We start from the raw sequence: 60,948 nt of genomic DNA, 5'->3' as shown, positions 1-60,948 counted from the left end.
TATTCACCTCAGTGGTCCTGGGGCTGGCCAAGACCCAGCTGCCTTCTTCACTGGTGGCCAGAGATTAATAATAATAATAATAATAATAATAATAATAATAATAATAATAATAATAATAATGTTGCCCTTCTGCCCGTTTAAGAGAGGAATCAGGTAAAGCATAACCACAGACTTGTACCTGTACCTTCTGGATCAGGGCTCTTTAACCTTGGCATTTTTAAGCCTGGCGGACTTCAACTCCCAGAATTCCCCAGTGAGCTTTCCGGGAGGACTTCAACTCCCAGAATTCCCCAGCCAGCTTTGCTGGCTGTACTGGGAGTTGAAGTCCACTAGGCTTAAAGTTGCCAAGGTTGGATACTCCTCTGCTTGTACTGTTTCAATCCCACTCCCATCACACTTTCCAAGCAGTTCCTACGGAGTCTACGGAGAGGGGCGGCATACAAATCTAATTATTATTATTGTTATTATTAATAATAATAATAGTTCCTTGAAATCTAGATTAGCTCCTGCCGATTCCTCTCGCCCTTTCGGTGTGTGTGTGTGTTCAGGATAGTCACAAGGACCCGAGGGGTTCCGGCTGCCATCCAAGTAACCCTTCAACGGGCGAGACAGAGATAAATCGACGAGGCTTCTCTTGCACCCGCCAGCCAGCGCCGGCGATCCGGGCTCAGCCAAGGAGGAGGGGCTCCTTCCTAAGCTTGCCTTCCCACCTCTCGAGGCCAGCCAGTGGCTCTGGAGGAGCGGGGCGGGGCAGCCGGCTGTTTCCCGGCAGTCTGGGACGTAGGAAGAACAGAGGGGCCGAGAAAGCGGCTGTCTGGGTGCAGGAAAGTTAAGTGGGCGGCGGCCGACGACGATCCGGAGCCTTCCTCGCCGCGCCCCACAGTCGTCTGGGAACGAGGGGGCGAGTTTGAAAGACGGCGTGCTGCGACCGCTGGCTGCCGTGGCCGGCGCCGGTTCCACCATGGAAATCGAGATGCCGCAGGTGAGACCTAGCTCCCCCCGCGGGGCAGGGGACTCCATAGCGGCAAAGGAGAGGCGGGCATTTCCTCCAGCGGAGCATTGCAAAAGAGCGGGAGTTGGGGGGTGGGGGGAAGAGAAGACGGTTTAGAAGAGAATATACAGTACAGTACTTCTCTGAATTGGACTCCGACTGGGTCGCACTAAGCGGAGGAGGCGCCCCCACTCTTCCCCCCTCCCCTCAGCCAAACTAAGGCTGGACTCTCTGGCTTCAGCCTTAGCCCCGCCCTCCTGTCGTGATGTAACAGTCACGTTGCGCCGCGCTGACTCATCGGCACCTCTGCTGGTCTCGTCGGCGAGCGAGTGGGCCGGTGGGGGGAGGGGGGTGCAGTCGAAAGAGCGCGGTACTGCGTCTCCAACCTTGGCAGCTTTAAGAACCTGTGGACTTCAATTCCCAGAGTTCCCTCAGCAGAGTTCCTCAGCCAAGCTGGCTGAGCTGGCTGAGGAATTCTGGGAGTTGAAGTCCACAAGTCTTAAAAGTGGCCAAGGTTGCAGACATCCTGGCATAGAGGGGATGAGGTGTCTGTCTGTCTGTCTGTCCGTCCATCCATCCATCTATCCATCCATCCATCTCTCTCCTCCCTCCCTCCCTTTCTTATATGGATTTAGAATAGAATAGAGCTGGGAGGGACCTTGGAGATAGTCTAGTCCAACCCCCCTGCTCAAAGCAGGAGACCCTGTATAGTGTTTCAGACAAAAGTGGCCGTCCGGTTCTCTTCTAAAAAACCCAACAACCTCCGTTAGGAAGCCACCCACGCAGCTTCCGCGAATGAAGCAGCGGGTCCTCGACGGAAAGTTTTATTTTAATACGCTTGTCCTTCCTCCGGTCCTTCATGCCTGCAATTGGGATTACAGTATTTAAAAGACGTTAGCGTGCCGCTTGCCACCTACCCACCCGGCCGGCCTCCGAATAACTGCGGAAGGCCAAGGCTGAGAACAAGGTTGGCTGCGGTTCCAGGAAGCTTGAACGCAAAGCGAGAGTTTGGTTGGAGAGTTTACACAACTTGTAGAAAGGCGGCGTCTTCCGTGTTGTGATGGACAGCCAATTCGTCTTGTTGTATGGTGACTTTAGGCGCTCTTGCCATTTTACAAAGAATCCCAACTCTTGGGTTAATACGGCGGGGAAAATCTTGTGAATTCCTCTTCCGTGTTACATAATGAACGTGTTGAAGCTTCTGATAGCTAACTCGTGACAAAGTGCTCGACTAGGAGGAACTTTGGCTAAATCTAGCAGAGCTCTTCCTTGTTTCAGCTCTGGAGTTTTGGGGTATTTTTTTTTCAGATCTGGAACTTTCTGGTAAAAAATGATAAAAAAATTAGGCAATTTGTTAAAGTCCTTCAAAGAGCAGGGAGAGAGAGAAAGAGAGAGAGAGAAAAAGGAAAGTGTTGTTTTCCCCTTTCATTTGGGTGTTTTCTCTATGAATGATTGTGGTGCATTAAATGATGATGAACTTAATTTGGAGGATCCTATGGATTCTATGAACGGAATTACCACAGAACAGGAAAAAAAGCAGGCATTTTGTAAATACTACATAGAAGTTTATCTTGCCATTGTGAAATGGATCAAGAACCAGATACTATATACTGTCTGGACACTAAAAGGCAAGGAAATGATTTGATATTGCATTTTCTCACGTCAGAATTTACTGGAAATATAATGTGCTGCTTTGCCGTATGTGTACAAACATTCAAAACATTTATTTCAAATACTAATGTGGTTAGTTTTAACATAATAAAAAGTATATTCTGATTTCCTCCCCAATAAAATAAGTTTTAAATTATTATAACCCGTTACATGTTTATCCAGACAAAAGACCTGTTATGTAACTTGTCTCCCCAAAGAGGAATGTTAATGCTTAATGTCAAAAATGAGAAGTAAAGGTTTTGGGCATTTAACATATAGAGTTTATCCAAACAATTTCTGATAAACTAATCTAGAATAAAATCAGTATATACGAGCCTTATAAAAAAGCAAAAACATACTTCAAAATTCAACCAAAATATTCTAAAATTTTAGTTTAAAAATGCATAGATTTGTGAGTCTGTGAGCCGCCCCGAGTCTTCAGAGAGGGGCGGCATACAAATCTAATAAATAATAATAATAATAATAATAATAATAATAATAATAATAATAGTAATAATTATAGATTTCATATGTACTTTTTGCAAAGGGGTGTTTTCTGTCCATTGAGTTCCAAGAGAGTTTCTTCATCAGAGGAAGTTTTGTTTATTGTTGCTGTTGCCACCAAATTCCTTATATTACCACTTCCCACTGCTGATTTTGCTATTTTCAGTATTTTGGAAACTTCAAACAAGGAGGATGAAGAATTGGCAAAAGTCAGCTGCCTCCTTTTTTTTTAGCCACAGAATCTGAAGTCAGCTGTAGAAATGCTGCAACATTAAATACTAAATCTTGGAGAAGTAAATGGTATTACAGGTAGTCCTTGATTTACGACTACAATTTAGCCCCAATTTTTTGTTGTTAAATGAAACATTTAAGTGAGTTTTGCTCCATTGTACGACCTTTCTTGCCACAGTTGTTAAATGAATCACTGCAGATGATAAATTAGTCACCCACTTGCTATAAGTGAATCTGGTTTTTCCATTGATTTTATTATCAGAAGGTCGCAAAAAGTGAACATGTGACTTTGGGATGCAACAATGGTGATAAGTATGAACCAGTTGCCGAGCATCTGAATTTTGATCACATGACCGTGAGGATGCTACATAGGTTGTAACTGTGAAAAATGGTCATAAGCCACTTTTTTCAGTGCCGTAACTTTTAACAATCACTAAATGAATTGTTATAAGTTGAGGATTACCTGCACTTACTCATCAAAGTGATGAAAGTGTTACTAACTTGCTTGTCTGGGGAAGATACTTTATAAACCCAGGTGACCCAATAAAAATGAACTTTCCTTAAATTACCACAGATCTAACCTATGAACCCTTTAAAGGGTTTTAATGTGTTTCATGCCAGCTATCAAGTACCAAACATACAAATAAGTAGAACCATCATTAAAAAAAATATCTCCATAAGCCTTGAGAAATTTTGCCTTAAATACTGAGATTCTGTTCAAAGTTTCTTAAAAGTTTACATGCAAATATGGAACATGTTTGTTAAACCAGTACTTAAAGAATATCTCTATAGTATTAAGTCTAATAGAATTCTTTATTGGCCAAGTGTGATTGGACACACAATCACACTTTATCTTGGTGCATATGCTCTCAGTGTACATAAAAGATTTTATATTCTGAATATTATATATACATCCACCCACCGAATATATCCCATTTTCCACCTTCAGACAAAGTGCAAATAGGTATATGATGCTCAGGGAAGAACAGAAGGGTTTTTAAAAACATTTTTATTTCTTTAGAGTGAGGTCTTTTTAAAAGGATAGAGTAGTGTTTTCTATCTCCAATATTCTCAAATATGGGATCAAGCAATGCTATAGTAAGATTTAGCCAACAGCTTCGGCTAAATATTTTTAGACAATTTGCAATTTCAAACTCTTCAAAGAGCAGTAAGGAAGACACAGAATCCTGGTAACTTTTTTCTTTTGTCATGGGTTACATACGTGCATGGTTAAAGGAGGCTTCCCTGTGAATGCTGGTGGTGTATTAAATTATAATGAATTTAATTTGGAGGATCCAGAGCATCATGTGTGCAAAATTACCATAAAACAGGAAAAAGCTTGAATACAAGGCTGATGTACATGTACAGTGATCCCCCGTTTATTGCGTCCCCAACCATTGCGAACAGGGTACTTCGCGATTTTTCAACCCGGAAGTCAAAATACCATCTACGCATGCGTGCGTTTTTTCTATGGGCACGCATGCGTAGATGGCAACCGGGAGAACAGCTGTTGGGTGGCTTTCCTGGGTCTTCCCCCTCTTGCTGGCGTCAGCGAGGAGTTTCCCCACCGCCCACACAAACTCCTCGCTGCCGCCCGCCCTTCGCCCGCCCACGCCGTTCATTCTCGCCGCTTTCGAGCTGAGTCCTGAAGCGAATTCGCTCCCGGACTCAGCTCGAAAGCGCCGAGAGACAGCGCCAAGGAACGGCCTGTCCACGCTGTCTCTCGGCGCTTTCGAGCTGAGTCCGGGAGCGAATTCGCTCCGGGACTCAGCTCGAAAGCGCCGAGAGACAGCGCCAAGGAACGGGCCTGTCCACGCTGTCTCTCGGCGCTTTCGAGCTGAGTCCGGGAGCGAATTCGCTCCGGGACTCAGCTCGAAAGCGCCGAGAGACAGCGCCAAGGAACGGGCCTGTCCACGCTGTCTCTCGGCGCTTTCGAGCTGAGTCCGGGAGCGAATTCGCTCCCGGACTCAGCTCGAAAGCGCTGAGAGACAGCGCCCCCCGGACCCCCAACCCGGGTTTGGGGGGCTGCTAGGAAGCCCCCCATGCCGGCGGCAAACAGCCGCGCCGCCCCCAATCTTCGGCTCCTCGCTAGCGCTGTGGGAGTAAAAACACCATCTGCACATGCGCAGATGGTGTTTTTACTTCCGCATCGCTACTTCGCGAAAACCCGCTCGTTGCGGGGGCTCCTGGAACGGAACCCTCGCAACGAGCGGGGGATCACTGTAAATGGTAGAGGTTTTCCTGCCTGAGCAAGGGGTTGGGCTAGTAGACCTCCAAAGTCCCTTTCAACTCTATTATTCTGTACTTCTGTACTTTTACAGTCTATAAAAGAGAATTTGGTCTAACACTGACTTACACTTTAAAGAGTAGTATGGGAAACACATATTGTTACAAAATTCCCTTGGTGTTCCTCCCTTACCACCCCATTGTGCATCTGAACCTTCACTTCTATGGTATTGTTAATCATCAACTTGCCTCTAAGTACAAAGATTGCCACTCTCGATTGCTCCATTGGAAGCCAAGTATGGTGATAAATAAGGAGAGATAGCTTACAATTTCATAAGGCATTTGTAACATAGCTTTGCTATTTCACAAGAACACTAAATGTACAGTATTAATTTTATGCACAGAGAAATGTAACAATGTTTACTGGGTAAGAGAACATGATGTATTTAGGTGAATATGGTCCTGGCCACGGAGTATAACTCTTGTCAGATTTTATATTCGATGTTTTTTAGTATTTTAAATGTTAGATTTCTCACATATTTTGTATTTGTCTTGTTGTAAGCCGCCCTGAGTCTCAGGAGGAGGGTGGCATTTATTTATTTATTTATTAGATTTGTATGCCTAGAAATCAAATCAATCACAATCAATCAATCAATCAATCAATCAATCAAATCAATCAATAACTAGCCTGATTAATTTGTGATGAGGCCCTTACAGTTTTGAGAATCTTTATTTTATTCATCCTGTGAATATTTGTTATGACATTCAGAAAAGTAACAAATACAAAAGGAGAGTGTTTTCTTTGTGTGGCAATTTTATACAACCTGCATTCTAGAAGCAGGTTGGTGCTGGTCACTTGGGGAGATGCACAACCTGCTCTCCGCCCCGAGACACTGGCATGACCTGGCTGCGAGTGACGCTGGCCTCGCTGTCATGAGGGCTGGCAGGATGGGAATGGGATCCATGGAGGAGGGGACAACAGAAAAGGACAGGCCCGCAGCACCTAGCTAAAGCTTTAAAATGTGCACTGGGAAATTTTGCCACCTGAAGGATGCTTTTAAATTAAAGCCATCTCTCTTTCTCTCTCTGTGAGTGTGTGCGTGTGTATCTCTGTATCTTTTTCTGTCTTTGTGTCTCTTCTCTCTTGGAAACCTGGCAAGAGTGACCCTCCTCCTCTTCTTGTGATTCCCTGACCAGCTATGGTGGGGGCTGGAATGGTGTGCACAAATGGTGTGCTCAATGGTGTGCCCACCCACCATGCGTGTCCATTTTCTGCACTTTCGCCAAGCCCAGCCGCTCACTTGAGGAGGGTCTTTCCGCTCCTACGCATCCTCCCAGCTTCACCACAGCTGGCAAGGGGGTCGCGAGAGGGAGAGGAGGAGGCGGGTCGCTTGAGCCTTAGTGCAAGAGCAAAGTGGCCCTGTAATTGCCTTCGTGCAACATTTGTCCTCAAGGCAGTCTGTGCATCCTGCCACTTAGGGCTGAAGCTCTGCCAAAGAGTTGAGGGGGAGGCGACATGGCAAGGCGATGGCTGGAGGCTTAGTGCAGGAGCGAAGCGATCCTATATTTACATTTGGCTCAAGGCAGCCCTCGCCTCAGAGCTGTAAGCCGCATCCTGTTGCTAGGGGCGGGTAGGACAGGGTCGCATTGTAGCTCCATGTTGTAATGGGCTCCAAGAGGAGGAGGGGATACCATCTCCCCCAATGTGAAGGGTGCTAAAGTTCACTGTGCTGCACAAGGCATTGCGAGAGTGCCTCATGACCTACTTGAAGCCTCATAGCAGAATCTGAGGGTGGGTGAGAGACATCAGAGAAAGACAGAGAGACAGAGAGTGGGGGGAGAGACAGAGAGGGGGGAGATCGGAAGAGAGACAGATGCACAGAGATAGGGAGGGGAGAGAGGGAGGGAAAGAAGGGGAGAGAGAGATGGGGAAAAGAAAGAGAGGAAAAGAGGTCATCAAAGGGTTTTGTGGCTCTTGGTGTTTTTTAACAACCAGTTGTTGCCCTAATGACTGGGTAGGCGTGGCTACAGGGTCATGTGACTGGGTGGGAGTGAGTGACATTGAGTTGGCAACGCCCACCCAGGTTTTGTGGCTTCCAATGTTTTCTTTTCTGTGAGAAATGGGTCCAAAGAGCTCTTTGAGTGTTTAAAGCTGCAGACCTTTAAGGTTGCTTTCGGCCAAGACAAGCTGAAAAATGTGGCCTTGTATGCTCATTTTTGGACTCTTACAAAAGTTAGGCAGTTGCTAGGAATCAACTTTGGCTTGAAGGCATAAAAAAAAAAAGTTATGCCCAGTTTGTATAGGGTGGTATAAACGTAAGACTGAAAAACTATTTGATTGCATCTCATTGTTACATTGGTCTGGTAGAGTAAATAAAATTGTGCAAAATTTGCTGTATGCAGAAAAGAAATAGCATGAATTTTGGCCCTGAAAACAAGATTATATACTGGGTGAGCAGAATATTAGTACTGTGACTTTAAAATATAGTAGTTACATTCACACTTATGCTGAATTGAAAAAGGTTTGTTTGGTTTTGGCTGAACATGTCCACTGAGAACTAGAATTTAGCATACACATTATACTAAATTGTATCAACCATAGTTTATTGAAAGAGGGAATTGCCCATTAACGTTTAACAATAGACTAATTACATTTGCAAACAGAGAAATTAATTGTGGGCTTAGGCTCAACATAATATCCAAACCTGAAATAGAATTGTGGCTAAGGTTAGAGCGCTACAATTTGAAAAAAAAAAAGGGATACAAAATGTTCTCCCAACTTGCATTGCCTCTTGTTCCGCTTTTCCTATCATCTGTGAACAGATGTGGAGAACTAGTGAGGTGTCAGAAGATTGGAGAACAGTAAACACAAACCCAATGCCCCCCCAAAAAGGAAAAGTGTTAGGGGTTGTTCTAAAACTACAAATTATATAAAATCTACTGAGCAAGGTGCTAGAACAGATAACTATCCCAAAAGAGACTTTGTACACAGATACACTGTACATCATCTAGGAGCTAAACTATTGAATTGTGAGTTACATATAGAGAAATGATCCAAATGATAGAATAGAAATGAAGCTTATCAAATGGACTGATGACACTCAACTAGACATTAGCTAGGATTTTTAGAGGATAAACTAGGTATTTGCTAATAGAGGACAAAAATCACTATTTGAAATTACCTAAGAAATTTGAACATTGGGCTAGAAGTCAATAGAAGATGTGAGCTGTAAGAAAAGTAAGGCTTTGAAATTGTGGCTTGGTGGTTTATTTTCTGTGGTTTCCAATGAGTGAGCCCGTGCAGTTCTCCGCATTTTGAATTTATCTGCTTTTTTTAAGGCCATTGTAGGCTAAATGTGGGGAATACAACATGGATGAGAAAAATGCTGAATTATAAACCCACACAAAGAAGTGCCCCGGAATAAACTTTTGCAAGTAAACCCTCAACTATTGTGAGCACTGGATGATTTGGAACGAGGCAGCAGCAGCAGCAGAAATGCTATAAGGGACTTCTTAATTCCTTTCCACCCTACAGATTGCTAGCCTAGTTTGCTCTCTACCCATTACCTTTCAGATATAGGCTTGCAAGAGTGGGAGAAGCCGCTGGAGAGGAGAGAGCAGAGAAATTTTCCCTTGGTAATTTTTTATTATGTAACACACACCACCTTCCATTTGCACATTGGACTATGGCTTGCTTGTTTAACTCTGCTGCCTTGCTTGGTTCACAGAGCACATTAGTTTATAAACTCCAAAGATGGGTTAAGATATTTTATTTATTTATTTATTTATTTATTTATTTGTTTGTTTGTTTGTTTGTTTATTTATTTAGTTAGTTAGTTAGTTAGGCCAATACACAATAATACACAATGAAGGTAATAGAGGACACCTTCGAGGAAATAGAGAAAGAATAGAAGAGAGAGTATAGGATAAAATAATCAATGAGAGAATAGAAGAAAGATATATGGGATATAGGAGAGGCAATAGGACAGGGGTCGGAAGGCACTCTAGTGCAGTGATTTTCAACCTCTTTTGAGCTGTGGCACATTTTTTACATATACAAAATCATGGGGCACATTGAGCGGGGGGGCAGTGGGGGGGCTAAAAAAGTTTGGACAAAAAAATTATCTCTCTCTCTCTTTTCCTCCCTTTTGATCTATTTCTCTCCCTCTTTCTATCTCTTCCTTCCTTTCCCTCTCTCCATCCCTCTTTCTTTCTCTCTTCCTTCCTTCCTCTCTTTTTTGTTCTCTTTCTATCTCTCCCTCCTTCCCTGCCTTTCTTTCTCCCTCTCTCTCTTGCTTTCTCTCTTTCTCTCTTTCTTTCTTTCTCTCTCTTTCTCCCTCTCTTGCTTTCTCTCTCTCTCTCTCTCTCTTTCTTTCTCTCTCTCTTTCTCTCTCTTGCTGAGCTTCGTGGCATACCTGACCATGTGTCGCGGCACACTGGTTGAAAAACACTGCTCTAGTGCACTTATGCACGCCCCTTACTGACCTCTTAGGAATCTGGAGAGGAGCTATGGTTCGGTAGCATGTGTGAACCCAGAAGGTTTAATATTTACCCAGAAGGAAGAAGGTTTCCAGTCAAGTAATTACCGGTCAAGGCAAGGAAGTTGGTGTTGAAAGTTAGGGAGTGGTCAGGAGGCCCAATCATGTAAACAAGTGTCTGGAATGAAAGCAGAGATGCTGCTGTTGTAGTTACAGAGGGGAAAGAGGTTGAATGTGTTGGTCCTTCCGGTTTTTGGGTTATTTTGCCGGTCTCGGAGAGGGTGAGTTCCTGAAATAGAGAGCTGCTTTACTTGTGGAGACTTGGAGGTGCTCCATTAAAAATCGCTTGCCCTCTAGACCAGGGGTACCCAACCTGTGGGCCGCAGACCATTACTGGGCTGTGACCTATTGGCCACTGGGCCATTTGAGTAACTGGTTGCTGTGTGTGTGTGTGTGTGTGTGTGTGCGACACTTTGTTGCGTAGGCACTTGCAGCCCCACTCACGCGAGCACTTGCAGCCCATTCGTGTGGGCACTTATTTATTTATTTATGTTTGTTTATTTATTTGTTTGTTTATTTATGTACAAATCCAATACATTAAAACAATTTAAAACTCTTAATATAAAAAACAATCATACATCTCATACAGACCATACATAAAGCGGAAACGGCCCAGGGGAATCAATTTCCCCATGCCTGACGACAGAGGTGGGTTTTGAGGAGTTTGCGAAAGGCTAGGAGGGTGGGGGCAGTCCTAATTTCCGGGGGGAGTTGATTCAAGAGGGTCGGGGCCGCCACAGAGAAGGCTCTTCCCCTGGGTCCCGCCAGACGACATTGTTTCGTCGACGGGACCTGGAGAAGGCCAACTCTGTGGGACCTAGCCGGTCGCTGGGATTCGTGCGGCAGAAGGCGGTGCTGGAGGTATTCTGGTCCGATGCCATGAAGGTAGCTCTGCTCGGTGAGCCATGGGTATTTGTGCTTGTGCATGCGCTTGCCCCTCCCACAAAACCATCCCCTATTGCCCTTCTTCCCCCACTCTGGGCTGCCAATCCCGAAAGTTTGGGAACTCTGCTCTAGATCTGGATGGGAATGAGAGGAGAGTTAGCATACTTGAAGAATAGGATTAGTAGTTCTAACACAGGGGTTCTTGAACTTTTTAAACGGGGGGCCAATTCACGGTCCCTCGGACGGTTGGGGCCCTGGACTGGTTGAGTGGGTGTGCCTAGCTTAATAACTGCAGTGATTCGCTTAACCACTGTGCAAGAAAAGTCATAAAATAGGAATTCACTTAACAAATGTTTCACTTAGCAACAAAAATTTTGGGCTCAATTGTCAAGGTATAGCTGTATAGCCTGTTTTCCTGACATTTTGTGAGAGATTGTCTTATTCGGGGTTTGCTTTCATGTTGGGTTAGTATTTTGTCCAGAAAGTAGATGAGGGTAGTGTGTAGTATTGCACAGTTCTAAGCAGAAATTGGTTGCTACAATTATTAACTTTATAGCTTGGATTAGAACAGCAGTTCAAGTGAAAAGTAGATACAGATTAATATTCTAGTTAAAGTTTATTTTGGCCCCATCTGCCACATTCCAATCCAAAGGAATCTAATTTGTGTGTGTGTGTGTGTGTGTGTGAGAGAGAGAGAGAGAGAGAGAGAGATTTTAAAAAACAACAACATTAGAACAGTTTAAAGCTTGAAATGACTTTACACATGCACAAACACTTGCGCCGATAGTGATCAGAATGTATTTGATTGGGAAAATTTTGGGAATCCACTGAAAAGTTTTCATATAAATGTTGGTTAGGAGTATTAAAATCAGACTTCATTATTTCTGGAAATCTTGCCTATATTGTGCATGCAGTTGACCAGGTTAACAAGAAAGAATAGTCAGACAACGTCATTTGTGCTTCTGACAATGTTGGAAACACAGTTCATAGAAAAGAAAGTTTATTACAAATTAATGGATTTTTTTTAAAAAAAATTCCAGTTGAAGTATGATATTTTTGCTCTGTCTCTTCTCTGCCTTTGGGGGGTGAGAAGTTGACTTGCCTGATTTGGGATCTTTTCAACCTGTTAATTTAAATAAGAGGAAGTCCACTTTCTCAAGTTCCTCTGGTTTTTCTTTGTTAGTTGTAACAGGGGTTTCCCCAGATTAAGACTGTCTGACATTGGCAGGTTACCCAATCCCTGTGGGCGATTGTTGTTAACTCCTGTGAGGAACTGGAGTTGAGCAGAGTTGATTGTGGGTAGTAGCCTTTTCCAAGAATGACAGTGGATTGTGCAATCCAGTGCTTCTTCCCTGAGTTCCTACTTGTTAGTAGACAACTATAAGAATTGATTGGAAGTGCCTTGTAGAACTTGTTACGACATGTAGTCATAGAGAAAGATAAGAGTTGTCAGGAGATGTAGATCATTATTATTTTTTTGTCCAACTGTTGCCTCTGGTCATTCCAGTTCTGCAGGTTTTTGAAGAACTAAACAAGGACATGGAAAGCTAGATATAAATATGTGGAAAGGGCTAGATTGGATCCCCCACTAATAATATTCTTGGTGGCCCTTTTGCTTCTGATATTGGTAAGACATTATGGATTTGTTTCAATATCTAATATTTTGTTATCATTTATAGTTTATAAATAATTAAGGATATAAACAGTTTAACCAACCAAAACTAACTTGTAGTTTTGAGCTGTGATGCATACTCAGTACACCTGCATAGGGAGGGTTATAGATAGATGATTTCTTTGTCTATTTGGAGCATGAAATAATGATGATCTTAATGAAGCTGACAATACTGAATAAATGCAGTAATGGTGTTACTTACGGTAGTTTGGTAATGAAACATAGAAACATAGAAGTCTGACGGCAGAAAAAGACCTCATGGTCCATCTAGTCTGCCCTTATACTATTTTCTGTATTTTATCTTAGGGTGGATATATGTTTATCCCAGGCATGTTTAAATTCAGTTACTGTGGATTTACCCACCACGTCTGCTGGAAGTCTGTTCCAAGGATCTACTACTCTTTCAGTAAAATAATATTTTCTCATGTTGCTTTTGATCTTCCCCCCAACTAACTTCAGATTGTGTCCCCTTGTTCTTGTGTTCACTTCCCTACTAAAAACGCTTCCCTCCTGGACCTTATTTAACCCTTTAACATATTTAAATGTTTCGATCATGTCCCCCCTTTTCCTTCTGTCCTCCAGACTATACAGATTGAGTTCATTAAGTCTTTCCTGATACGTTTTATGCTTAAGACCTTCCACCATTCTTGTAGCCCGTATTTGGACCCGTTCAATTTTGTCAATATCTTTTTGTAGTTGAGGTCTCTAAAACTGAACACAGTATTCCAAATGTGGTCTCACCAGCACTCTATATAGCGGGATCACAATATCCCTCTTCCTGCTTGTTATACCTCTAGCTATGCAGCCAAGCATCCTACTTGCTTTCCCTACCGCCTGACTGCACTGTTCACCCATTTTGAGACTGTCTGAAATCACTACCCCATAATCCTTTTCTTAAAATAAACATCTGCAAAAGACTACCAATACTCAGAGAACACCAAGGATATGAGCCACAGTGATGAAGTGGTTAGAATACAGTACTGTGGGCTACTTTTGCTGCCGGCAATTTGGCAGATCAAATCTCACGAGGCTCAAGGTTGGAGGCTCAAGGTTGAGTCAACCTTCTTTCCTTCCGAGGTGGGTAAAATAAGGCTGTAAAGTACTGTGAATTGGTTTAAAAGTCTAAATGCTATTGCTATCCCACAGTATTTAATGTAATTGGGTCTCTCAGTATCTACACTGCACCTATTATTCCTCCTGAAGGTCATATCAAAACTCTAGCATTTATTCTCTTAGCATGTACTTAAATAAACGCCAAAGCAGTATTTAATCCCCCCCCTTCAGCGGAGATATGTGAGACATATAGTAGTTGTATATGGCATCCCCTCTTACCTCAATTAAAACTTGGTTGACAATTTAAAAAGAAAAGAATGAAAACAGTGGAAAAGAATTTTGTTGTAAATATATTTGCATAAACAAGATAGCTTTGATTACTTATTTATGCAGCAGCTGCTGCTTTGAAGAGAGCTGTTTTTTTAAAAAAATCCATGGGCGGTGTGCTATGAAAGATAAACACTATAGATATTTCAGTTTGAATGGATGAAAAACAAAACAAAAAAAGAGAAGGTATTGCGGGTTTAGGGATTTTGTGTGTGTGTATACAAGGAAGGGACTTTCCATATGATGAAGTCATATGAATATGGGTGTATTGTTTTGACAAGCAAATGAAATGTGAACCATACAGTAACCAAAAATGTCTACTTTCAAGGATGCATTGATACATGAATTGTTCCCGGAGGTTCATCACAGCTTCTAAAATTCAGCTGTAAGGTGTATTTTAATAACACACTGTGGGATTATGATGTTCTGCCTGTTCCAACCAAACCATTCATTTTGCATTCTCCTAGCCTAGACATTTATGAATCTGGGACTTAAACCTAATGGGTGTCACAAGACTGACTATCATTGACTATCATTCTCAATTCTTATACATAATAATGGCAATTCTCTTGGCAGAAAAAATAACAGTCAGGCTCACCAGACATTTTTCTCAGTGTAAATTAGATTCCCAAACATACATAAACATGATCAAATAGTAACTTGAGTGATTTTTCTGGGAATAGATGTCTTTTCCACATATAATGGCTACCGTGTTCAAAATGATTGTTTTTCTTCATGACTTGAATCTGCTGAAATAGTAGAAATAATAATGTGATGGTTACCATAAGAGTCCTGAAAGCTATACTTTTTAGACTTGAAGCTGTCTCAATTGTTTCTATAAAATTAAATACTGCTTTTCACCAGATGTAATGATAAAAAGAAAAGCTGGGTTACATTAGGAGCAATGGAATTGATTGAATAACTAGAAAAGCAGATCCCATGAAATTCAAGAGAGGTCGGTTTGGCCAAAAGCTAGTTTTCTTTACCCCATTACCATTGCTGCTTTTTTTGATACAATATGTTCAGAAGGAATTCCTGTTTTGTAAGTGGGGATGGGATTGTAGCATTTGCAATCCAATTTCCTAAAGTCTTTTCCCTGTGTCATTTTAAGATGTCTTAGCCACATGCTTCAGGTTGCATCAGTGTTGGGCAGCAACAGCAAAAGAAAAAAAAAGCTCCCAGTCTGAAGATCAAAACTAATATATGCATAGCTTTCAGATTTGACTTTCTCCATAGTAGTGAGGTAATAACTTACCCTGCTTATCAGCTAATTTAAGATGGTCCATCTAGGAAGACTCATAACTCAAGCTTAGTTCCATAATAGTTTCCTTTAGATTTAACAGAATAACAGTTGGAAGGGACCTTGGAGGTCTTTTACTACAGCCCCCTGCTCAAGCAGGAAACTCTATACCGGTGATGGCGAACTTTTTCGGCATCGAGTGCCAAAAAAAGAGCACACACGTCAGGGGTTGGGGTTCTAATTTTATTTTTACTAATGGTTCTGTGGCTGTGGCTTAATTTGTGGTTGCGGCTTTGTAGTCATGTGACTGGGTGGGTGTAGCCAAGTCAATGTCACTCCTACTGAGTCACATGACCACCAGCCACGCCTACTCAGGTTTTGTGGCTCCCATGTCTCTTTCTCCTACTTTCTCCCTGTCTCACTACCTCTCTCTCTCATCTCCTTGTGTCCCTCTCCCATCTCTTTCTCCCTCCCTCTCTCCCCATCTCTCTCTCCCTCACTTTCATCCTCCATCTCTTTCTTCCTCCCTCTCTCATCTCTTTCTTTCTCTCTCTCTCCCCCTCTCCCCTCTCTTCCATCTCAAAGTCACTCATTGTTCACGTAGTAACTGTCACCCCCAGTCATAGTCATTTAAAAATCATAGGAGCTTCATTTTATCCTTTACAGAAAGAGTCATGGAGTTTGGGAGAAAGTATTCTAATGTAAAATGCCAATGACGAATAAATAGCAAGACATGAATTGGTGTGTTACAGATTTTGTAAATCCCTTCCCAGAATTTTAATGGGAATGCTCTCTCTCTCTCTCTCTCTCATATTTCCCCCCTTTCTCATTCTCTGTCTCTTATCCTATCTTTTTCTCTCTCATTTCCCCCCTCTTTCCCTCCCCCTCTCATTCTCTCTCTCCTCTTTTTTAAGGGGTCCTTTATTAATTGGGGGGGGGGGGCTTTTTCTTTGGGGACATGGTGTCTTTTCTTACATAGCCAAGTAGAATTATTCCATTCTATGTCGGCTCCACCCTCATGAAATTACTCTTCAAACTTTTCATTTCCATCTTTTCTTTTTCTTTTTTCTTTTTCAAACAAAAAGGGGGAAGGGGGGGGGGCAAGGGAAAGCATCAGCTCCCCAAACCCTGCAATTGGCATTTCCACCTCCAGGATTGAAAGTGGCCAGGTTGGAAGGGAGGTGGATTCCCAACGTCCAATGACAGCTTATGCAAATCCTGCAGGAATCAATTGCCAGGATGTGATTGGAATCTAGTTCACCCCTGAATTTGCTTCTGTCGGACTGTGTTGCACATAGATCTCCACTCCGGAGAGTCAGTGTGGCATCTCAGCAGTTCCTTGAAACTCTGGAGGGGGATTAGCTAAAGCAGTGGTCCCCAACGTTTTTTCCACCAGGGACCAGTTTCAGCAAGACAATTTTTCTATGGCCCAGTGGGGGTGGAAAGGGGTGTGGTTGGGGGCGGGATTAAGCATGGGGGTGCTGGTCCTCCCCGCCCCTCTTTCCTGCCATCGTCCTGTGGCCGGCAGAACCTGCCTCCCAAGCCCTCTTGCCCAGTGGGAGCTAAGCGCTGGAGAGAGGGGGTCAGGCTGGCCCTCCTGCCTCCCCCCAGCCAAAAACGCAAAAGCGCCCCACAGCAGAAGCCAAAAGAGGCTTGAGCCTCTCAGTCCTTCCCGCCCCTTTGTCCCATCCATCGTCCTGTGGCCGGCAGAACCTGCCTCCCGAGGCCTCTTGCCCGGCGGGAGGCGAAGCGCTGGAAGGAGGGGGTGGCGGCATGAGGGCCGGCAGCTGCTGACTCCACGGACCGGTGCAACATGCCCCGCGGCCCGGTACTGGTCCGCGGCCCGGTGGTTGGGGACCCCTGAGCTAAAGGAACAGGCTGCTTCTGCCGCTCCACCTCCTCCTCCTCCTCAATTCCTATGTAGACATGGGGTGGGGGTGGGGGAGAAATAGAGGCAGAGAAAAAAAGCAGGACTAGGCAAGGCGAAAGAAAACAGAGGGGATATTTGGAGGTGGGGTGGGGGGCTGGGATAAAGAATCTTCTGGATTAGGAGGGATCCCTGCAGATCCTTTCTGCCTCTTTCTGATTTAGCTTCCTTTCCCTTTCTCGGCCTTGCATCACAGAGCAAACACGCACAATCGCACACACACCTAATGTTCTCTGTGTTTGCTCACACGTGTTAAGGTGGAGGAAGAGAAGATTTGGCCGGACTTTGGAAGAGTTTTGCCCAAGGCTTCTAATATATTCAGGGGCTAGCCTACACCTCTCCCAGCGATGAGTTTGGCAGTGATCTAAGGCAGTGTTTCCCAACCTTGACAATTGAAGATATCTGGACTTCAACTCCCAGAATTCCCCAGCCAGCATTCGCTGGCTGGGGAATTCTGGGAGTTGAAGTCCAAATATCTTCAAGTTGCCAAGGTTGGGAAACACTGATCTAAGGAAATGTCTTCCTTTTAAATCTTCTTCAAGATCGACTTTTAAGAGCACTAAGAACAAGCCGAGAACAAAAGTAGCGGCAGCGGGGGTGACAGGCATGGGTTGATCCTAACTTACCTTGCTGCCAGTTTGCCGCCTCCTGCACTGTGAGGCCGCACCCCATGACCAGTGCCAAAAAACCAATATTTTTTAAAAAGCCAAAAACAAGTTGGTGATGAATTGGCAGTGCTTGAAAACCTGACTTCTGCACATGCGCAGATTAAAAAAAAATTAAAAATCCTCCCTCAATTTTTTTTTTTTTAAATGTGGTGGTGCCCATGGATCAGCACAGACTGAACCGGTTCCGTGATGTCATCATGATGTCATCAGCGGGTCGCTACCAGTTCGGGTGAACTGGTTTAAAGCAGTGTGAACCCGCCTCTGGCACACATGCACATGGAGTACCAAGTGCCAAAAAGGGAGCACTTTGCGCTCATCTGGGCCGCAACCAGTAAGAAGAGCTGCCCAGGGAGCACGCGCACACTGGAAAATGAGCTTCTAATTTCCACTGCAGGCATGTGCACCAGCCAGCAAGTCTTCCAGTTATTGCTGCGCATGAGCACGTGCTGATCATGCCCGAAAACAGAAGACCAGCTCTTCCTTTCTCTGGCACTGCAAAGGCCAGCTGATCGTCCCATACACTATAGAGCAGTGATTTTCAACCTTTTTTGAGCAGCGGCACATTTTTTACATTTACGAAACCCTGGGGCACATTGAACGGGGGGAGGGTGGGGGCTAAAAAAAGTTTGGACAAAAAAATTCTCTCTCTCTCTTCCTCTCTTTCGCTCTATTTCTCTCTCCCTCCCTCTTTCTCGCCCTTCCTTCTTTCTCTCTCCATCCCTCTTTCTCTTCCTTCCTCTCTTTTTTGCTCTTTCTCCCTCCCTCCCTCCCTCTATGTCTTTCTCTCTCTCTCTCCTTCCCTCCCTCTCTTTCTCTCTATTGCTTTCTTTCTCTTTCTCTCTCTCTCTTGCTTTCTTTCTTTCTCTCTCTTTCTCTCTCTTTTGCTTTCTTTCTCTTGTTCTCTCTCTCTCTCTTGCTTTCTCTCTCGCTTGTTCTCTTTCTCTCTCTCACTCTTTCTCTCTCTTGCTTTCTCTCTCTCTCTTGCTTTCTTTCTCTCTCTGAGCTTTGCGGCACACCTGACCATGTCTCACGGCACACTAGTGTGCCGCAGCACACTGGTTGAAAAACACTGCTATAGAGACCCAGAATAGGAAAGGGTGCCGGCACACGTGTCCGGCAACATAGCTTTGTCGAGCACCCGTGCCATAGGTTCGTCATCACGGCTCTATACCATTTCAAACAAATGGTTGTTCAATCTCTTCTTTAAAACTCTCAGTGTTGGAGCATTCACAGCTTCTAGAGACAAGTCGTTCCATTGATTAATTGTTCTGACTGTCAGGAATTTTCTCCTTAGTTCTAAGTTGCTTCTTTCCTTGTTTAGTTTCCACCCATTGCTTCTTGTCCTTCCCTCAGGTGCTTTGGAGAAGAGGTGGACTTCTTTGTGGCAGCCCCTGAGATATTGGAATAGTGCTATCCGGTCTCTCTTAGTCTTTCTTTTCATTACAACTACTAGACATAACTGATTCTTGCAAGCGTTCTTTGTAAATTTGGGAGAAGTAGGCTTGCTTTATTTTTATTTTTCTTCTGAAACTAATTTCTCAAGCTGACTGGGTGGTTTTAAGAGTCACAGTTCAGAGGATTTTTCTCTTTTGGCAGTAAGTAAATAGGTTAGGATTAATGGAAAGTTTTTTTTCCACATTCACAAATTTCACTACTTATCATTTTGTACAAATTACCTAACCTATAGTTAATTTATTTTTAAAGCCTGTTGCAAATATATATATGACAGGAAGTATTTCTCTCTTAACTAATACACAATTCTAAATGTGGGATTGCTTATCTAATGCAAATGTGTTTGCTAAAAATCTATAGTCAGACTTTACAATACACCCACAAGACTTCCACATAAAACAGGTAATTGTCTACCTCCGTGCCACATAAACCTAAAAGACAAATAATTCCACTGGGGCCCAGATGATAACTTAATGTGAATTGTTTTAAGAGTTACATTTATCTTCTTAAAATTGCCTTTTATAAACTCAAATTAATGTGGTTGGGAACAGAGCCAGAGAAAACATGCAAGAATTTATTTAATAAAAAATGCAAGTCAGTATTTAATTTCTAAAAAGAGAGCTTTTATAACTGAGCCTGTCGGGAAAGGCTTCTCCTCGCTATCCCAGAGATACATTTTCAAAAGGCAGCTGGACTATTTTTTCCTTGAGGAAGAAGAAAACTTTTCACTTTTTATCTAAGAAGCTTCTTCAGTTTGCGACAAGGAAAATAACAGTTCAGTTGCCTTTTGAAAATGCATCTTGGAGACAACTACCATCCGGATGATTGAAAATTTCCATAGGCATTTCTTTTCACTAATGGAAATGAAGAAGCAGTGGTTATTTCACACTGGAGCAAAGGCATTTTATATCAAGAATTATGTCAAGATTTTATTTGAATGTAATACTAGCTAGCTGTGAGTAGAGATTATTCACAATGAAATAAGAATGTGGCATGCATATTCCTATAATTCTTCCTTTTCCTTGCAACCTGCTGTGCCATTTAAAATGTGGAAGATTAGGCGATTACCGGTAATTACATTAATTAGATTTAAGATTAGGCAATCTTCTAAAAATGGAGGAAAGGAACATTTTAAAAAACCTCCTTTTTGCTACCTCCAGCGTTGCTGGGAATGTCCAATAGATTTATATCTCTTTAAAAATTGAAGGAGTTTTTTTGGTTAGCAATAGGACAAGCCTAGACATGATCCTTGATGATTCAAGACTTAGCACTGGACAGTATATAATGCTTAATACCAAGATAAATAAAGCACTGATGTCAGAAAAAATTGCTTAATTTTTCTATCTTCCTCCTCCATCATAGATTTCTGGTTAATATTAGATTATAGTTTGGAAGACAGTAAAATTTCAGATCCAATCGTTTTTCTTCAAAGTGTCCTCCCAAGGCTGTTGCTCTTAATATGTAAACTGAGGAATTCTGTATCATGTTGACTTATTTTTGGAAAAGAGTAAAATCATAAGAAAGAAAAGTTATGATCCATGAGTCCAGTGCCACATGTACTCAGATTGTAAGGATGATTTCAGGCTCTGGATTCAGTTCGCAATACCTAATTTTATAGTTGTTTAATAGAAAAATTAGGGATTCTGTTCTGTCGGGCTCTCTGGTAGACTCCTCCCAAAAATTCACAGGTACAAATTTCAGACACACACACGTTTGAAAATTCAAAACAATGTTCTTTATAATGAAAATTCACTTAAACTAAGCCCCCTTTTGGTATAGCAAAGAGCACTGGTCTCCAAACAAACTGGTAATTTGTACAAGTCCCTTATCAGTTCTGTGATACTTAGCTTGCAGCTGTGAGGCAATTCACAGTCCTTCTTTCACAAAGTGAAACACACTGTGCTCTGGTTTAGTTTCAAAGCGGGGAAAAATCAGCACACAAAAAGTCAAAGTCAGCAAAGCAGTCACGAAACACAAGGATCAGATAATCCTCCACAATGGCCAAACCCACAGGCTGCGATTTATAGCAGCCTCACTAATTACCACAGCCCCACCCAACCACAGGTGACCTCATTTTCTTTGATAATAATCTCTCAGTTGTTGTTGCCTATGCATGCGTGGCTGTATCATTTACTCTTGTTCTGAATCCAAGGAGGAGCTAGATAATTGATCTCCTCCTGAGCTGTCTGCCACACTCTCCTCCTCCCTGTCACTCATGTCTTCTTGGTCAGAGGAACCTTCATCATCAGATTCCACTGGGGGGGGGGGCAAAACAGGCCTGCAGCATGTGGATGTCTCCCCCACATCCACAGTCCTTGGGGCAGGAGCTGGGCCAGAGCTAACCACAACAGATTCTTGTCAGTATTAATGCAATATGTTTGTACTGGTCAGATTATTGGAATATCTACAATGCACTTGAGTTAACAAAAAAAAAATTGTTTAGGGCACCCTTAGCTAAGGCACTAAGTTTCCTAGATTTTGAATCCTTTTTAAAGCTGTTCCTTTGGATATTTCCTTTTCTTGGATTTGCCCAAGCAGTTTTATGCTCTGATGCAATATGAGAACTTGAAAAGCTAAAAACAGAATAAAAAAATTATTGAAGTACAAATCACATGGTAGCCAACTGAACTATTTTGAGGATGTAATAAGTCATTCTCTGGCGGCAGGAAAAGACATGTAGTGCAGTGTATATACCATTATCAGGAATACTTAGCTCCTTATTTTAGCATTAATATCAACCTGCAGCTAGCACATTTAGATTTTTAAAATCATTTAATGAACTTATATTTGTAGTAGGTAATAATGGCACATTAATTATTTTGAAAGGGAAAACGACTTTATAGAAGTGATATAGGTATTCAAAGATTCTACACCAGCCATTGTCCTTATCAGAGAATTCTGCATGCGGATGCAAGGCTGGTAACCTAGTCAACTCTTGCCCTTTTTTATAAAAGCATTGTGTGAAATATGGACATGCCCAAGTCCTGATGGGCAAACAAAGTGAATATTCAGGGATCTATTTTGTGAACATTACATAATTAGGATTGTAACATATAGGAAAAATAAAAAATAAAGAGCCCGAAATTTTTTTAAAAAAAATATTTTATATGTGTGAATCTAAGACAAAGAACAATGCTGGAAAAAGATTAAAAGATGATTTCAACTTATAATAATAATTTATTAGATTTGTATGCCGCCCCTCTCCGAAGACTCGGGGCGGCTCACAACAACGATAAAAACAATACTATAATATTATGAGATTGGTGTACATGAAAGTATAGTATGAATAGATATTATCTAGATTGTTGGGATGTATGAAAGCAGGAATGTAGCCTGTTAGTTATACCTTGTGCTCCAGTAATGGTGATAATGGAAAAAAAATCAGAGATGAGCCAGAGGAAAAAATACACAATTGAGCTTGATCCCAGAAAATAAATAATTCTGTTAGGTGAACATGAACAGATGGGTGAAAATGTAATGACAGGTTGCAGGAAAAGTGATTGGACAACTTGATGAGGAAGAATGAATGAAAATTATGAGATTATGTCAATATCTGCTCAGAAAATGTCTCTTTTTTAGAAAGATGTATGATATTAGCAGAAGTCTACTCATATATTGACAGGGCAAAGAATGAATATAAATTTAAAAGCATGATTGATTTCATTTCTTATGATGAAAGGTTGTGGGAATTTGCAATGAGCATAAGGTAGTATGAGAGAAATAGAATTGCAAGGAATGTAGTCGGAGAAAGCAAGGAATAATTAAGACTAAAAATATGTTAAGAAACTGCATGGCAATTAAGATAGAAATTTTTAAATATAGAAGTGGCTATAGTAGATAAAATAAGGAGTCATCAGAATGAATGGAAGTAAAAATAAAAATGTTGAAAATTACTTGAGAATGAGTAATTTAGAGATTTGTATGGGACTTTGTATGGGAATTATATTGATAGGCAAAGTAGAATTAATAAAAATGCCATAAATATCCAGGAAAGAAATGGATGAAATGAAACAGATGAATGTTGTGAAAATGTTGAAAAATGGTATGAGATACAAATTATACAGGTGAAACTCAAAAAATTAGACTATCGTGCAAACACTCACTTATTTCAGTAATGTAACTTAAAAGGTGAAACTTAATATATGAGAGAGACTCATAACATGCAAGGCAAAATAATTCAATCTGTGATTTGTCATAATTGTGATGATTATGGGGTACAGCTCATGAAAACCCCAAATCCCCTATCTCAGAAAATTAGAATGTTACATGCGATTGATTGAACAATATCAGACCTCTAAAAAGTATAGGAATGCATATGAACTCAGTACTTTGTTTGGGCCCCTTTTGCCACAATTACTGCCTCAATGCGATGTGGCAGGGATGCTATCAGCCTGTGGCACTGCTGTGGTGTTATGGAAGGCCAGGATGCTTCAGTAGCGGCCTTCGGCTCTTCTGCATTGTTTGGTCTCATCTTTCTCATGGCAATGCCCCAAAGATTCTTTATGGGGTTCAAGTCAGGTGGGTTTGCTGGCCAATCAAGGACCAATAATCCTATGGTCATTGAACCAGTTATTGGTGCTTTTGGTAGTATGAGCAGGTGACAAGTCCTGTTGGGAAATTTAAGGCACCATCCCCATAAAGCTTGTCTGCAGAAGGAAGCATGAAGTGCTCCAAAATCTCCTGGTGGACGGCTGCATTGACCCTGGACTTTATGAAGCACAGTGGACCAACACCAGCAGATGACATGGCTCACCAAATCAACACAGACTCTGGACACTTTACACTGGACTTCAAGCTTCTTGCAGTGTGTGCCTCTTCATTCTTCCTCCATACTTTGGGTCCTAAGTTTCCAAATGAGATGCAGAAGTTTCCACAGTCTGTGTTGAATTGGGGCATGCCACAACCTGGTGCTGGGTTAACATACTGGAAGTTGGGGGGCCCTGATACATAATATTATGTAATTCTGTGTTGAATAACTTATTAATGGTTGCTGATTCATGTCTTTGAATATTTTTTGGAATCTGATATACAGTGATACCTCGTCTTACAAACCCCTCTTCATATGAACTTTTCATGATACGAACCCGGTGTTTAAGATTTTTTTTGGCTCTTCTTCCGAACTATTTTCACCTTACGAACCCGAGCCGCCGCCACTGGCATGCCCCGAGGTGCTGGGATTTCCCTGGGAATGCCCACCTCCGAACTTCTGTTGCCAGCCAAAGCGCCCCATTCTTGCATTGCTGGGATTTCCCTGAGGCTCCCCTCCCTGGGATTTCCTTCATTTTCCCCCGCACTGCTTTGAATCCCAGTGACAAACTTCCCCCTTCCAAACTGCATGGGGAAAATGAGCACAGTGGGGTGGACAAAAACGGGAGGCAAAAACTCATGGAGCTCAAGAGAGGCTGTTTTCACCTTGCTTCGTTGGGACTGCCACCTCTTGCCACCTCTCGCTGTCACTCCCCCCCCCTCCGTTTGCCTCAGCTTCGTCTGCCCGCCACTTTTTTTTTTAAAGCCTTAATGTTTTGGATTTTCCTAATGGGCTTGCACGCATTATTGGCTTTTCCATTGATTCCTATGGGAAACATTGTTTCATCTTACGAACTTTTCACCTTACGAACCTCATCCCAGTCCAATTAAGTTCGTAAGACAAGGTATTACTGTACTTATTTATGACAGACAATTCAGTCATATTCACATTTATTAAGCAATAAACACATTTAAGACTATAGGCGAGCAGTCAAATCCACTGCACGTTTATTCACAAATAATTGATGGAGATTATTTTCAGGTAAGTGTTTACAGTACGTATATTTTACATTAACTTCAAATAGTGCTCAGAATTACAGTGCAAGTAATGTTTTCTTTTAACAACTAACTATTCTTATTGGTATATTTCCATGATTTGTAATCAGATACTACCTGCTTAATTTTTTATTATGGGATATAACATTGATGTTAAGATGAATTCATAAAATTCAGGTTTTGGTTCTATTTGCAACTGTTTATTGTATACTACTATTCTTTTTGAATAGTACATTCAAAATGCAGACAGCCCTGATGTCCTTTATTTTCTGTCTCTTACATATAGGATGTGACTCTGATTGACATTCTCTGGAGACAAGATGTAGATCTCGGAGTGAGACGTGAAGTTTTTGATTTCAGCCAAAGAAAGAAAGAATATGAACTTGAGAAGCAGAAAAAGCTTGAAAGTGAGAGACAAGAGCAGCTTCGGAAAGAGCAAGAAAAGGCCTTTCTTGCCCAATTGCAGCTGGATGAGGAAACTGGGGAATATGTTCCTATCCAACCAGCTCAAGCTGTTGAATCTGGAAATTCTGTCATACCCAACAATTATTCACAGGTACAGCTGTGAACATTATTGATTGGAACCCTGTATTCCCTCTTCCTTGCTTCTTTCACTGTAGTTGCTGTGCGTGTCTTCAATGAATCTGCATTTAACACAATCATAACCACCTGTCTTTCTTACACAGAATGTACATATTTCCAAGCAAGATACAGAGGATCTGTTTGATGACTACATACAGATTTTAACAGAAACATTTCTGCTAGATGAGAGTAAGGTAAATATTCACGACTTTGACAATCTTTATGGACTTACCTGCATCTCTTGTTACTTTCTCTTAACATTATGAGCCACAGATTTTATAATATACATCTTTTCATGCTGATGTTTAAGGTTCCAAGCACGGGTGTATCAAAGTTTTATTTCATGTGTTCTAGATTCCCCCAGCTGAATTTCAACAAGTGGCCCCTTTGGAAATGGCTGCCAACCAGATCTTTGTTGAGTCTAACCAGACGCAGCGGCTTGACACATCTGTACTTCAGTCTACGATTCCAGAGTTATTAGATACAAAAGTGGAGCTTACACAAGATATAGAACAAGTGTGGGAAGAACTCCTGTCTATTCCAGAACTGCAGGTAATATTGGCTGTCGGTGTTTGAATATGTTTTGGACAGATTCAATTCAATTTAATTCAATTTATTAGATTTGTATGCCGCCCCTCTCCGAAGACTTGGGGCGGCTCACAACAATAATAAAAACTTTAGTAAAGATACTTTAGTAAAAGGTGGGGGGGGGGGGAAATCAATATTAGCATTTTTTTTGTTTTCTCCATCAATTTTCTTCCGTATCACTCTGCGTAGAATAATTCGGTGGAAGAAAAAAGTTAGAAACTTCACCAAGTAACAACTTGGCACTGATGTAATAGCTGAGCAATATTTAACTTACAACCAAGATTTAATTTTAGAGCAAATGATATAGCATTTATTTTGTAGGAAAAAAATTGTACTATAAAATGTACAGCAATTGCATGTGAAATATTCAAGTGGAATCAAGCCCTAACATGCATTATAATACTTTGACTAGTTTGCATGGAAATGTATTGAAGTCTATTTGGTTATTCTTTTGGATACACCGTTTACAGTATAGTAATAGCACTTAAGAGTTATACACCGCTTCATGATGCTTTACAGCCCTTTCTAATTAGTTCACAGAGTCAACATATTGCTCCCAACAATCTGGCTCCTCATTTTACTGACCTGTAGGATGGAAGCCTGAGTCAACCTTGATGATATTGAGAGGTTGCCAGAAATCTTGCTATTTAATATCTCTTTGATAATTGGGGACTGCATGTGGCCCTCCCGAGCTGTTTTCATTGGCAGAGGCACTGCGGCCCGGTCCTTCTGTTTCCAGGTTGGTCTGTGGGCCAGATCTGCTCCACCGACCTTGAATTTGACACCCCTGATCTAGAGTAACAATAGTCGCAGGAGCAGGAATTTATATGCAAAGGGCAAATTATTTTGCTCTGAATGCAGGGAAAACAGAAATTTCTCAAACAGAAGTTCTTTCTTGAGGAAAGAAGCTTGGTAGGTCTAGGGTTATTTGTCCTGAAAAGTGACATCACTTTTCAAAGTCCATTGTCCCACAAAAGGAATGGTTCAGTTCCAGTTATGAGAAACAGCATACGCTTATTCAAACCCTTACATTTAAGTAAATTTGTTGAGTTAGGCAACTAGCTCAAATACAGGTTGAATGACTGTAGGGTTGATAGTTGTAATTTCAGTAAAAACCACATTTTCCATACCTCCCTTGCTTCAGAGATGCTTCACCTGCTCAGAAACTGCTAATATGTGAAACAGAATTAGAGAGGTCATCCTCCTCATAGATTCTCTCCTAGTTGTCATTTTTCATGCGACAGAAGGGAAGAAATGTTAAAACAGATGGAAAGGAATCATGTAATTAGTCTGAATTACAATTAAGTTGAATTAAACCAAAGCTTTGTTTCTATGCTGCATGTAAGCCTGCCGCTAAAAATTCAGACCAGAAAACCTCTAAAGTCTAAAATGGAAATACGTAAGATTATCATGTAAGTTTTATTGCTGAACGTTTTTTTGAACCTTTCTTCCTACAGTGTCTTAATATACAAAATGACAGCCTTGCCGATGTAACGCCAAACCCATTTGCCGTAAATACCACTTCAGAGGCAGCCGATAACTTTACCTTCTACAATTCATTACCTTCCCTGAAGAAAGAAGTTCTTAATTGCAGCGAAGACTTCCTGAAACCTTTAGAAGATCCCCATTCCAGCATGGGGTTGCCAGAAGACTCTAGTCAACGTAGCACCGATTTCTGTGAGGATTTCTATTCCTTTATCGATGTGAAAATGAACACCAGAGTGGCTACCCCACCATCTCATTTTGTCGATCCGGCGATTTCTGGCTTTTTAAGTGAACCGATTGACCTTTCGGATTTTGCTCAGTGCAAAGCTTTTAACCAGGACCTTGTAGGAAATGCCCCAGAGTATAATGATTCCGATTCTGGTATTTCGATGAATGCAAGTCCCCATATAACCTCCCCGGCTCATTCTGTGGAGTCATCTTCGGTTTGTCAGGATACAGGCTTTGGATGCAGCGATTCAGAAATGGAGGAGATTGATTGCACCCTTGGAACTGCGTCACTGAGCAACGCCGAGATTCATTCATTTCACCTGCAGGCTCCTGCCTCTCCATCTCTGGAGCAAGGCGCTCCAAAGCCCGACTTAACGCTTACTAGTACCCCTCAAAGGGAATTGCCTGCCAATCCTGGCCACGTTGAAGCTCCATTTATGAAAGATAAGTCCTTCAGCCAACAAGAAGCTTATCACACTAGAGATGAGCTGAGAGCCAAAGCTCTGAAGATCCCTTTCCCTGTTGAGAAAATCATCAACCTCCCTGTGGACGACTTCAATGAAATGATGTCCAAGCACCAGTTCAACGAGGCTCAGCTCAGCCTGATCCGTGACATACGGAGGCGGGGCAAGAACAAAGTAGCTGCTCAGAACTGCCGTAAAAGGAAACTGGAGAATATTGTCGAGTTGGAGCACGATTTGGATTACCTGAAGGATGAGAAAGAGAAGCTCCTGAAAGAGAAGGTGGAGAATGGCAGAAGCCTGCAGGTGCTGAAAAAACAGCTGAGCACCCTGTATCTTGAAGTCTTCAGCATGCTTCGGGATGAAGATGGCAAATCCTACTCCCCTAATGATTACTCACTGCAGCAAACCAGAGACGGGAGCATTTTCCTTGTGCCTAAGAGCAAGAAGCTAGAGACTTAAGTTCTGAAGATCAGGGAGAGAATAACAAAAATTTCTACGGATATTTTTACATTGCTATTTTCTATTGATTAAGTATCATGTAACCCAATGCTGTCCTTTCTCGAGTGACTACACACGTTTCTTTAGAGTCAAATGTACGAACACACTAAATCATTAGCGCAAAATAAAATGTATGCACATCAGTAATACTTCCACAATACACTAGTTCTTCCTGTTATGTAGCAGCCCCTCGGTAGTTTGTGTGTTTTATGTAAATATTTCAAGATGTCTTATTTATAAACAATTTCTATAGTTGGCTTTATTCAAATAAGTACCAAGCATGATTTAACTGCTAATTTTACACATTTACAAAATTAATATTATATCTTAAGGTACATCGTTTTATAAACACAAAAGAATTTTTTTAGTCTACTAATGCATTTACTTTAACATAGCAGCTTGAATGTAGTGTAAATTGATGCGCATAACGCAGCAATAGGACACAACTCAACCAAAGACAAGCACTTTGAAGAATAGCTTAGAGTAGGAACATTAAGCACCCACTTAGCATCCTTTCATTAAAATTAATGGGGCTACGGGGACCTGATCCTTGGAAGATTGTTTAGATGATAAGGACTTTTGTACTTTTAAACTGGTTGGTTTTTTTCTTTAATAATATAGTAAATTGTTATGTAAGATGTTATGATTTTGTTTCAGCCAAAGCTATACGGCTATGTGACTGAATGTGGTTGAATGAGAGTGATTCACTGGATGTAGAACGCAGCTTTTATTATCCTCGCGGTTTTTTTCTAGCTCTTATATTTTCATATATTTGACTTGAAATGTATTAAAGGTCTCTGAAGCCACATTGGGTAGTTGAACAAAGCTTTATTGGTGAGTGGGGATCTTTAGCATCTTAAATTTCAGGTTTTAAGAAGAGATAGTACAACCACTTGTCTGAAATGGTATAGGAGAGGGTTGTCAAACTCGATTTGATTGAGAGCCGCTTCAGGGTTGTTTCACCTTGGGCGGCTGGGGGTGTGTGGCCAGGGGCATGTCAGCTTGACATCAACTCTTTGAGGCAGTTTTCGGGCCTCCTGCAGTCCTGCCAGCTAAGTGAGCCCCAGGTAGTGGGGCACAGCCAAAAACTGAGTTGGCTGAGTGCAGCAGGAAGTTGTTGCAGTTGAAAACAGAGCCTGGAAGGTCATGTATGGCCCTTCTGATCTCCATTTTCACTGGCCGACGCACCATGGGCCACTCTGCTTATATGGCAGCCTCGTGGGCCAGATCTAAGCATCCCACAGGCTGCACCCGGCCTGTAGGCCTTGACTTTGACACCCCTAGTATAGGGTATCTTGTTTGAGCAGGGGGTTGGACTGAAAGACCTCCAGGATCTCTTTCATTGTTCTGTTAAATGACCCCTTTGTCATATTCATAATTTTGTAGCTTGGATGCATTAGCAAATAATTGGACAATTAAGATTTAAGTCCAGTACCCATGCAAAGTTGGATTTTATACAATTGAATAAGAATCCTATTCTTTTAAGCATGTTTGCAATTTAAAGAGTGCATTTATTCTGTACTTCAGAAGATACTAGGGCAGGGGTGGGCAATTAATTTTGCCATGGGGCCGCATGAGAAATTGGGGTTTTAGAGGGCCGGATTAATATAATTAACTCAGTTCTACCCAATATTGTATATTATTGGGTAGAACTGAGTTAATTATAATTATATTATATAATATATATATATATAATTATATATTATAATTATAAATTGCCCACCCCTTCCTTCCTTCCTCCATTTCTCCTTCCTTCCTTCTCCAGATGGAGAGAAGCTTGTCTCTCTGATTTTCTCTGCCTTTTAATTCTGCTTTTGGGCAGTTCTTTACTTCTCTTTCAAAATATTCCTTTCAGGTGCCTCTCTTCAACTGACCTACATTGTCAGTTGAGAAAACAGTGGAGGCTTTGCCTGAAAGTAGCTTTGGATTCCTCTTCTTCCTCCTCCTCCCTTTTTCCCCGAGAGGTGGGGTGGGAGTGGAGTTGCTTTAAATTTCTTGGAAAAATCAATGAAACCAATGAACAATTAAAAAATGAGCATTTATTGTAAAAGGGCATGGAAAGAGAATTTCTCCTCCCTCCCTCCATTTCTCCTTCCTTCCTTCCAACCTCCACGGGCCGGTCAGACAGTTGGCGGGCCGCATCCAGCCCCTGGGCCGCACTTTGCCCAGGTCTGTAGTAGGAGGTAGGGCTTTTTAAAAGAAATGATCCGTTGTCTGTTTAAAAAAGCGCTTGACAGTACTTAGTTTGAGATAGAACACTTTATCCCCAAAGGATCAACATAGAAGTATCTTAAATGAGTATGCACCATCAAGTTGGTGTTGATTCATTGCCCACATATATTTCCATGACAATCTGTCCCTAGCCCAGTCTTTCAGGTCTTCTAGTAGCAACCCATGTACATCATGTTGTGTGGAAACTTGAAACACCCCCTTCCAGCTGAGCAGGTGCTGTAGATACACAAAGGGTTTAAAGGAAATAATCAACATCTGGGATTGTAGCCAAAACTCTGATTTCAAGACTCTTATTTAGAATTGCATCAGGTTAAAAAAACAACCATTTCAAATCCCCTTGCCAGATTTACTGAAAATATTTTTCACCCCATTGTTTTCTGTAATGGAATTCAGTCCAGTGTAAAGGAGATAGTTATCATTGGTCATCCAACAGGCTTTGGGCTTGAAAGATTTTAACTGGGATTTCATCTCCAATCAATACTGGGAGAGACCATGTTACTGATTTTAGCATTGGAGGTGGCATCAAGATGGAAGTTATTCCATAGCAAAGTTTAATGTTGATTTAGGCGCTAGTGGTTTCTGCAAGTGAACTGGAACAGAACAGAGCTTTAGAATGAGATCCAGAGCATGGAAGGCCCCACTCTATTTGTTTATACAATATCTTCTAATCCAGGGGTCTTCAACCTTGGGAACTAAGACTTGTGGACTTCAACTCCCGGAGCTTTGCTGGTTGAGGAACTCCAGGAGTTGAGGTCCACAAGTCTTAAAGTTGCTAAGGTTGGAGACCTGTTCTAATTAATCCATTCATGCGTGTTCCTGTTTTCCCAATATTTTTTACTTTTGTTTATTCTTTTACATCTCAAAACTAGTACTGCTTTACATTTCTACCATCAAGAAAAATTACCAGCATTTTTGTAGTTTATTGAACAAGATACTACTATTTTATGTGGTAGAAGAAACAGGTTTCACCTTACTTGAAAGAGCACTGCAATGGTTATAATCTTCATGGGTTTTCACTGTAGTTTAATAGGAAGTTACTGATGTGGCTCAGGGTCTCCAGCTTTTTATATCTTTATATTTCTTAATTCTTTTTAGACTTAGAGGAGGAAAGGTACTGTTTTGTTCCCTGGCCTACAAAGCATCCTATTAGTTTTACAGTGAAATTGCAAGTATTATGCCATTGCAAAAATACTTATTTGTTTGTATTTCTATGCCGCTCTTCTCTGTAGACTCAGGGTGGTTTACAAAACAAGAATTACACAATAAAACATGTGAAAACCCCAAACCCCAGGATTATTAAAAATAGGCATCCACATTCACTCATATCGTAGGGCGGAGCAGAATGCAGCGCTCAACAGCCCCACCAGCCGGCATTGGTTATGCTTCAGAAATAACAGGAATATTGGAAAATAGTAATGATACAAATCTTAGTATTTTTCATTCTCAGCTCATTCATGGGACGCTGACTTATCAACACAAATTACTAATCAGCCTGAAATTATTTGTGAGAGTGTACTTGATCATGTAAGCATATCCTGACATTTTGTTCTAGCAGGATGTGTCCTTAAGCTGAGAAATATCACCTAGGCTAGAGCCAAACATTTGCACAGAACCTGTTGTTTCATGGGGAACTAAATGAGCAATGTGAATCCAATGTCTCTAAGTGGCTTCAAATATTTCAAGTTTGTGTCATACTAATTTAGAAGAAATCATGCAACTTGTCTGCTTAATGCAGAAATAAATGATGGTCCAAGCACTAGAATTGAGACTCTTCAACTATCATGATTAACTGTGTTTTATTATAAGCATTTGATTATTACATGCTTCATTTTTTTGCTCTCATAGCTATCAGTTGTGTGCATGTTCCATTGAAGAATCAAAAATTTCAATTTATGGAAACAGACGATTGTTTCTTCAGGATTAGTCATCCTGCAGAGCAGAAGATAAAAGCAAACAATTTAGCACATTAAGAATGGTAACCTAATGAATATCTTAACTTTGCTAATAGTTGACTGAGTGACCACAAGATCTCTAATGCTGGCACTGTTCTAGTACCATAATGTATCTAAAGCAAATCACCAAACACGGTTGGTTGATCTCTGCCTTGTTTGGGAAAATACTTAGCTGAGCGCATACATGATTGATACTCTTAGTAAAATGTGAGGCACAGAGAAACACATGCACTCACCCCATTTCCATCTTGCTGGGGATTGCTGAGATTACTGTACCCATTTTAGCCTCAACCCTGTTTTCATAAGACAAAAAGGGAGCATAGGTGCTCTGCCACTCATAGTCCTAGAATAGCAAGACACAATCCATAAATATTCTCTAATATTCAGTTGCAATTAGCCACAGTTCCTATTTACTATAGCATAACAATGTGTACACTTGATGCTACTGTAGATAGGTACAGAAATTATAAACTGCTCATAAATTCATAACTTGTGAATTAAATTGAGATGCTGACAAGCCAAAAAATGCAGACAATCTGAAATCACAATCCCACTATTTTACATGCAGAACAGGATAAAGCAAATGAATTTCAGTATTACACAATTAAGGTTTACAGAATGAGTTTTTAAAAAATCCTTTAAAACCCCCAGAAACTCATTTTAAAGATTTGTTACCTGAAAATTAATTTAGAGGGCACATCAAGTATTCCAGGTGAGAATGTTATTGATTTTCTTGCCTGCAATTTGGCAATTAGAAACATTACCAATAAGAATCCAGCAATGCTAACTTTATTATTGGCTACTTTTCTAACTGAAAAGTCACACAATAAAATCATGATTTTCAGATTGTATGAAAGGCTATGGGTTTTTTTTTTCTTTATTTGCCTTATGTACGTAATTAGATATGTTCAACAACCTGTGATGCATCAATATACCTTTCTTACTCAAATCACTGGGAAATTATCCATCAATACAATGATTCCTGACAAATTTTGGTAATGGCATTAAGAAGCTACATGCCAGGAGCATGCAAACAGCAAAAAGCAAACAACCACTGTTAAGAGTTCCCAAAAGTAAAACTAAATAATTTGTCCCATTGCTTTCTATACTGTATTCTACTACAGTTAACGTTTTGTTTTAGATAAGCAGGTTAATAAAGCTTGTTTCAAAGAGTATTGTTTTTCCTATGCTAAAGCAAAGGTATTTTATTTCATCAGGGAAACAATATAAATGATGAATCTACTGGAGACCACTATAATTTTTGAGTCAATTACAAGTCATAAATTTAGCTGAAGACAAAGGATTTTTTTTTTTACAAATGTAACTGCTTTAATTGGTGGATATTTGACTCCCCGCATTCCATTCCACTCCCATCACATAGATATGGTCTCCAGAACTTCAAAATCCTAAATTAAGCCTCATGCCCAGCAAGATTTAATTGTTCATCCACCCACCTCTATAACAGCTGTCTGAAGTACTGTGAATGGTAGAAGTTTAGACCTAAATACCAATTAGATTTAATATGCCCATCCACATTGATTTGAATACAATAAATATTCAATATATTTCACATTTACCCAATTTGTTCTCTCCAAAATGCAAATTTTCAGAGCTCAGAATACAATAAAAGAAACATCATTGTACATTCTTACCAAGCAAAAGCTTTCCAATAAGATATCCACCTCTGGTCACAGAGGTTTCTTCAACAATCTGCAAGTCAAACAGATCTTTCTTACCATGTTCAGAGAGGATTTTTTAATTCATGAAAAGTGTTAGAGACAAACCTTACCTAGTCTTACTCCCCTTTCAGGTCCTCAATGCTAGACCTATGACTAGGCCAACTCAAATAGCTATGACCTGGGGAGCTTCCAATTGGTGAAGAACTCTTCCTAGACTTTCTTCGTTATTTCATCACTGACAGGCAGATTTAACTATTTTGGGGAAGCTGCTCACTATCAGCATAGTAAATTTATGCCTTCTCTTGTCTGGAAGTTGAAGCTGTTGCTGCCTTGTCCTCCTTTAATTTGCTGACTTGGGCGCTGCAGTCCTGTCTGAATCTCGTTTGATCCTCATTTCGACTAAGACATCTTTAATGCTGGTTTATTCACTGTCCACTCCTTTTACTTGTCAGAATTCAGAGAAATCTAGGTCTAAGTCACTGATTTAGAGGTTTCACATTTTTTTCACAAAAGATTAATACACTGGTATTTTCTTTATATAACATCCAGAGTCATTCCATCTCCATTAAATACAGATTAAATATCTTAACCAATTACTCCAGTTATGCTGCTGAATTCAGTGACAGACTTAGAAGGGATGAGTTATATCTGATCTATCTTTACAGGAAATGCACGTGTGTACTAATGTAAGGCCCCCCTCCCCCAGGGACCCTACTGGGGAGATGGATGTCATATAAATTTAAAAAATAAGTACTGTACATGAGAATACTACAGTAACAGTTGAGTCCCTTTCATCAAGCTTTGACTACTGGTATGCAGACACTTTCTTGGAGATAAGAGACATATCAAGAAACAAACTTCTCATTCCCACAGATCTTTGGGAAACTGATACTCTCGAGTTGGGTTACATATAGCAGTAGCACTTAAGACTTATATACCATACCATAGTGTTTTATAGCAGAGGTCCCCAACCCTTAGTAGTGGGCAGCAGCCTGTTTGAAACTGGGCCATGGGAGATGGGCAAGGCCACGCACATAAAGCTCCACTTGTGCGCTTTGAGCAAGGATGCACAAGGAGGGCGTTTGTTTTCATCTGCAAAAATGGATCTTTGTGTGCAAGTGCCCTCTGCTCGTGCAAGTGAACATTTAAGCGCAAGCACCTTCCTTGTGCAAGTGGAGCTTCACAAGTGAGCACAAATGTCTGCTACTTGAGTGAGCGGAGCTTTGTGCATAAGCACCCACTGCTTGTGCACGAAGCTCCATTCCCCGAGTGGAGGGTGCATGTGCCAGCCGCTTGCACAAATGGAATTGTGCATGCATGTGATTGCTACTCACACAACCCCTTCCTGTGCTGGGCTGCCAAGCTGGAAAGGTTGGTGACCGCTGTTTTACAACACTGTTTGAGCAGTTTACAAATGTCAGCATATTGCCCCCAACAATCTGGGTCCTCATTTTACCGACCTTGGAGAGCCAGTCAGGATCGAACACCCGGCAGTTGGCAGTTAGCCTGCAATACTGCATTCTAACCACTGTGCCACCATGTTTCCTTATACAGTGGTACCTCGGTACTCGACCACAATTCGTTCCAGAAGTGTGGTCGAGAACCGATTTGGTCAAGTACCGAATTTATTTATCCCATAGGAAATAATGGAAATGGATTTAATTGGTTCCCAGCCCGTTAACTCGCTGGGAACCAATTAAATCTATTTTCTTTATTTCCAATGGGATAAATAAATTCGCTACTCCAAGCTGCAGGAAAGGTGGGGGCTGCTGCAATCCCGGCAGTTTTGGGGGGCTCTTTTCCTCATTGCTTCCTTTTATTACCTGTAAGCAGCTTCAAAAACTTTCTCCTTGCCTGTGGCTGCAACAGCGGTGGCTTCCCTTCCAGTAGCAAGAGCGCCGGGAAGTCACGTAATGAAGGGAAGCTGCTGGAGTGGCAGCAACTGCTGAGATGGCTCCGGCGGCTTCCCTTCATCACGTGACGTTCCCGGCGCTCTTGCTACTGGAAGGGAAGCCGCTGCTGTTGCAGCCACAGGGAAGGAGAAAGTTTTTGAAGCTGCTTACAGGTAATAAGAGGCAGCAATGAGGAAAGGAGCCCCCTGAAGCTGCTGGGATTAAGCAGCCCCCACTCTTCCTGCAGCTTGGAGCTCTTAGAGAGCTCCTCAGCCCCCTGAAGCTGCCGGGATTACATTTCGGATAATGAACAAAATTTTCTCTGGCTGTTCGGTATCTGAATTTTTGTTCAGATACCGAAGCAAATTTTTGCCGAAAATTTTGTTCGTTATCCGAAATGTACGAGAAAGGAAGCGTTCGAGTACCGAGGTACCACTGTATACTAATTTTTAAAGTAAACATTAACCATAGCATTCTATACCCAATGGCAACTTCATGTCTGGTTCTTGAGCAATTTGTTCAATTAGTTCCTACACTGGAATGAAGTTTATCTTAAACTCATTGACCTACAGAAATAAGAGGTGAAAAATGTCTGAATTTCTTCTACTCACTGTGCCCTACTCTTCTGGATGTACTGACAGAAAGCACTGCTCTGGCAATAGTTCAAAAAGAAGTCTGATCAGATTAAGGAGGATAGCAAATTATTAGGGAACATGGCTGTAAATAAATCTAGGTAAGTGAAGGAGTAAACAACTCAGTCATGATTGTGACTTTAATAATTTTTATCAAATCATTCCAATTTTATCAAATCATTCCAATTTATTTAACTGTAGCCATAGGACCCTCATTAGCAACAACAGGTTCTACCAAATTAGCTCCTATTTCTTTCTCTTTACCTTTGTGACCTTAATTTTTTATTATCAGGGCATTAGAAAGTGTGTGAAACATCTTGATGCATTCATGCTCAGAAGAGTTATACTTATTCCAACGAACTCAGAGGGATTGCTTCTGTGCTGCAAATTAGCATTAGAAAGGGGCGTACAGAATTATATACAGAACTTAGGCACCTTTATAGATGAACCTATACTTTTAAGATATATATACTGTATCTATATATATCTATATATACATATGAAATTGTAGAATTGTAAACTAAGTAACAGACCCACACTATTAAGAGTCAAAGTATTAATTTAATTATATGTGTGCATTTAATCTGTTTGCAATTTGAGGGAAATTTGAGTCTCAACAATTATAAAAGGCAGAAACCTGTTCTGCCAATGTCTCTTGTAGCTCCTTTATATATCAGTGAAGTGGGAGGCAAACTGAATAAACTTTAAAAGATCTTGTCAATGCTTATTTACTTAGAAGGTTTAAACTAAAAACAAATGCTGCAAATTATAATATGCAAAACCCAGAAATATCTGGAATTCTCATTTGAAAGTAAAGCTTTTATCATTCACAATCATTGGTTTAAATGACTCAGTCCTAATTATACAGCTAAACAAGCTTTAATGCAAACATCTTTCCTCTCCCTATGCATGTGCAACTCATGTCATTTGGTTACATATGCAGAAAAAAATTAAAAGTACTTAAAACGGTTCAGCATTTCTATTGTTTTAAATTAATACAGATTATAAATGCACTGATTTTTTTTCCTAGCAAGAATATACCCTAAAACTACATTTCTTTGTTGAAAGAAGTTTTGGTAAGAAAAAAAACTGAACTACACAAGTATTGAAAAAAAATTAAATGTTCCTTAATTATTTTTAATTCCTGGTACCACTACCACAAATTTACAGGGCAATATACCTGATTTTATGAAGAAAAGACAAAGCTACAACAACAAATTAAAAAAAGTCAGGAATGTACATCTAAACACTACATTGCATTAAATCAATAGCTGCACTCTTTGCAAACTGTGGCTATTAACAGTCCTTAAGAAGGGTCTCCTGTTTAAGCTGCAGTAACTTTTCTGACTATGGTTCATCGCTCCTTCTGTGGCAGATTTTACAGTTCCTCTAATTCATTTGGGACGACTGTCTCAAAGTAACCTGCAGCTTTCCTGACAACTCCTCGCTTTCTCCTGCTAAGAACTGTAGCCTGTTGAATACAGGATAAAAAAAAAAGATTACTCTCAAAGAAATTTTGTAAGCTTAATTAAAAACACTTATTTGTAGCATACATACCATTATCCCACTAATTTTTAGAATCTTCTTCCACCATAGCCACCACTTCCTCCACCACCACCTGATCCATAGCTACCTACAAATGGAGCATCACTGTTTATATTTAAGTTCTTCTGGAAAGACACTAGCCAGCTGCATATATTTTAATGTTGCATTTACCAGCATAGGGACTGCCTGAACTTCTGCCACTGAAACTGCCACTTCCTTTCATAGGTCCATAACTTGAAGCCTGCTGTCCACTGTAGTTGCCAAAATCATTGTAGCTCCCACTGCCGCCATAGTTGCCTAAAACAGAAATTTAATTTTACACTCATCAAATGTTATATAATTTGAAATAATTTAGAAAAGAAATGAAGCACTACTGCATACGATTTAATATGCAACATACGCAATTTATTTATTTATTTATAATTTATTTAATTTAATGAAATTTCAATGAACGATGTTGAGTTGTAAAACAAAAACATATGCAGTTTTTAGCTACAAAAATGGAAGTCATGAACTCATTGTTTCTGTTCTTCCTTTCTCGACTGGTAAGAAACAAACAATACATGATTCCAGCTGGTAACTTTGGTATTACAGCTGGTAACTGAGAAACAAGCCTGAGGAACACTGGGAGGAAGAAAAGTCATGCATCTCCTTCTGCTTTAAGTGTACCAAAATATGTTTTTTTTTTAAATAAGGGGGAAAAAAGCAATCTGTAACCAAGTGAAATACCAACCCCTCCATAAATTGGCTGGCAGATGGCTGAACTTCAAAAAGCCCCTAGTGTCCTATAATTTTTTTATGATGCCCTATAGCTCCCAATATTATTTAAATATAGAGCCATCTTTCTTCTGGGTAAAGGAATTTTTAAACTAGTTCCAAGTTTTAGTTTTCATACTGATGCACATATTTGATAATCCCATTTGTTCATCATCTTTCAAATCAACAGATTCAGGGTGCTCTTTCTAGAAATATACATTGATCGGAATATTTATCCTTGAAACTGTGGGTCAGCAATCAACCCAAATATTTCATATATGGTGCAGTGGTTAGAATGGAGTACAGCAGGCAAACTCTGCCCAGAGATTGAAGTTCAATCCTGATGAGGCTCAAGGTTGACTCAGCCTTCCAAGGTTGGTAAAAAGAGAACCCAGTTTGTTGGAAGCAATATGACACTATAAAGAACTGCAAAGAGTGCTGTAAAGAAGTAAGCGGTGGTAAATAATCTTCAGTATTATCGCTGGGCAAAGTTTCACAAAGAATGTGATATTTACCTACTGTTAGACCTACATGTAGACCAATGCCATGAAGGGCAGTACTATTTTTATTGTAAAGGTATAGCAAGAGCATTTTGCATGTCTGAATTTATCTGAGCTAGGGAGGGGCTTGTGTGAAATGTTTTCTCAAATTAATTTTTGGCCCTGGTGCTTATCTGACCGTCCCTAATAGTGACTCTTCTTCTATCCTTTATGGAGCTCTTGAAAATTAAGCTTCCAATCCAACATAAATGACAGTATGCATTGACACATGCCCCTGAATCCTTAAAAAAAAATATCAATGTGATTTCAAACTTTGGAAGTGTACTTTGAGAGCAAGTTTACACTGCATAACATTTTATTTAATGAAACTTATCTGATATTTTAAAGTGACAGGTAAAAAAAATAATTATATTGAATTTTTTAAACAATCATGCTAATATTTTATTCATTAAATTTATTAATATTTATAATTCTAATGTAATTGAAGGTGTCTCACCTCCAAAGCTTCCTCCTTCATTATAACCATCATAGCCTCCACCTCCTCCTCCGCCATATCCACCACCTGGATTTCCATAGCTTGGGCTACCACCATAACCACCTCGGCTACCGTATCCAGGGCTACCACCATAGTTTCCACCTTGAATTAAACAAATAAAAAACATTTTGTTATAAATAAAAAGATATAACAACTTGGGAAATAAAATCAATCAACCTTTGGCCAATGCCTCTTTATTTCAGATGTTTTGGTTTGCAGTAAGCATCATTCCTGATTATTAACCACGAATGCCTTTGGCTGATCAGAACTGGTTTCCACACAAATAGAGGTACCTAGTTTGAAGAGCAAAACCAATATTCCATAGGAAGATATCAGGTCATATTTTAGCCTTGCTTTGAAAGCAATGGCACTGTGCCCCATTGAAGTTAATGGGTTAAGCTAATAATGACTGATTTAAATCATCTAACTATTTAGGTACACAGATTTTTTTGTATACTTCAACATAACGTTTCCTATGCCAAGATATTTTATACAGTAGTTGTAAAAACTGTCCTATCATGATACCTTTGTTTTCTTTAATGATAAATATAACTTCTTACCCCTTTTCATGCCAGGGTCAGGAGTGGTTTTATAAAGGAATTATAAATAAAAAAGTTATCCCTTAAAAATCTTCCCAATTTGATCATCAAGCCCACTTTTGAACTGAAATCTTTTTGACACCAGTGCAACCAGATGTGGTTTGTCAAGCTACTGAAAACAATGTAGCTCAGGTATTATATAAGTTGTATTTGTACTACCAAGCTTACCATCACCAAAACCATTATATCCATCGCCACTGCCAAAGCTTCCTCTACTGCTGCTGCCACCTCCACTACCATAGCTTCCTAAATCAGAAAAAAAGTATGAAGTTATGAACAAGTTAACAATCAATAGTGTAAAATAGTATTTTGGAAGGACACTGGGAAGAATTAACATGTACCTCTACTACCAAAACTTCCACCTCTGTTGTAACTTCCGCCACTGCCTCCAAAGTTCCCACGACCCATGAAGTTGCTTGAACTACTTCCACGACCTTAAATAAAACAACACAGTGCATGTCTAATGATGTTCGATAGGTAACATAACTACTGTAATTTGGACTCCTACTAAGACTCACTTCTTTGTGCAGTTGCAGTCTGCATTTCTTGCTTGGAGAGAGCTTTCTTCACTTCACAGTTATGTCCATTTATAGTGTGATATTTCTGAACTAAAATAAATTTTGAAACAAATTACTACTCTTATTGTGCTCAATAATCGTTTATGTAAAATATAAAATATACCAAAATAAAAAACAAAAATAGGAACATAAAATAAAGAGCTTATATTGATTCTGTTACACACATGTAATTAAAAGTATGATGAAGCCTCTTCATTTTCAAGGACATCCACAAAACACTTGCAAAGTACAGTATTTTTTTGAGTGTAGTACTCTGCAGATTATAAGACATACATTAGTTTATGGGTAGGGAGACAAGAAAACAAAAATTCTGCCTCTTCCTACCAGCATCCATTAGTCTTCATTTGGCTAGCGTCCTTGCAGCAAATAGCCCGGTGAGCTTCAGCATGTTATTGCAGCCTGATTCAGCATGAGCAGTTGATTGGTGTTTGGATCAGCCACCCGGAATATCGTCAATCAGCTGTTGCAGGCTGCGGGGATTGCCACAGCCCATTGGTGCCTCTGCACATCGCGTTTTTAGCTGTGCATCCCTTTTTGGGTCTCTGCATGCTGTGTTTTAGACTTATTCTAGGCTTCAGGGATTGCCACAGCACACTGCTGATTGTCATCTCCACATGTTGTATTTTCAGCCCATTCCAGACATTGGGGATTGCCACCCGCCGATCCCCCTTGCCTGGAACTGGCCAAAAATGCAATGCGTGGAGGCCAAAAACGCGACAGGTGGAGGCTCCAATTAGTTGTAGTGATCCCTGCAGCCTGAAAAGGGCCGTAAATGGGGCATGCAGAGACAGAAAACATGACTCATGGAGACCAAAAACTGCTGACGGGTGAGTGCAAGGTTTCAGCAACATTCACTGTATAAGATATATAGATATTCCTACCCACTTTTAGGGGGGAAGAAAGTGTGTCTTATACTCCGAAAAATACAGTAATTTATTTATACTTTTATCTCTAATTTTAAATTGAGTTAAAATTGTTTTGACCTCTATTCTGGCTTGGTTAGCCTTTCAACCCTGAGTAGAAAAAAGCAGAAATTTGTTTTCCAATCAACTTGTTTCCTCCTTTTTTCTTCTAGAATATGTGGACCCAGAGAATTTTAAAGGAAAGTAAAAGAGCTTCTTAGAGTCAAATGATTGAAAGTAGCAAGCAAGCAAACTATAACAATGAGGTACCAGAGGCTCATGGTTTCTAATCAATCCAATTTAATTGAGTGTAAAATGCAGGTAAAATTCTGCTTGTACAAGTAGGAAGCTATTTGATTGAGACCTTGTTGCAACAGAGCTGAGAGTTTTTGGCCTTAGAGAATATCTGGTTTGTCAAACATAATTTTGCTATCAGTTTCTTTTGGTGCTTTCCTCAGTAATCACCCGATTATATTAAATTATACTGAAGAGACTGGTTTTTCTGGTCCATCAATATTTTCTTTTTGTTATTTTTAAACTTTATCATTTTATTTTCTTTCACGTTAGTTTGTATATTATTATTTAATATAATAAAGATATTTTTAAAAATTAAATTGAAACTGCAATTAGATCTTTGACCTGAATCTGCCTTTATGTAATCAATGATCATCATTTGGCTGAAATATCTCAAATCCATTCCTCTGATTATTTCTCCTGCTGGAAGTATATATTTTCTTTGGAATAAGATTTCAACATTTTGCTAAAGTTATTAGTTAGGCTGTTCAATTTGTTTGGGAAATTCATCTAGCTACAAAGGTGACTACTAGACCTCCGTGCATCGATAACAGCAAACAAGCAAATTGAAAATACTTTATGAGAAATATTGGCTATTTAAGCATATAGCATTAAATACCAGGCAGGTATTTAAGCATAATGAAAAAATTCAAGAAAGCTAGGTAATGGAAATGATAAAGTCAAACATGTGCTTGTGAATAAACAATGATCAGATACTGTATTTGAAATTGTAGAAAATGATGTAAATACACAGGAAGGAAAAAAGTAAATTAAATTGGGGCTATAAATAGTGATGGGCGAACCCAACGGTGTTCGGATGAACTTTATGCAAAGTTCAGCTGAACCCGAACGGTCCGTGGCGCTAAAGCTCCGCCCCCGGAATCCCATCGTTGTTTTTTTAACGGATGTTTATTTTTATGAAAAAGGACGCCGCAGCGGCGCCGCAAGCAAAGGGAGGTCCTTTCACGTAAAATAATTTTTTAAATAAAAATAAAAAATCCGTTAAAATAAAAAACGATGGGATTCCGGGAGTGGAGCTTTGGCACCATGTATACCGGCAGGTTGCTAAGGACGCCAAGGTGATCACTTCCTGGATTCCATGGGCGGCACTAGAATAATGGAGGAAGGATGGAATTATATTATTCCTTTGATAAAAGATATTTATTAAAACATAGTATAAATCAGGGATGGGCAAAGTTGGTTCTTCTATGACTTGTGGACTTCAACTCCCAGAATTCCTGAACCACTCATGCTAGCTCAGGAATTCTGGAAGTTGAAGTCCACATGTCATAGAAGAGCCAACTTTGCCTACCCCTGGTATAAATCATTATTTATCTAACAGAAGTTATCACAAAGACAAAATACTACATACCAACGATTTTGTCTACTGTATCATGATCATCAAATGTCACAAAGGCAAAACCTCTTTTCTTTCCACTCTGCCTGTCTTCCATTACTTCAATGGTTTCAATTTTGCCATATTTTTCAAAATACTCTCTTAAATTATATTCTTCTGTGTCTTCTTTAATTCCACCAACAAATATTTTCTTTACTGTTAAATGAGCACCAGGTTTCACAGAATCCTATGAAATTTAAATTAAATTTAGTATTTCAAACTTTTAAATTAGTTCAATATTTGAAAAATACATTTACAAGCAAGCAAGCAGTTATGTAATCAAAATGTAACATTTAAAAAAAATTACTTACTTCTCTAGAAACAGCTCTCTTTGGCTCTACCACACGGCCGTCAACTTTATGTGGTCGAGCTGACATTGCAGCATCTACTTCTTCCACACAAGAATAAGTCACAAAACCAAAGCCTCGAGAGCGTTTTGTCTGTGGGTCTCTCATCACCTTCAAGAGATATATAGTTCAGAGAATGTTGATTGAAACATTTTTGTTTAAATCTAATGCTCTAATCCTATTGAGAAGATAATATAATTTAATCTGAAATGCATAGACATACAAATGTTATAATTTCTCACCACACAATCTGTAAGTGTGCCCCATTTTTCAAAGTGGTCTCTTAGGCTATCATCTGTTGTTTCAAAGCTCAAGCCACCAATAAACAGCTTTCTCAATTGTTCTGGTTCTTTAGGATCATGACCCTGAAAGAAGAAAAGTTTCAATTTTTGCACTAGATTCATATTGCTGCTCAGAAATTCACTTAAGCTGTTTGTCCACAGAGTTTGCAATTATTAAATAACTTACCACCTCTATAGCTATATGCTTCAGTATGACACAAACGTACTTACTTTCTAACATGTAGGCAAAGAGCTATAATCTGATGCTATAATTTTATTCATAACTGCTCTAAGATTTGTCCAACTGAAATCTATATGACTTATGAAAAGTAGAAATAGCCTTATTTATAAAAAATATATTTCTGTGCAAAGGGCTATTACTGTTAGAATTTTATTACATTATATTTAATTATATATAATTAAAGAACCATATCTAGAAAAATTTATTGATCTTTTAAACAAAATTTAGCATGATTCCAGGTTTTGTTGTTGCAAAGTCCATATTATTTTGTTAAAAATATTCTGACAAAGTTAAAAGCTATTGAGTCCTAGCCATAATAACCCAGGAATCTCACATTTGTGGCCTGCAGAGTACTTCCATAAGGTCCACGATGGCTCACACCTCAGATGCTATTTCAGCTTTTATTCCTGTCCCAATGTATGCATTTGTCTCAGATTTTTGAGTCACACACATTCCAACACCCCACCCCACCCAAAAATCGTTCTTCTCTTCTGCAGAGCTCACTTGTCCCGCACAGTGCAAGTGTTTTGTCTCCCCCACAAAATCAAGTAGCTGGTGCCACTGCAGAAACCAATCTTGAACAAAGTGGTATTGTGGGGGGAAAGCAAAGACAGCTTCCCCAAGCCATGCTGTGGAGGAAGTGGTATTTGCCTACTCTGCAAAGGAGGAAAAAGAGGGAAAAGTGTCAGCCATCCCTTCACTTCTTCTCTGCAGCACCCACCTATTCACTTTCTGCTTCTTCTTAAGTCACTTAGTAATCTGCCTGCTGATGACATGACAAACCAAAATTGAAACTGCCAGATAGACTGATGGGACAGAAAGCAAGATGAAAGAGAAACCCAGGAAAAATAGTTCCAAAGAAAATTTCACAATTGCTATCTGATTTTGAGCTTCCAGACATGCGCAGAGTGAATTATTTGTGCTCCACATGCTTTGCTTAGTCTAGAATCCAGTGACTGATGCCAACTTTTGACACACTGCCCTGGACTGAAAAAAAACAAACTAAAGTATTTAGATCAGAGATGGAGAATCTATGACATACATGTCAAAAGTAACAGGCCAGATTGATTTGGGTGACACACTAATGTTCACTAACAGATGAATACAACTATTCTTGAAAGCATAATCTATTGTCACATAATTTTCAGAGACCACAGAGGACACTGAGAATGAAGTGTTCTCTTGTGCAGCCTCCAGAGCCTCTAAAATTCATACAAAAACAGAGTGTGCTTTCAAACGTTTTTTGGAGGCAGTGGAAGAGCATTCTATAAAGTTGCTTCAGAAATCAAGAGTGTTACGCAACCTGGAACAGCCTTGGATAGGCTGCAAGTGCTTGTCAACAGAGAAAGATTGTCTGAAAGTAAATGGTGCATGGCAATTCCTGTTGAGTGCTGGGCCATGGGGTAATCATACAGTTCTCCAAGGCTTGTGATCCTTAGGGAATGGGGCAAGGCAGCTTATTAAAGTGGCAGCTGTGGTGCAAGGACTGAAGAGAAGACCTGGGATTCTCAGTGCTGCCAGGTGCTCCTTCAGGGCAGCCTAGATAAGAGAGAACTGTTTCTTTTGTTTGTGAGTGGAGACCATGTCAGATGTTCTCTGAATTTTTGACATGCCAAGCCCAAAAGGTTCACCATCAATGACTTTGATCTTCTTTATTAATTAAGATGGATAGATGGCAACCAGTCAGCCATAAAGGCAAGTTTTTAAAAAATATATATCCAAGGCTGCAGTCTGAGAGATAGAAGCTGCACATCCTTATAGATATGGGCAACTTGCTAGTGCCAGGCTGCCAAAAGGAATGGGGACCACACTTCTTTAAACTCTAGGTTGAGTGTTTTAAAGAATCTGGTCTTCCTTTCTGGATATCACTACAAAACAGTAAAGAGTTGAAATTATTCTCTCCTTGCTGCTGTTCACTAATTTCCTAGTCCAGTCTCTCAATCTGAAAATCTTGTTTCTTCTATCTAGAACTTCTGGATCTGCTCCAAATTCTAGACTAATAGAATTCAGAGCAGATGAACAGTTATGGATCTTTCTCTCTGAAAACAGCCACATGTGGGCAGAATGGAAATACAGAACTTGAGGAGAATGTGTGCAGAGTTCATTATATTTCCTTTCCAAACATATCACTAGTTACAAACTGATAAATTCAGGAAATGGAGTGCCTAAAAAAAAATCTCAATTTTAAAAGTCAATAATTCAAACACCAAGATTGCAAAGGAAGGAGAAAGTTATTTAACTGACAGTCATTTTGTCAGCTAATCAAGTAGGATATTCTAATAATGATAAAGGCACACAAATAAGGGGGGGGGAGAACCACACCTGCATTTGAGGTTGTAAAACTATTTGAATTTATAGCAACAGCTGACTTTAAGGGCCTTTTGATTAGTATTTGAATAATGGAAACTAAACATCAAATGGTGATTGGCCACCTAGTTGAAAAGTTTATTCTGAACTCCTATGGTGTTTTCAAATGGAAATTGTAATCAATGGCCATGCTGACAAAAGTGTTAGCCTACACTTCCCCTTTGGATAGTTGTATTTATAATGAATGGAACACTGCTTCCCCTAACAAAAGAACAAGAACATATTGCCTTTGTAAAGCAGTAAAGTCTCCATAACTCTTAATTCTAAAGCCTCTCATAACCCACTGCTAGCCCCAACACTCTCTCTCTTAGATGGAAAAGGCCATGGACCACTAGGTCTTTTTCTGCCATCAGTTTTCTATGTTTCTATAATCTCTATTCCATTCAACATTACAGAGGAAATAAAGATTTCACTAAATAAACTAAAAGTAATATGGACTGTTACATTTTTTTCAAGAACACTGTATCATTCTAATTTTCCCTAATTACTTTTTAAAAAATTATGCAGGTTATATAAGCCATCTGTGGACATAAGCAAGCTCTTGCCATTCCTTATAACTATGTTATAAGTTAGAAATTGTAATGAATACAAGGAGGAATTTTCAATTATAGGAGAAGAAAGAGGAGAAACCACTGTAGAGGTCTGGCGTGTCCAAGGCACAATGTCTATGCACGAGATGAATAATCCCAGCAGTTGAGACAGAAAGGCTAGTGGAACTATTTTCCTTCTTTGTAACTCTGCTACCATATCTCTGATCTTGTTCTGACGCTTGGGAGACAGGTAGACCCTGCCTATCGTGGTGTTTATGTTGGTCCCTAAATGAGACAATTGTCTGGTTGGGGTCAAGTGGCTTTTCTGGTAGTTGACTGAGAAGCCATGATTCTCTAGTGTGCTGATGGTCTCCCTCAGGTCTTCCCTTGCTCTGCTGGGACTGCTGGACAATATTATAATATTGTCCAGGTAAGCCATGATTCGCAGAGGTCGAGTTCTGAGTTCTGCTGTTAAAATTTAAAATTATAGGAGTTTAAAGTTCTATTATTTAAAGCATATATTGATTACTTCTAACATATTGAAGGTCATTTGATTAAATACTGTTAATAATTACAATTTCTATAGTTAATTTTCAATAGATGGCCATAGTTCTCAAAAAAGCTTAATTGCTGATATGTAAATATTACTTAACTCAAAGGTTCAGTTATTAATCAAGTAAGTTGATCTATCAATTCATAACAGTATTTGACCTAGTTTTGAATGATGCAACTCAGTCTGGATTCAGCTTTTTACTATATGTAACAGATACAATGTTCTTTTTTAAAAGAATATAAATTTTCAATTCTCAATGGTCTAGTTTTTATGGAACAATACAGATGCAACAGAAGACTTCAGACCACTGCAACCATTGTAATTATAAGTCAATTTGCCAAACATCTGAATTTTGATTACAAGACTATAGGATGATTCTGCAACAATAGTGACTATGAAAATAGACATACGTTACTTTTTTCAGTGGCTTTGAAGGTTCACTAAATGAACTGTTGTATGTTGGGGACTAGCTGTAATTACCTCCTCAATGCAACATGGATTTTAGTCATGCCCATTCAAGCAGACAGAACCAGTAATAATTTCCTGTTTTTGGAGTTTAATAATTTAACTACTATTTTAAGATTTATTTAGATGTTAGTTTTTCAAATTATTCCCTTTACAGTAACAAATTTATAGATTTATGCATATAATAGTGCACTTCCTATAAACTTTTATACTGTGAAAAGAATGTATTTTCAAAAGCAAAGCAGAACAGAGTAATGCAATGTGAAATCTGAGCCACATGAACCAATCAAAGCAGCAGCAGTAAGCAAAGACTGACTATTAACTCAAATAAAAAACGCTAAAATCATAAAAACATTCCACCTGTGAGGATCTTCTTCCCCTTCTCTTGTAATCTTCAGCCTCTCTCTCCTCTTTACACGCCATTTTGGGAGTGTGTTCTGACTCAGTTGCTCCTTTTAACCTAGGTAACAAGTAGTAGGAGTTCCTGTGAGTTTTCTCCTTCTCATACCAAATAAAGAGGCCCTAATTTCCAATGGACAATGTATTGGAGCCTCTTTAGCTTAAATAATGTTACTGTATGAGAGGATAAGTAAAAAAAGGATGGGTTTCTATTATTAACTCATGTGATCTATTTTTTAAAATAAAAACACAAGAGTTTCAATTGGAAAAAAAGCATGTTCATCATTATATGCTATAAGGATAGCAAAATGAACAGCTAGCCAATTAAACTATATTCAAAACTATGCAGTAAAATTGTTTCCAGATAGATATATTTATTTGCATTCATCATAGGGACTAAAGCAAATCCCAGCAGGAGAGAGAGAATCAAGACCATCTCCAATGAACTCAGTTTATAAACACACTATTCCCTGGATATTCTAGATCTTTAGATCTGGGAGGGGTTATTAATACTTTAAGGCTTTTTCTATAGCAATGCTTTGAAAGCTACCATCTTGAGCATTTGGAAAACAGGCTTCTCAGTTTTTCTTCAGAATATCTTAAATCAAGCTTGTGCATATAAGTACTCAAGATCTTGCTAGATATATATTAATTAAGAATGCACCATTCAAAAGCAGCTGTTAACTGGGCACTAATACTGCACTATGGCCAAAGTTATTAAGCAGTTAACAAATTATTAAATATGTTTCACAATTCAAAACAGCACTTCCACTCCACCAAGTTATTAGGTACTGCCTTGAGAGAGGTGAACTTAACTGTTGGGTAAGAATATTTTTTTAAAAAAGCTTTCATATGAAGTGATGGAGTGTATATACGACTTCACAGTGCTTTGCAGCCTCTCAAAGTGGTTTATAGAGTCAGCATATGCCCCCCAACAATCTGGGTTCTCATTTTATCAACCTTGGAAGGTTGAGTCAACCTTAAGCCTATTAAGACTTGAATTGCTGGCAGTCAGCAGAATTAGCCTACAATACTGCCTTCTAACCACTGCATCACCATTGAGAGTCAAGATGGCAAGTCCTCTTCGTTACAATCTCTGTCCTATGGACCTCCCTGCCTTCAGAGGCTTGATCACTTTTTCCTAGTATTTCATAGGGCTGTCCTACCTCATATCATTCTTTTAACCAAGTTTGAATGTTTTTGATGTCCATTGGAGAATGTCTATTAACTGGATAGGGTTATAAAACTTTCTGATATGCATATAAAACTTTATATCTTCCCACTTAAAAATGGGTAGATGGAAATTTAAAACTTTTCTACTAATACAAATAGGAAATTCTCCCTTCTACAAGGCCAGAAAAAGAAAACAAGAAATACAAGAAAGGCATTTTCTGTTTTTTCTTTCAAAATTATAGGTGACACAGAAGCATCAACTTTTGACACATGTTCCCAATTACAATTTGGAAAAGCAAAGATAGAGAATGCAAGCCAGGAAACCATACACAATAGCAAGCCCCAGCAATCCCAGAGCTGATTTCAGCAAGAAAGCAGCAGCTAGAACCTTGGGATCAAGGTTATGGTCTTTAGTGTTAAATATAATATTAAAGTCATCTTATGACCTTGAATTCCTGTTGGACAAGACTAGTTGAATTATGTGACAATTAAAACTTAATTTCTACATCCTCCCCCCCCCCCCACCCAAATTATGAAACCCAGTCCCCAGAATGGTTTTAGGTTGGATATATACTTCAGCTACTTGGAACTCAACTGAGTGGCACATTTTACCAAATAAGTTGGTGACATAAAATCATAGCTGTCTGTTCCTTCTGCAACTTAGATGTGCATGGATTAATGATTTCCTAAAAATTGAATAGTTTGTCAATTTATGTGGCAAAAAACCCACCTTTTAAAATTATGGCTCTCTTTTGAGAGTAAATTAAGCAATTCTGAAATAAAGGGTACAGAAAGTTAATCTATTCCACACTGTGCAATCTTATTATGTACAGTTTACCGACTTTTATGCCAGATCTGAATTCAAAAAGAGGATTTAATTACAGTACACTAATCCTTGTGGTACTTACAAGTGTGAAGAGCAGTCAAAGGGCTTATTCACTTTAATGTAATTACAGAACTTAGGTTTGGATACTAGTCATTCACGAATCTAAAGATTCATTAAACCTGAGATAGAAAATATGGTGGTTATCTGAACCAGCAAAATTCATACTCATAGCTTCAAGAAGAAAAAAGATACTGATTTAAAACAGAAACATTACGTGATCCAGCACCAACCAATCCTAACAGAGGATCGCTTAAACAGAAAATTAACCGTAGTTCTTATGCTTTTTTTTTGCGGTGAGCTGGCGAAGCGCGAACAATATCACTCCAGTGGGGGTGGGGAGACGTCACAGACAAGAAACCTTAATTGTGCAATATTTAGTACTATTTGTCAACTACCAGGTTCACAGAAGCAGCGTTCAACAACTTATACTGTATTTGGGGATCCTACTCAATGGCATTTGCTCAGGGATTGCAAAACACCACACACACACCGTTGGGGGGGGCGTTTTCCTAAGGGTTTAAACTTTAAATCAAACCCTGCGCAATTACGATTCGGCGGCGGGATCGGCGTGCGCGCGTGCCTTTAATGCACGCGCTGTATCTTCCGTAAACCTCGTCCCTTCCAAGGAAACACAGGGCCGGCTGCCTAGGATTTACCTAACGGGCCACACTGACGATTACTACCCCGCTCTCTTGCTGCCGTTCTGTCTGGAGTTCAGCCTCCCTCCACCGCGCGGGTACCACAATGGCGGCCGAAGCAGCCGCCTTTCCCGCTCCAAGCCTTACTCCTCCTTCATTTCCCCACCCCCACCCCGTTGCGCCATTTCGAAGATGTCGTGTGCCTAAGCTAGGGTGTGGGGGGGAAGCAAAGAACCGGGCCAGCTCGAGAGCCAGTCAAAGAGCCCATCCCCCTCCCGCCTGGCTTCCCTGCCCGTTGCTTCGTCTGCCGCGCCTAGCCATCTCCGGGAGCCGCTGCTGCCAGAGCCCATCGCCCGCCGCTGCTCCCGCGCGACGCCGAGCACCGTTACCTCCATTTTGTGACTGGATTTTTGCCTCCTTCAGCCTCAATATGGAGTCGAGAGGAAGAGGGTGGGAGGGGCGGGTCAGAGGAAATTAGGCCACGTAAGAGAGGAAGGCGGGCTCGGCAGCAAGGAAGAGGAGGGGGAGGAGGAATTGTTTCAAATTTATAGTTTGATACGAGCTATTATATACAGTACGGTATTTCACAAGGTGTGACGGCGGGAGAGGGAAAAGGAAGATTGAGGTGTTTGTGTCAATAACTACGTACTTGGGAAAAAAGAGGAGGGGACGGCTACGAAGGAGAGCAACGGTAGAAACCTGAGAGGAAAATTCCAGACCACGCGGTTGGTGCGCGCGGCTGTCCGTCACCTCGTTGCGCCGCCTTTAAACCATCGAGGCGAAGAACCGCCCGAGCCGCCAACCTGAGATCAGCCGTTTGGAGGACGCGTGTAATGTGTGTGAGCGCGCGAGCGCTCTTGCTCCCAGCCTCGTGGAGAATGCTGGGCACGAGAGGGGGCAGAACGGCGTGGCCGGGTCTCTTTCTCCTCTATAACCGGCTAACCTGCGCTTCCCTTTAGGAAGCTGTGCTTTCCCGCTTATCGAGAAAGCGTGTATCAACATTGGGTAGCTTTTTCCCAACTGGTGCGTTTTCATGGTATATTTGCAGTAGAAACCCCATGTGATCTCCCCGCCTTCGAGGATTCTTCGGAATTAACGCATCCGGAGAGCGTCGGGTTGAAAAAGGACGCCAAGGGGAGGGAATGCATGATTGGGAACCCCTCTGCTTTGTCTTAAACGCATCTTGGTTGTTCTTTTGCCCGTTTGTGCATTTGTCCTTTTTGGATTATGCTTTCGCCGTCCTAGAAAGAAAATCCTGGCAGAAGGGATGGCATCCTTTCTGAGGCAAAAAATTGCCCTTTCATTTTGCTCGCTCACAGTCTCCATCTTGGGCTCTGCTGTATGGAGCCGAGTTGTGTTTGTCTTAAGCAGGGTGAAAGGCGCTTCGATGGGGCGTGTTGCTCCCCCTCCCCCAACACACACCCGCGGGAATTTCCCAGAAGCCGTTAACCGTGCAAATCGGTCGATCTCTTCCTCTCCCACCGAATTCGAAATAATTCGGATCAGATCGCTTTGATAGATAACCCATTCTCCCGGTTTCCCCCCACCATCTTTCCACAGAAGAGCCCCTCAAGAGGAAATAACAGTAGAGCCTTGCTCAACCTCTTCAGCTGATAAATCAGCTTCAATTGGAGTTTCGTGGGGTAGATAAATAAATGTTAGTTTTCTGCCAAGCGGCAGTCCTCGGCTGACCCTTTCGCTGGTTTCTATTGTTGCTGGGCTGCCCGGGAAAGGGCGCCATTTGTTCTCGGCTGCGCTCTCAAGAACAGGCGGAGGAGGCGACATTGTTGTCCCTAGCAGAAAGAAAGGCGCTCTTCCCACTTCCCTAGAAAAGCAAAATCTCTTGGGAATAACGGCTAAGACTATACCAGAAATCTGTTCCTCAGAGGCATAGGGCGGTGGATTGGGTTTCTCCGTTTGTTTATGCACAGTTGCATATATGATAAGTGAAATTCAAACAGGAACGTTTATCTTGTTCAATTGATAAACGTTTCAGAGGGGAGAGGATATGGTGTTAGGATTATAGTTTTGGTTTTCCTGATCTACAGTTGAAGTATTTATATTAATTCTAACCAAATCTTGCAAACAAATTGTACATTCTTGCAGACAAATTTACAACAGTATAAATAAAACCGTTTCACATTTTAGTTGAAATGAACCATTAAAAAAACTTGAATTCTTCACCATTACTGTTTGTAGTACTATTAGATTTCTCCTAAGATTTCTCAAAAGGAAAGAGGCAGATACCGTAATATATGCACAAATGATTTGATGTGACATTAAATACATGCACTTACTGTTCACAAATGTATAATAGGGTTTATAGAAAGCAATGGCCAAAATAATGTTGATAACTGAGAATATGTTCAGGGTTGCATTTTAATAACAGTTAAATCTACTTCAAGCATGAAAAAAAGTTCGATTTGAGACAGACCTGAGTTCTGGTGATTTCATAGACATAGTTTGGAATCATTACACAGGTGGTTTGCCATCACTTTCTTTCAAAAATATTATTTTTATTTCTGGTTCAACCTATAGCCCACGTATTTCTTGTTGGTTTCCTATTCAAATACCAAATGGGCCTTGCTGAGCTTTTCATGATCAGTTAAAATAATCTTAAGTGTTGCCATGAAGCTGGGCAAGCTGAGAACAGTCAATAATTTTAAAAATCAAATTAATTACTTGGTGAAAAATTAAGGTAGTACTGGAAGGCTTTTGCTTTACCTTCATTTATATATATACAGTATGTACCTATTTGTTTTATCTGGAAATCTCAAGACTGGAAAAGTTTATTCTTGAAAATGAGTTTTATTAAAATGTATGTTATAAAATTATATCAGTATGATACCCTGCATTTGTCTCCAAAATGTTCTTAAATGTATAACATCAAATTGCTAATCTCAGGAATAAAACCTATGAGGGATGTGGATATACTGTATTTCGTATTGATGCCAAGATGGCCAACTTGCTCAGGAGTTATTTCGCAGAGGGTTTTTTTTCAAAATTTCAGTGATAGAGAATTGACTTTTAAGAAGCCATCTTTTGGACATGAAAAATATTTGGATTAAATTTTAAGAAAAAAATTCTAGAAAAGTCTAGCTTCTCTAAAACATTTGACATTTTAATGCTGCCTTAAAAGAATACAGTATATTCAAATGGTCAGGTGTTACTTTTTCAGAAATAGATTATTTTAGTTGTAACTCCATGCATAATAACAATTTAGATCTTTAGTATTTCTTTAACATTGTTATTTTTTAATATCATACCATATATTTTATTGTATTAGCACAAGCATTTAAATATGTCAATTATGTATGTATGAATATGTGCTTAGAACTAAGGTGATTAGATTTCTGTTTTTGTATCTTAGTTATATATCTCTGCAGTTCATTTACTAGCAGATGGATTCTATCCCATGCAATAATTACTGTTGCATGGATAATTTGTCTGTTTTTGTATTATTCATTCACAAGGATGACATCCCTATAAAGGAATGTATTGCAGGAGGCTTTAATATACAGAATTACTGTATACAGAACAACCTCATCTAGCCAGCCAGCCAGCCAGCTATCTATCTATCTATCTATCTATCTATCTATCTATCTATCTATCTATCTATTTATCTATCTGGTTGCTCTGTATACAGTAATTCTGTATAACTTATTTATTATTTAAAATATGTAAATAAAAAGGGGAAGGTCAGAAGAGATTAATGTTTCAATAATTTTATTTGTCCCTACTTGCATATGAGCAATATTATATAATGCAGGAATATATGTTTTTGTATGTTTTTGTCTTATGACTGGTAATATTTTTTTATTCCAACTCCTGTAAATGTCTAAGCTGGTTCATAAAATATGTGTCTATCAGAGGAAATACTTGAAATGGAAAGGAGATTGTTCATAGTTTATTTAAAGATAACAAATTTTATTTGTTGTATTTTAGTCTAGGTTAGTGACTGCTGATTTCACTTAAGTGTCCTATTGTAATCTCTTTAATTTCCATGAAGAGATTTACAATGGGAAAATAGAAGTTATCATACTTACAAATAATATGTAAACTTTTGATAATACCTGATTTTAAACATCAAAATTTAGGATATGTTTATGTGTCCTTTCTGTCTGTCTCCACTGATGAGCAGGATTAAAAAAAAAATCCATGACTGCAATGCAGGTCTGTATGGGGGAGTGGCTCCCTGTAAAAGCCCAGGCCTGTGTTTCAACCAATAATAGCTCTCTGCAGCTGGATTTGATTGTTGTTGATCTGAATTTTCTTTTTCAAAAGCTTCTAAATGCAGAAAAATATCTTTCACCTTTTTTCCTTTAAGACAAGTCATTTCTTCAGCATATTTATTAAACAATAAATAAGCAATCATGATAAAAGACAACTTAATTCTTAGATTTAGCAGAAGCAAATTAGACATGAAATCATAACCTTTTAGTGGGACAATATGATTCGTGATAGGTAGTCCAGTGGATGAACCAGACAACCTAAAGGACTGCTAGCTTATGGCCTGCTTAGCCAAAAGTCTGTATATTCAGAATTGCGAAACAGAAGAAAATGGTAATGCTTGCAGAGAAAATATCAACTTAACAGCAGTCTCCATAGTCTATACATCTTAAAGTTGCTAGGTTGAGAAACAATGTTATAGAGAATGTATATTTTCAAAATACGTTATGATTCTTGATTTAAATAGCAGGCTGTTCTCTGATCTATATTGGGGAAGACAGTCTGCTGGTTTCAAATTGTTTTGAATTTTGTCTTCCAAAAGATTTAAAAAATAGCTCAGTTACTCCTTTCCTTTATACAATATGAACATAACCAGGTATCTTGCCTGAACCCTGTGTTCTTTGTGGATGCGGCTTCTGCAGTAAATAGTAATTTCACATAAAGCTTTGTGATTCTTGAAACACGGAGATACCAATGTGTACCTTTACTAGCTGTTATCTTATCCAGAAAAAGATGATGCTGTAGTTGGTATGTCAGTGAAATTGACCTCAGAAATCGTTTGTTAATTAAGCCCCCTGGCAGTAATTAAGGAAACAATATTCTTGCACAATAGTTTTGGTCAGGTTTATTGCAAAGAAAAAGTTTACAGAACCTGATAAACTGGACCTGAGTGTACTTTACCTCATCTTATGAGTATATTTAAGTAGGTCTTGCTTGATGCCCTTGATCTTTTTATTTCAATTTAAAGTGTAGCTAGTTAGCCTTTGGGAAATACAAAAGAATGTTTATCTGTTCTTCTTTATCAATGTTAAGAAAACATCTATTCTCACTTTCAAACTCAGAATTCTGTCACATCTGGGACTCTAATGACAGTATAGAAGCTAGAAGCACCTCCAAATTATATTTTTGCTCCCTTGAAAGGATTTGTAGCCTAGAACAAACAAATTTCTTAATTCCCATATTCTGAAACCACTCATAAATAGCACTTTTAACTTTCTGGGAGATTAAATTTATTATTTTTAATATTATGTATGATGTTGTTTTTATATGATAGCTATAACTCCCCTCCCTCAAAACTTAAGATATAAGATCTCAAGAATCAGTTCGTAATGCTAGAGGATTTGGAAGCTAACACCCTGTCTAACATGGTCTGTCTAGCAATCTGTTTTCACTTCACGCAAATGCAACAGTTTTCTCTTGTTGACTGATTGCCTTTAATGTATGACATTATGAGTTGACTCTTTGGGAGTGCAATAAGCATATTTTAAGCATAAGACAAAATATCTTGGCAGGATTAATGAACATGATCATTTGCCAAAACTAAATTCATTAAATATAGAACTGACCAATAGTCCAGTACTGATGAACATATTAAAAGATAAATCCATTGGTTTATCAATGATACATTTGTGTTTCTTTTAAGTACAGTAATGTACAGTACATCCAAATAGTTAATAGTTTATTAGATTTGTATGCTTAATCATGGGTCACATTGCAACAAGCACTATAGATAAGTGCTGAATACTATGGACATTTCTGGCAATATATAACATGATGACATTTTTTGCCTTTACGGCACCCATGATTTAAAGTCTTGTTTTCATAGAATATATGATAAATCATATTCTTAAACTAACAAAAAGAAGAAAAAGCAGTTTACACAAATTTTAAGTTAGAGTCAGCTGTAAATGAATAAAATGGAATACAGTGATCCCTCGATTATCGCAAGGGTTCCGTTCCAAGACCCCTCGCGATAATCGATTTTTCGCGATGTAGGGTTGCGGAAGTAAAAACACCATCTGCGCATGCGCACCCTTTTTTCCATGGCCGCGCATGCGCAGATGGAGTTTGCGTGGGCGGCGGGGAAATCCGGATCTTTGTCTGCTCGCTGCTGCTGCAGCCGCCCAGCAGCTGATCTGCTCGGCGGCAGCAGCGAGGAGCCGAATCGGGCTTTCCCCTTTGCGTCTGCTCGCTGCCGCCGCCCGCCAGCAAGAGGGGGAGAGATAGAGAAAGAGAAAGAAGGAAAGAAAGAGATGAGAGAGGGAGGAAGAGAGTGTGAGAGAGGAAGAAGCAAGATAGAGAAAGAGAGAGAGAAAGATGAGAAAGGAAGGAAGAGAGTGACGTCATCGGGTGGAAAAATCGCGATATAGTGTTTCGCGAAGAACGAGATCGCGAAAATCGAGGGATCACTGTATATGTGATTAATTCTTATGCATGAAACAAGTACCCTTCAGATCAGAAATACATTACAGAGATAATAGTTACCTTTTGAGATAAAAAGTCTTCAGAGAGGGGCGGCATACAAATCTAAGTAATAAATAAATAAAATAAATAGGTGGATAAAAAAATAATAGGAAAAAGTTTCTTTTGTGTCAGTAATTTTCTATCGTTCGTTAAAATTATAAAGTATATTTCAGTTAAACTATACAAGGGATGCTGATAGTTCTTTGGTTTTGTGATGTTTTTTAAATTCTGTGGTGACAAATGTTACATCACATGAAAGCCTTATGTGTCTAATATATGTCTGCAAAATTTTGTGTTTGTAGCTTATCAACTGTTCTACATAAACAGGAAAACAAAATGGCAGAATCTAAGGCAATATTCACAGCAAATGAGAGCAGAAGAGTGATAAGAGAGCATTGCTACTCAATGAAGCAGCAAAAGTCATGTGCTAGTGTCTGGAGGCTGTTAGGGTCTGGATGGTTGCTAACAGACTCAAACTCAACCCCGACAAGATGGAGTGCCTGTGAGTTTTGCCTCCAAGGGACACTCCCATCTGTCCGTCCGTTACCTTGGGGGGGTGGGGGAACCTCTGCCCCCTCAGAGAGGATCTGCAACTTGGGCGTCCTCAATCTGCAGCTGACCTTGGAACATTATTTGCTGGCTGTGGCAAGGGGGACATTTTCCCAGGTTCACCTGGTGCACCAGATGCGGCCCTATTTGGACAGGGAGTCTCTACTCACAGCCACTCATGCCCTTATCACCTAAAGGTTCGACTACTGCAATGCTCTCTACATGGGGCTACCTTTGAAGAGTGTTCGGAAACTACAAATTGTGCAGAATGCAGCCGCGCGGGCAGTCATGGGATCACCCAGACATGTCCATATCTCTCCAACACTCTACATTGGCTGCCAATTGGTTTCTATTCTGTCGAGCTCTCTGGTAGAATCCTCCCGAAAATGCACAGAGACAATTTCAGACACACACACGTTTGAAAATTCAAAACAATGTTCTTTATAATGAAAATGCAAATAAATGAAGCACTCTTTTTGTATAGCAAAGAGCACTTGTCTCCAAACAAACTGGTAATTTGTACAAGTCCCTTATCAGTTCTGTGATACTTAGCTTGCAGCTGTGAGGCAATTCACAGTCCTTTAACAAAGTGAAACACACTTTGCTCTGGTTTAGTTTCAAAGCGGGGAAAAATCAGCACACAAAGGTCAAAGTCAGCAAAGCAGGCACAAAACACAATGATCAGATAATCCTCCACAATGGCCAAACCCACATGCTGCTATTTATAGCAGCCTCACTAATTACCACAGCCCCACCCACACCACAGGTGGCCTCATTTTCTTTGATAATAATCTCTCAGTTGTTGTTGTCTATGCATCGCTCTCCGCATGCGTGGCTGTATCATTAACTCTTGTTCCGAATCCAAGGAGGAGCTAAATAATTGATCTCCTGAGCTGTCTGCCACACTCCTCCCTGTCACTCATGTCTTCTTGGTCAGAGGAGCCTTCATCATCAGATTCCACCGGGAGCAAAACAGGCCTGCCGCGTGTGGATGTCTCCCCCACATCCACAGTCCTTGGGGCAGGAGCTGGGCCAGAGCTAACCACAACAGTTTCCAGACTCAATTCAAGGTATTGGTTATGACCTATAAAGCCCTACATGGCATGGGAGGAGATTGCTTATGGGACCACCTCCTACCGCATGAATCTCAGTGACCGGTTAGGTCCCACAGAATTGACCTCCAGGTACCATCAACTAAAAAAATGTCACTTGGCGGGACCCAGGGAAAGAACCTTCTCTGTGGGAGCCCCGGCCCTCTGGAATTAGTTCCCCCCAGAGATTCGTATTGCCCCCACCCTCCCCGCCTTCTGCAAGAGTCTAAAG

General features: G+C 40.0%; 2 protein-coding genes across 20 annotated transcripts; one reads left to right on the top strand and one right to left on the bottom strand.

Annotated features, from left to right (window-relative positions):
* The first annotated feature begins 521 nt into the window (after window positions 1–521).
* Window positions 522–29,819, top strand: NFE2L2 (NFE2 like bZIP transcription factor 2). Its single transcript, XM_070731820.1, has 5 exons — window positions 522–982; window positions 25,453–25,722; window positions 25,853–25,942; window positions 26,103–26,300; window positions 27,794–29,819. Exons 1-5 carry the CDS (start codon window positions 962–964, stop codon window positions 28,970–28,972), a joined length of 1,758 nt encoding a protein of 585 aa, XP_070587921.1. The 5' UTR covers window positions 522–961; the 3' UTR covers window positions 28,973–29,819.
* Window positions 29,820–31,030: 1,211 nt separating this feature from the next.
* On the bottom strand, window positions 31,031–52,904 carry HNRNPA3 (heterogeneous nuclear ribonucleoprotein A3). Of its 19 annotated transcripts, none has more exons than XR_011557290.1 (16): window positions 52,773–52,858; window positions 51,768–51,864; window positions 49,648–49,747; window positions 45,093–45,215; window positions 44,815–44,961; window positions 44,480–44,690; window positions 41,852–41,941; window positions 41,675–41,767; window positions 41,502–41,579; window positions 40,696–40,836; window positions 39,115–39,240; window positions 38,956–39,031; window positions 34,848–34,905; window positions 33,871–33,932; window positions 33,432–33,538; window positions 31,031–31,459 (listed from the first exon to the last, which is right to left on the bottom strand). XR_011557290.1 is itself a non-coding variant. In XM_070731825.1 (13 exons), exons 3-12 carry the CDS (start codon window positions 49,708–49,710, stop codon window positions 38,973–38,975), a joined length of 1,131 nt encoding a protein of 376 aa, XP_070587926.1. In that variant the 5' UTR covers window positions 49,711–49,747; window positions 51,768–51,864; window positions 52,773–52,858; the 3' UTR covers window positions 31,031–31,459; window positions 38,956–38,972. The 19 variants fall into 19 exon arrangements, 10 of the variants coding, with proteins under 10 accessions (XP_070587926.1, XP_070587927.1, XP_070587932.1 ...); XR_011557291.1 differs by lacking the exon at window positions 31,031–31,459 and adding an exon at window positions 33,023–33,172; XR_011557293.1 differs by lacking the exon at window positions 33,432–33,538 and having other exon boundaries at window positions 31,331–31,459.
* Window positions 52,905–60,948: the final 8,044 nt, after the last annotated feature.

Source organism: Erythrolamprus reginae, chromosome 1, assembly GCF_031021105.1.
Source record: "Erythrolamprus reginae isolate rEryReg1 chromosome 1, rEryReg1.hap1, whole genome shotgun sequence".
Taxonomy (NCBI): Eukaryota; Metazoa; Chordata; class Lepidosauria; order Squamata; family Dipsadidae; genus Erythrolamprus; species Erythrolamprus reginae.
This window is presented reverse-complemented; position numbering and strand designations above follow the sequence as displayed.

Bases quoted from the DNA above. Each gene is read 5' to 3' on its own strand.
- NFE2L2 (XM_070731820.1), top strand. From the start codon at position 962: ATGGAAATCGAGATGCCGCAG. The intron at 25,723-25,852 runs GTACAGCTGTGA...TTTCTTACACAG, and splicing joins TACCCAACAATTATTCACAG to AATGTACATATTTCCAAGCA. The intron at 25,943-26,102 runs GTAAATATTCAC...CATGTGTTCTAG, and splicing joins TTCTGCTAGATGAGAGTAAG to ATTCCCCCAGCTGAATTTCA.
- HNRNPA3 (XM_070731821.1), bottom strand. From the start codon at position 49,710: ATGGCGTGTAAAGAGGAGAGAGAGGCTGAAGATTACAAGAGAAGGGGA. The intron at 41,768-41,851 runs GTGAGTCTTAGT...GTTTTATTTAAG, and splicing joins GACTGCAACTGCACAAAGAA to GTCGTGGAAGTAGTTCAAGC. The intron at 40,837-41,501 runs GTAAGCTTGGTA...GTTTAATTCAAG, and splicing joins ATATAATGGTTTTGGTGATG to GTGGAAACTATGGTGGTAGC.